Source organism: Sciurus carolinensis, assembly GCF_902686445.1.
Source record: "Sciurus carolinensis chromosome 14 unlocalized genomic scaffold, mSciCar1.2 scaffold_114_arrow_ctg1, whole genome shotgun sequence".
Lineage (NCBI taxonomy): Eukaryota > Metazoa > Chordata > Mammalia > Rodentia > Sciuridae > Sciurus > Sciurus carolinensis.
The window spans coordinates 941,617-1,013,705 of record NW_025920106.1 but is presented as its reverse complement, the minus strand read 5'-3'; the positions used below and the strand labels follow the sequence as shown (position 1 = coordinate 1,013,705).

At 33.8% G+C, this 72,089-nt stretch overlaps 1 pseudogene; it reads right to left on the bottom strand.

The window, feature by feature from the left end:
• Positions 1 to 21,217: 21,217 nt before the first annotated feature.
• LOC124973253 (cyclin-dependent kinase 17-like) lies at positions 21,218 to 62,756 on the bottom strand (annotated as a pseudogene).
• Positions 62,757 to 72,089: the final 9,333 nt, after the last annotated feature.

The following is a 72,089-nucleotide window of genomic DNA, read 5'->3' as shown; positions in this document are numbered from 1 at the left end:
CAATAAACATTCATAAAAGAAAATGTTCTGAAGAGCATTTTTAAACTTTGAAATCACTTAGATATTCTTACCTTTTCCCCTCCCTGACAAAAATCTGAAATGGATAGTCACCAGTCCATACCATCCAGACTCTTATACTTTCTAGTTGAGCATATTATTTCAAAAGATTAGTTCTGATTCTTTCTATAGAAAAATCACACCCAACTGATGCATTTACTGTATATTGATACAGTAAATAGAAGTACAATAGAAGGTGGGTTTCTCTAAATACCTGCAACTATAATTAACTTTTAAAAATCTAATATTTTGAAAGCTCACTGGTGATAAACTCAAACAACAAAGAAGTGATTTTGAAACACTTTTTTGAGGATAGCCACAATTTTTGATGGATCAAAAAATGTACTGTAATACAAATATCAAAATAGGTAATGAAGGCATTGGTTGTAGAAACTGAGACATGATAAACTGCTTTATATATTACTAAATTGATGGTACCTTTAGAAGAAAACCTGGCAAAAATTCTTCAGGAATCACATCACTGTGAAACTACCTGCAGACACAACAAAGAGATTCTTTGTGTAGTATAGTTTAGAAGAGTGATAAAACATTTTCTATTCTGTAAAAAAAGAAAATTGTGAGGCACCATTACAGTAGCACCAAACCTATGAATGAAGCAGGAATGTTTCAAAATAAATAAATGAACTAGAAAGTGTCCATTGAAGATTAGGTTAACTGTAATCCTTAACTACAAAGTAACAGAAACCAACTTGAAATGTGACTAGATAGCTGATCCAAACCAGGCATTAAATGGTGGGGATTATGAAAAGGCTAAAAATTGAACTTTATAAAAACATATTACTTGAATTTTCAGAAAATAAAATTAGGTTTAGTTAGAAATTTACATTTTCAATTGGAATCAAGCTTCTCTCTCTTGTGTGGAGACACATATTTTTAGGAAAAAAATTCAACAACTCTAGTACACTGTAACTGCAACGTAATGGGACTGGCTCCAAAATCCACAGACACTAATGGTACTCCTTTATAGGTAAAGTCCTTACTAAAATAAAAGGAGCTCATTCCGGGCAGTGACAATTACTGAAAGTGAAATGTGTGAGCTAGAAGCTAAAAGGGGCCTTTGAGAATGCTTCCCTCCACCTGTTTTTTGATCAGTGCAGGTTTGCAGAAGAAGTTGAGAGTTGCCTGGGGGCACTGAACTCATTGAAGGTAGAACAGTGATGGGCATTCCAATTTCATTTACCCAAGTCCTAGCTTTAATTAACTATTGGTTCAAAACTGTTAAGAATAAAACATTATTAAAAATTGTAGGAAGAGGGTTGGGGTTATAACTCAGTAGGGAAATAGAGCACTTCCCTAGCATGTGTGAGGCACTGGATTCAGCATCACATATAAATAAAAAAAATAGAGATCAATTGACAACTAAATTTTTAAAAAATACTGTAGAATAAAAAAAACATTTTCAAAATGCAAGATTCTTAAAGAGAAACTAAAATAAATCAGTGGTCAAGAATTTCAAATAAAAAATTAATATACTTTTAAAATTAAATGCTGATTGGAAATATTCTCAATGAACAGAAATCTTATTTGTTGTATCTTTCTTCCTCAAAATACTTTAAGTATACTCTAGATTCACTTACTAGAATTGGGATAATAAAGTCTTTGCTATATCAAAATGCTCTATGCAGAGACAACTGTAGAAATGGAGAATAACTCTCAGAGCACTGCCTCATGCTATATGTGTTTTTAAAATAAGTAATTTAGTCAAAATAGGCTCCAAAGGGCAGCAAACTCCCCAACTTCTTTTAATGTTTGCTTGATCAGTGTTAATGTACTATGGATGGAATTTTTTAGAAGTATACAACCTGAATATTGGTCTCTGTACATGTCTTTTCTTTGATTGCAAAATCTTTATTCATTTTCACATATGTATCATTTATACTGTGATATTATTTTTTGGAATAAATACTTTGGGATGAGAGGTGTTTAGAGGTAGTGTGTTCATTTTCATCCATTTACTTTGAATAACCCAAACTTTACTTTTCCCATATGGAAACAAGTGTGGAAATGTATCTTGTTACCTACCATTAAATATGGCACATAAAAAAAAAACACTTTAAATACAGATATATAAAGAAGTACATATAATTATTGATGTTGAGCTAGAGAGAGTGGAATGAGTTTAAAAAATGGTCCCTTGATCATTTGAATCTTAAATTCTATCAACTGCTATGTACTGAGAAGGGAGAAATGATGAAGAAAACACCCTGAACCATTGTTCTTCCTTTAGGGTACTTTTTTGATAAAGGAGAATGTGAACTGCCAGGTTTGGTGACAGAGTTTACTAGTCTACCCAATCTCACTTTCATGCTGACCCAGCTCTGGCTTCCATGGGTGAATTAAAAAATGTCTCCATCTGTGTCTGATACAGGAAGACTGGTGTGCATGTAGGAGAGGAGAGGCAGGAGAAAATAATAGAAAAATGGAGACACAGACTGACAGGTTCAGTACCTCTATTGTGCCAGAAAGGGTCACAGAGAACTGCTAGTCACACATTTTATAATGTACTCTTGTATGTAGAGTAGGAAATCATTCAGTTTGTGAATAAGCAAACATTTGAAAATAAACTGGTACAGATACCTTTTCTCAAGAAGGAAACAGATTTGTTTTGTCCAGTTTATACATAAAATAATTTAACTCAAACAGATTTACAAAATGCCCTTTTATGTTTAAATATGCACAGGCATCTCTCCCCCACATGCACACTCCCTTTCTTAACATTACCTGGAATCATAGGGCCCTGTCCACAGGGTTGACACTGGAGAACACACCATATTTACTACTCTCACCCAGATGAGTCAGGTCCCTAAGACATCTTTTATTTCACTAGATGACATAATTTCAGTAAGTGACAGCAACTATTTATAAGCTACTTATTCTATATAAGTGTTGTTCCAAAATTTTGTCAGAGCTTACTTTTTCTGTCCTCTGAACAACCTTAGGAGGAAACTACTATCATATAGCATTCTGTAGATAAAGAAATGGAGGCCAGAGGTTGCCTAACTGGTTCAAGGACACTGAGTTGGTTAGATTTAAAAACCTGCATTGAATATAGATGCTGTGATCTTAACCTATATGTACTTCAAAAGAATCTAAACTTACAACCTGCATCTTTGCACAGAACACTACCTGACATATATAAACCTTAAACACATTTGCTATATTGTTATTTTTCTGAGAGAGCAGATTATTGGTCCTTATATAGCTGGCCCTACTTAGACTTCTCCCATAGTGACTTTTTTCCCATTCCTTCACACCCAATGGTGTGTGCTTAGAATATCTGGATTATGGGTTAGTTCTTAAGTTTCTAAAGTTGCACATTTTGACCTGTTAGGAAAAAGTTTATCTTCTAATTCTAACCAATTTTTGACTGCTACAATTGTCTTTGATTCCATGAGATAGATGAGACAAGAAAATTTAATGCAACTGACAAATTTTTCTTAGGACCCAGATTTCTTCATGTAGGTCTGTCTTTATTTAATCAGCAAATGCTCCCATTTTCCTAACATGTATCAGGTACTAGGGACAGATGAGTGAGACATAATACTTTCCTTCATGAGGTTTATTATTTAAGTGAGTCAAATAAAATGTGAATAGTGTTACTACAGGGATAAGCATGAGAATGATAATGGGATGAAGGTAGTAAAATGGCAGGGCATGTAACCCAGGCTATGACAGAGTAGGTCATGTGTCAGGGAAGTCCTGGAAGAAATAATTAAATGGAGAAATGAGGAAAGAGAGTAGTAAAGAGAAGGACAGATGAAAAGAACAATCTGAAGAAGAGAAAGGTTAAAGAATAGGTAAGAGAATAAACGTAGTAAGAACACAAAAATAAGTATGGTTTGATTTCCCTTCACTGAGAGCACAGCCTGTAAATCATCACCATATGAGACAGTAATGTAGAGATGGTGTCAACAAATTATAAATTCAAAGGAACTATGAAGCTTCCAGATAATGTAAAAGTAATGAAGGAGTGATTGGCTAGGAGTCTTAGAAATGTAAGATGACTAGAGTGGGCCCAAAGTGATCTTTTGCTTATTTTCAGTGTTTCTAGAAAAATCATGCACAAAAACCATCCAGAGGACTATGAAGTCTACACTTGATATATCATCCATTCATTATCTGACAACCTCAGCTGCATACACACACAGGAAAGAATACATTATGAAAGCTCTACAAATGGAGTTAGTTTAGTGTCAGTACAGCTGGGGAAAATGACTGCAGTTTTTGTGGCTCTTTTAATCAGCACTGTTCCAAGAAAGACTCAAAGAGTCCCAAGTCTGTAGTCACTAGAATTTCATGTTCCAATCTGAGAACAATGTAGCCATCCTTTTCTAAATATGCAAGACCATTGGCAGATGCAAAGCTTTCCTCAGTTCCTAAGAAGTACTATATTATCATCCAGTCACCAGGCACATCTTCATGCTCATCTTTATGAGCTATCCAGAGATCTCACCTGCAGCAGGGCTAAGGTGGAAGCAGCCATTATTATTCCTATCCCAGTCCCTCCTATTTATCTCTCTGCCTCCCTCTCACAAATGTGTATCTGTAACCTAGCCCCTATATATAGTATCTGAAGTAGTAATATGATTTAAATCTTCTTCCAGTACGTTAATTTTCTCATTTCTCTTAGAAGCTGCCAATGAAAACTCTTCATAAACACTAAAGATCAAAAATTTACCCAGGCATGGTGGTGCATGCCTATAATCCCAGCATCTGGGGTGGCTGAGGCAGGAGGACAATGAGTTTAAACCCAGCCAAAGCAAAGCAAGGCACAAAGCAACTGAGTGAGACCCTGTCTTTAAAAATTAAATAAATATTAAAAACATAAAAAATTCAAGCAGCTTTATGTTTACTAACTTAGTGATAGTCTTTTTATCTTTTTCTAATAGAAAATTGGTGAGTTGAATGGATTTTCTAGATCAGTGATGGAAACTTTTGACTTCAGCTAAGAGTCATGATAACTGAGGGAATCTCCTGTCGAACTAAACCCAGAATCTAAACTTAATGTCAGAAAAAAAAGTTCCTGTTGTGAAGTGAACAGGAAATAGGGGAATATACTGTAATACTCCTTAAGAATATAGTAATGCACTAGAAATTTTGGAGATTTCAAGTTTGCTATATATATTTTATAATATGCATTACAAACAAACACATGCCCACATGGTTTTCTCAGTATCCCACACATGAGTTTCTATTGCCTCTTACTATTTTTATATGTATGACTTTTGTTGGGGGCTGAGCCATGTGGCTATGCCTGGGTGGTGCCTGGCGGCCAGTCGGAGGTTGTTTTTTTCACATCAGCAGTGAGGAGGTTAATTAACATAAGCACACTCAAGTGATTTATCATTGGCCATATTCAATTAAGTTCATGCACACAACCCGTGCACAGGTGTTCCCGAGTGCTCCTGCTTGGGCCTGCTCATTTTAACCTTTGCCATGATAGGGCAGCTGCCTCCTTGCTTGATCTCAACTGGCATAGCCCTGCCCTCCACCTCCAGAAGGGAATATAAGTGCATAGTAGGCAGAAGGCAAGAAGCAGTAGCTAGCAGAGAGAAGAAGCAGCTAGAAGAAGCAGCCAGCAGCAGTAAGCAGAAGCAGCTAGAAGAGAGAAGAAGCAGCTAGAAGAAGCAGCTAGCCCTCAGATAGATAGCACCTAGTTCACAGGATGTGGGATGCAACTCTAAGAAGAAATAGATCTCTGATAAGTGTAGAAGCTTCTCTTTCTCTAAAACTTTCTCTGTAAGAAAAGCCTATCTTTCTCTTAAAGCTTCTCTTTCTCTAAAATCAAGCAAGCTCTTTTTCCTCAATAAGCTAGGGAATAAGCAAACAAGCAAGGAAGCAGCTCAGGAATAGAAGTAGTTTATTTCCAGTCCACCTCCAACAAATACTCACGCAATTGTTGCCACAGGTGGCAACAGACCTTGTTAGTGAAATATATAATCAATTAAAGAATCTGTGTTAGATATTAAAAAAACAGAACCAATGACATTAGAAATAATAAATTAAAAGATAAATGTTTTAAAACTACACAAAATGAAAATAACTAAAAAACACACAAAAAAAGCAGAGAATCAAAATGGCACACTACAAAAAAAAACTAACTGAAAAACAAGGAAATATTAGAGGACTCAAAGCACAAAAGCCATCTGGGAAAAAACAAATAGCTAATTGGCAGAGCTAAGTCCTTCCATATCAGTAATTATTTTAATTTTAATTGTTTACAAGTCTAAAGTTAAAATGCAGAGATTTTAAAATAGTGCATCAATATACTATCCACAATAGACTCAGTTTGGATACATACTCGTACATACACATGCACTCACACACACAAAGAGGTTCAAAGTAAAATAAGAGAAAAACACATTCCAACCAAATAGTAACCAAAAGTGGAACAGGGTGACCTTAATTTTGTGTGGAAAAAAATAGACTAAGAAAAATTACAGGAGATGAAGGACATTATATATAGATAAAGATTCACTGTACTAAGAAGATAGAGAGACACTCTGATCATATATGTATCCAAATTATAAGAAGTCCAAATTAAAGTAAACACTGACAGACCAAAAGGAGAAACAGTTTTGTAACATTTAGAGATTTCAATATTCCACTTATGATAAACGGTAGGATAGCCTTGCAGAAGATCAATAAATACTTATATGAACTGAACACTATTAATCAGTCAGACACAGGAGACATGTACAAATCTCTACCCAACAATATTGTTCACATAATGAGAAGTAAACACAAAATATTCTCAAGTACATGCAAAACATTCTCCAAAATATACTATGTTGGGTCACAAAATGAATATCAATAATTTTTGAAGAACTGAGATCATGCAAATGTCTTTCCTACCACAATGGAACAAAACTAGAATCAATAAAGAAGGAAAAGGAAAACTCACAAATATACACAACTCAGGGGCACTGGAACACTGAACTTCATCCCCAGTCCTAATTTGTATTTTACTTAGACAGGGTCTCACTGAGTTGCCTGTGCCTTGCTTTTCATGAGACTGCTTTGAACTCATTGTCCTCTGTCTCAGCCTTCCAAGCCATTGGAATTACAGGCAAGCACCACCTCACCCAGCTACAACATGCTCTTAACCAGGAGTTACAGAAGAAATCATAGAAGGCATTAGAAAATTCTTTGAATCAAAAGAAGAAAACAAAATATTTACACATATGGAATAGTCTGAAAACAGTGATGGGAGAGAGAATTATGGCTTCAAATGCTTACATTGAAAAAGAATGATGTCAAATCAAATATGTAACTCTACATTTCAGAAAATAAATAAATACATAAATAAACAAACACCTAGGAGAAGAAAGAAATAATAAAGATTACTGATAAAGAAGAGAGATGCAGGAAAACCAAAAGTTGGTTCTGTTGATTAGATGAATACATTCTTCACAGAATGAGAAGTAAACAAAATATTCTGAAGTATGTGTGAAATAATCTCAAGAACACACTTTGTTGGATTGATGGCAAGAAGAGATTCCAATTACTAAAACGAGAAATGAAAGAGAAACATTACTACTGAATGTAGAGAAACAAAAGAATTAGAGGAGAATAGCATGAGCAACTGTATGCCAACAAACTGCTTAAAAAAGACAAAATGGATAAATTCCTAGAAAAATAGATGCCAAAACTGATTTGAGAAGTAATAAAAATCTGAAAAGAACTATTACAATAAAGGGGATTATACCATTAACAGAATGCCCCAACAAAGAAATGCCTAGGACCAGATCACTCTACTGGTATTCTAACAAACATTTAAAGAAGAATGAACATCAACCCTCAAAATATTCCCAAAGAATTGGAGAAAATATTTCCTAATTCATTCTACAATGCCAGCCATACCCTAGACACCAAACCTAGACAGACTCTACAAGAAAAGAAAACACAGTTCATAACCCTTATGAAGAAAGGCCAAATCCCAAAATCCTAGCAGATTGAATTTTTCACTATGTCCAAAGAAGTAAGGTTCAATCACACTAAATCCCCAATCAAAAAACCTGAAATTATTTGAAATCTGACCATTTTTGAGGAAATGATGCTACACATATTTTGGATTTCAAAACATTTCATATATATATATTTGGAGTAGGGTTGGCCAACTAATAAAGCATACACAAATATTGTAAAATTCAAACAGCACTGAAATCAGAAAACTGAAATCCTGTGTATGATCGCCCACCGCCCGTGGGGACAATCACAATGCGTACACTCTTCTTGAGCACAGGAACCAAAAAAGCCATTTATTCCACAAGTCTCAGACTTATATTGACAACATCAGCCTATCAGAGAGTAGACTACCAGGAAAGTCAGCCTATCAAGGAACAGTCTCCAGGCAGATACCAGGATCGCCTCATGTACAACAGCCAATCAGAGTTACTTCCTAAAACTTCTTTACGAGTGCAGCTATGTTTGGCAAGCTGCCAGGCGCCATCTTAGCGATCAGGCCACGGTGCGGCTCTGGGGCCCTCAGAGCCCGCCCCTGACACTGTGTATTACTACTGGGAAAGTAAAATAGTAAAAGTTCTATAGAAACCATTTGCTGACTCCACATGAAGCTAAACAGAATTGTATTCCACTTCTGGGTGTATATGTTATACCCCAAAGAATTTAAAACAGAGACTCATATAGATATTTGTACATCAACATTTCATATAAGCATTATGCACAAGTTAAAAGGTAGAAATGACCAGTGTCAATCTATAGATGAATGGATAAAAAAATGTATATATTCATAATAGAGAATTATTCAGTCACAAAAGAAATGAAGTTTGCATTTATGCTAAACATGAAGGAATCATGAAAATATGCCAAATGAAGTAAGACAGATATGACAGAAAGATACATTATGACTCCTCTTAAATAAAATATACAGAATAAGCAAAGTCATAGAAATAGAGAGTAGGTTAAAGTTACCAGAACTGTGGAGAGCAGGGAAAATGTATTTTAAAAAATGACTTCAATTTCTGTTTGGAATGATGAAAGACTATGGAAATAGTGGCAAAGGATGTACAACTTTGTGAATTTCACTAATGCCACTGAACTGTACACTGACTAACTGTTAAAATGTTGCCACTTAAACATCATAGACAAGTTAAAAAAATATCCATATGATTTGTTCCAATTCTAATAGGTAATTATAACATAATAAGTAGTATTTCAAACCTAATTTGATAAAGCCTCAGAAAACAACCACTCTCTTCACCCATAGTGACACCCATAGTGACATTTTGTATTTGTTACCAACACTGCTTGGGAAGAAAACAAAGGAGATGTCTTCTCTTACCTTTAAGAACCTCGTCAGTTTAAGAGTGTTTGTAAATATTCCAGGTTCAAATATTTTTGAGTTTAAATTCTCTTCACTGTAGTTTTCAGGACGTGAATGATGTTCAAGTACCAATAAACAAATAAATACAACCCTAACAAACACTTGTTTTATTGACAAATCTCTCAATGAAATGAAGAAACATTCCCAGAATATCCTAGGAACAAGAATTTTATGTAACAACTCGATGTATTTATCACCATTAGTATGTAAGAATCAAACTTACAGATAACAATAGACCAAAATTGCAACAAACCAATTATATACCCCAAGGAATGGCAAACTTAAGAGTGCTGCTATATAAAATGACAGTACAAATTACTAAATAATTGTTCAGCACTAGTACAAAGCAGTTCTGAATTTTGACACAGTGACTTCATGGTCTTACAAAGGAATCATAAAAGAAAATTATCCCACTTTGCATAGTCATATTTCCCAAAAAAGAAGTATGACCCAAAAAAATCACATTTTATACAACATGGAGATTCCATTAATACAAATTTAAAAACAAATTTGAACAATTTCCCAATAGTATTGCAAAGTACAATATTAATACCTGTCAGTTAGAAATAACAGCAGTTTATTAGGCTATAGGGTTTAATATAAAACCAATTTACAAATATGAAAAACAGTAGTGGTCTTTCACCATTACACATGAATCTGTTTCTTTCACAATTTTTGAATGAAAATTTCAGTATCATAAAATATTAAAATAATAACACCAAATATGCCACAATCACTATTCACAAATAAAGTTAAGATAAAATATTTGAAATTCACCTAATTTTGTTAATGACAATAAACTACAAGATTTTCTGAAAAGAAATGGTAGGACCCCTGAATGTTTTACAGTGAATGTCCAGAAACAATTAAGCTATGACTATTTTCATGATATATAAGGCAAAAATTTACATGACCATTTCAAAATATACCAATTAAGACTTAGTTTTTTAGATACACTAAACAATGTTCCTTACAAGTAAACACAAAGGTTTAAAAACACTTTGCCAACACCAAAGTGTGTTTATGATGTTCAAGGAGATGCATAATTAAAACTGTAATATTTAGCATCTCTAATAAATAGATAATTCCTCATAATACTTTTAACACAAAAATCCTCTTAAGTTCTCATTTCTCTAATTTTAGTTTCTCATGGCTTATTTCAAAATATATGACAATTTTTAGCTGAATGTTATTGAATGTTTCAGTTCAGTCCCCAAATGAAACAAACTGTTCCCTAATGAAGTATCATCCTTGTTTATAAAAAATGTATTTAAGACAAGCAGGATTTTTCTTCTTTAAATGGACTCATATGGTTAAGTTTGAACTAAACTGAAGCACAACCTAAAGTAGGTAAGTGTATTCATATGCAAATATCAAGTAACATGAAGTGGACATTTCTAAAATGAGAAATAGGTGAAAATAAATATTTTGGGGCCTTTAATTTATTGATGTTTAATGTGACAATCCAAAAATGGCAGATATTCACTTGATTGAATCAACTTGTCACATGATCTCCTAAACATAATGTACTTATCCATCTCAGCTACCCTACTTGCCAATGTTCAGTAAGAAATTATGTTCGTAAGAGTGTTCAACATGGCTCACTTATTTTACTGTTAAGCAAACTAAATATACATTCCAGGAAATACTGCAGTTTTTTAAAAACAATCAAACTATGCAGTAGAAAGACAACCTGTGAGGAGAAATGGATGCTTTCACACAAAATACAGCCACTGTAACTTCTTCAGGCATTCAACTTTTGTGTAAATAAAAAGGTAATAGTTAATTAGCAAAAATGATTCCACAATAAGTAATGCAATGTGTTTCTCAGTCCTGCACAAAAAATTGCAGCTACAGTTACATTGATAGCTGTAACCTACTGTCTTTAATGGCAGAGAAGACTTTAAAAATGACTGTACCAAAAAGCATCACACCATGACAAATAGAAACGCAATCTACTGTATGTCTAAAATAAAAACAGTCCACTGTGAAGAGGACAGTGTGGACAAATGGAGATCCCAAGTCCACCAAAAGAAAAAAATTGCCTCCAGATCTGAGTCCTTGATTAGTAAGAAAGGCTGGGGACTGGGCTTGACCATGTTATCAGACAGTATGCTGTCTTCTTTTCTTCCCATATCCTGAAATACAAATGCATTTTATGAAGGCATTTCAGCATTCAGTTTTATCCTACACATAGTATTTAGTGACTCCAGGAAGATAATATTCCCACCAGCAAAGCTCATATTCCACAGTGTGATCAGCACTATGTTAAATGACCCTTTTGGTAATGGGGTCAGTATGCAACTCTTATGCTTCAAGTGATGACACTGATAACTGGGGAAGCACAATATGTGTCTTCTGCCTCAGGTACCAGGGATGGCATGTGCAGTGATCAAGCCAGGTCACTTGTAAAAGATCTTGGGCTATCTGCAGCCTTTGGGATCCATGATGTGACTGAGTCAGATTTCTCTCTCAAGGTTTACTGAGCTGCCCATATCTTATAGAAAAGTGACTATACTATGTGCAATGTTGAACACACACAGTTGTGGAATGCACTGTACATTGGGTTTTTAGATGTATTTTTAGTTGTTCCTGGACCTTTATTTTATTTATTGATATGTGGTGCTGAGAATTGAACCCAGTACCTCATACATGCTAGGCAAGTACTCCACTACTGAGCTACAAACCCAGCCCTGTACATTAGTTTTTACATCAATAATTTTACTCATCAACTTATAAACCAAAAGTTTGGTTCCACACAAAACTTCATAATCAACATGTGACACACACACCTGTCTCTGGGTAAGAAGAATTTCAAAACCCCAGGTCCTGAACAAACTCCCGCAGGCTCATTTCAAGAGGAAGAGGAGCTGGTCTCTGGATGGAAACCTCAGCTAGGCATCCCACCCTGCCTCAGATGTGGCCCAGCAAGTTCTATTCCATGTGGCACATGTAAAGAAATAAAGTTTGGGTCCACCTGATGCCCACACCAAGGTCAGATGCCATTGAGCAGAGCTAGCTGGCCCGCTTGACCCCAAGCCAAGGTAGGACACCATCTTTTGAGGTAGCTGGCCTGCCTGACCCCCACATCAAGGTTGGACACCATCAGAGAGCCTGCCCTCCTGCACCCCACTGCTGAGGGAAACTGCACTTGCCTCTGTGCTGACTCAGTGCATCCTTGCTGGGGCTCCTCAGCTTCTTTGGAGGCCAGTGCAGGCATTTTGAATTATTCCTGAGGGCCTGGCCATTATCGTCGGAAGTGTGACTCCCTTCCTGAGATACCTACAGGAGACTGGAGGCCCTTTGACAGGACTAGGGATTCAAAAAGAGGAGGTATTGGTAGACTCAGGACCACTTCAGAGCAGCCTGGTGAGTCTCTCCCACTGGGCAAGACTTTCTGGATTGGTTAGTAGTCCTGGAATGCAGTGAACTTAATGGAGTAGAGCTGCCCAGTGAGAATCCCCCACTGAAGCTATAAATCCAGACAACTGGGAGCATTGTAGAGGAGCACTGCCCAGCAAGAGGCTTCAGCACAGAGCAAGGGACCCAGGCCTGGGAAGTAGGTCCAGTCCCCAGGGAGCAGTGTAGAGGAGGGCTACTTAGGGAAAGAGTCCCTTGCAGGGCCAGGATGCCAGACGAGGTGGTAGTTCCAGATGCCAGGGAATGTCACAGAGGAGGGCTACCCACCAAGAGTCTGAATTACAGGGCAAGGCTCCCTGGCCCAGGAGGTAGGTCCAGAACCCTGAGAACATCACAAAGGAGGACTGCTCAGCCCAGGGAGTAGTTCTGGACCAAAAGGAACTTCTCAGATGAGAGCTGGAGAGCAAGATATCCCCACGGGGTGAGTCTTCCATGACAGGTGAGACTGTCCCACCAGGGTGGTAGAACCAGAGACACAGGCCCAGACCAGCCATGCCCCAGCCTGCAGTTTAGTCCCCCTTTTGACTTACCATCAATCAACAAGTGGAGGTGCCTCTTCCCACCAGCAGAAATTATACACCACCTGAAAGCCACCACCATAGAGGGGCAGATTCCTTGTGTATCACTGCATTATCAAGTTCCTTCAAGACTTCAGGCTACTGAAGGCTAGGAAGTGAGTTGTTGGAAATCTACAGGGATACTATAGGTCAATAGAGTTTCTGTAATAGAAAGGTAGATACCTGACCAATATGAGAAAACGAGGGAAGAAAATGTCCCAAATAAACTAGATGCTACATCAATAAAATCCAATGACAGCATTGCAGAAGAAATGACAGAAAGGGAGTTCAGAATGTACATAATTAAAAGGATCAGAGAAGCAAATGATGATTTGAAAGAGCAAATGCAGGGTTTGAATGATCACACAACTCAACAGTTAAAAGGGCAAATACAGGAAGCAAAAGATTATTTCAATAGTTAGAGATACTGAAAAAAGAAAACAGACATAAAGCCTTGAAATGAAGGAAAAAATAAACCAAATTAAAAACTCCACAGAAACCATAACCAAAAGAATAGAACAACTGGAAGACAGAACCTCAGACATTGAATGTTGGGGGCTATGTGGTGCAGAAGGCTCCGGGATGGTGCTTGGCAGCCAGCCAGAAGTTGCTTTGATCACATCGGAGGTGAGGAGGTTGATTGGCATAAGCACACCCAGGTGATTTGTCATTGGCCGTATCCAATTAAGTCCACTCACACAACGTGTGCACAGATGCTCCTTCTCCTTTCTGTTCATTTTGACCTTTACCATGACTGGGCAGCTAGCTCTCGCCTAATCTTTGCATAATTGGTGTCAGCCCTACCCTTTGCCTCCTGGAGGGGATATAAGTCGGCTCTCCTTGGGCGCCAGAGGGTTTTTTTTTTTTTTTTAGAGGTTTGAGGTTTCAGTTCCCAGGTTTCCTGATTCATCAATAAACCATTCTGAATTTAAGAACCTCGCTACTCTTTTGTCCCACACGCAAAATTGACTCTGCTGGACAGCGTCAATTGAAGACAAAATATTTAATCTTGGAAACAAAATTGACCAAAGAGAGAAGATGGTAAGAAATCATGAACAGAATCTACAAGAATTATGAGATATCATGAAAAGGTCAAATTTAAGAATTATTGTGATTGAGGAAAGCTTAGAGAAACAAACCAAAGGAATGAGCAATCTATTCAATGAAATAATATCAGAAAATTTCCCACATCTGAAAAATGAAATGGAAAATCAAGTACAAGAGGCTTATAGGACTCCAAATATACAAAATTAGAATAGACCCACACCAAAGCACATTATAATGAAAATACCTAACATACAAAATAAAGACAGAATTTTAAAGGCTGTGAGAGAAAAGAATCAAACTTCATTCAGAGGAAACCAATACGGATATCAGCAGATTTTTCCACCCCGACCATAAAAGCTAGAAGGGCCTGGAAAAACATTTTTCAAGCTCTGAAAGAAAATGGATGCCAACCAAGAATCTTATACCCAGCAAAACTTACCTTCAGATTTGTCAACAAAATAAAACCCTTCCATGATAAACAAAAGCTAAAAGAATTTACAAAAGGAAAGCTGGCACTACAGAAAATTCTCATCAAAATATTCCATGAGGAAGAGATGAAAAATAATGATGTAAATCAGTAAAGGGAGGAACTACCCTAAAATAATAGCCAAATAAAAGGGAACCCAAGTCTTGTCAAAAAAGAAAAATGAGTCAAATGACCGGGAATACAAATCATATCTTAATAATAACCCTGAATGTTAATGGCCTGAACTCATCAATCAAAAGACATAGGCTGGCAGATTGGATTATAAAGAAAGATCCAACCATATGCTGCCTGGAAGAGACTCATCTCATAGAAAAAGATATCCATAGACTAAAGGTGAAAGGATGGAAAAAAATATACCATGCACATGGACTGAGTAGAAAAGCTGGAGTATCCATCCTCATATCAGATAATGTTTACTTCAAGCCAAATTAGTCAGAAGGGATAAAGTAGGACATTACATACTGTTTAAGGGAAGCATATATCAGCAAGACATAATAATCATGAATATCTATGCCCCAAATTTTGGCTAATCCATGTACGTCAAACAAATCCTTCTCAATTCCAGAAATCAAATAGACCACAACCCATTAATACTAAGTTATTTTAAAACACATTTCTCATTCCTGGATTGATCTTCCAAACAAAAATTGAACAAAGAAACCATAGGACCCAATTTCACAATCCATAATTTAGACTTAAGGAACATATATAGAATATACCATCCAACATAGAGTGAACACATTTTATTCTCAGCAGCACATGGATCCTTCTCTAAAACACACCATATTTTATGCCACAAAGGTAATGTTAGCAAATACAAGAAGATAGAGATACTACCTTGTATTCTATCAGTTCATAATGGATTGAAATTAGAAATAAATGCTAGAATACAACCAGAAACTACTGCAAAACCTGGAGAATAAACAATGCACTATTGTATGATGAATGGATAACAGAAGACATCAGAATGAAAATTAAAAATTTCTTAGAGGTAAATGAGACCAAAGATACATCATATCAAAATCTCTGGGACACTATGAAAGAAGTACTTAGAGGAAAATTTATGTCATACAGCCCATTCAATAAAAGAAGAAAAAAACTCAACAAATAATTGACCTAACACTGCAGCTCAAAACTGTAGATAAAGAAGAACCGATCAACACCAAAAATACTAGAAGATAGGAAATACTTAAAATCACAGCTGAAATTAACAAAATTGAAACAATAGAAAAATAGACAATAGAATAAACAATAGAAAATAAACAATTAAAAAACAATAGAAAAAATTGACAAAATAAATAGTTGGTTCTTTGAAAAAATAAACAAAATTGAAAAATCCTTATCCACACTAACAAAGAGAAGGAGAGAGAAAACTCAAAATACTAAAATTTGGAATCAACAAGGAAATATCACAACAGACACAAGTGAAATACAATACATAATTAGAAGGTATTTTGAAAATCTATACTCCAACAAAGTACAAAATCTTGAAGACATCAACAGGTTTCTAGAGACATATGAATTACCTAAACTGAATGAGGAGGACATAGACAACTTAAATAGATCAATTTCAAGTAAGAGTAAGAAGAGTTCATTCCAGTACTTCTCAAAGTATTTCATGAAATAGAAGAGGAGGGAACCCTCCCAAACTCTTTCTATGAAGCCAATATCACAGTGATACCTAAATCAGAGACATATCCAGGAGAGAAAATTTCAGACCAATATCCTTAATGAACATTGATGCAAAAATTCTCAACAAAATTTTAGCAAATCGCACACAGAAATATATTAAAAAGATAGTGCCACATGATCAAGTGGGTCTTACACCAGGGATGAAAGGTTGGTTCAACATCTGGAAATTAATAAATGCAATTCACCATATTAACTGGCTTAAAGTCAAGAATTACATGGTTATTTCAATAGATGCAGAAAAAGCATTTGAAAAAATAGAGCATCCCTTCATGCTCAAAAGACTAGAAAAAATAGGGATAGTGGGAATATTACTTAACATTATAAAAGCTCTCTATGCTAAGCCCATGGCCAATATTATTCTAAATGGTGAAAAACTGAAAGCATTCTCCCTAAAAACTGGAACAAGGCAGGGATGCCCTCTTTCACCACTTCTATTTAACATTGTCCTTGAAACTCTAGCCAGAGCAATTAGATTGACCAAGGAAATAAAACAGATACCAATGGGAAAAGAAGAACTCAAATTATCCCTATTTGCTGATGACATGATTATATATTTAGAAGAACTGGAAAATTCCACCAGAAAACTTTTGGAACTCATGAATGAATTCAGTAAAGTAGCAGGATATAATATCAATACTCATAAATCTAATGCATTTTTATACATAAGTGAAGAATCCTCAGAAAGAGAAGTTAGGAAGACCACCTAATTCACAATAGCTTCAAAAAAATAAAATACTGGGGAATCAATCTAACAAAAGAGGTGAAAGGCCTCTACAATGAGAAGTACAGAACAATAAAGAAAGAAATTAAAGAAAACCTTAGAAGATGGAAAGATCTCCCATGTTCTTGGAGATGCAGAATTAATATTGTCAGAATGACCATACTACCAAAAGTGCTATACAGATTCAATGCAATTCCAATTAAAATCCCAATGATATACTTCACAGAAATAGAGCAAGCAATCATGAAATCTACGTGGAAGAATAAGAAACCCTGAATAGCTAAAGCTATTCTTAGCAGGAAGAGTGAAGCAGGGCGTATCACATTATCAAAACTTCAACTATTCTACAAAGCAATAGTAATAAAAATGGCACAGTATTGTTACCAAAGTAGAAAGGTAGATCAATGGTACAGAATAGAGCAAATGGACACAAACCCAAATAAATACAATTTTCCCATACTAGACAAAGGTGCTAAAAATATGCAATGGAGAAAAGATTGCCTCTTCAACAAATGGTGCTGGGAAAACTGGAAATTCATATGCAGCACAATGAAACTAAACCCCTCTCTCTCACCCTGCACAAAACTCAACTCAAAATGTATCAAGGACCTTGGAATCAGAACAGAAACCCTGCATCTTATAGAAGAAAAGTAGGTCCAAATCTTCAATATGTTGGCTTAGGATCAGACTTCCTTAACAGGAGTCCAATAGCACAAGAAAAAAAAAGCAAGAATCAATAACTGGGATAGATTCAAACTAAATAGCTTTCTCTCAGCAAAAGAAACTATTAGCAATGTGAAGAAAGAGCCTACAGAGTGGGAGAAAATCTTTGCTACTCATACTTCAGATAGAGCACTAATTTCCAGAAAAATAAAGAACTCAAAAACTCTACATGAAGAATACAAATAACCCAATCAACAAATGAGCTAAGAAAGTGAACAGACACTTCACAGAAGAAAATCTACAACCAATCAACAGATAAATGAAAAATGTTCAACATCTCTAGTGATAAGAGAAATGCAAATCAAAACTACCCTAAGATTCCATCGCATCCCAATTAGAATGGTGATTATCAAGAATAAAAGCAACAATGGGTGTTGGTGAGGATGTGGGGAAAAAGGTACATTCATACATTGCTGGTGGGTCTGCAAATTAGTGAAGCCACTCTTGAATGCAGTTTGGAGATTCCTTAGAAAACTTGGAATGGAACCACCATTTGACCCAGCTATCCCACTCCTTACTCCCAAAGGACTTAAAATCAACATACTATAGAGATACATCCACATCAATATTCATAGCTACTCTATTCACAATAGCCAGAATGTGGACCCAACCTAGATGCCCCGCAATTGATGAATGTATATAGAATCTGAAATATATATATATATATATATATATATATATATATATATATATATATATATAAAGGAATATTACTGAGCCATAAAGAATAATAAAATTATGACATTTGCAGGCAAATGGATGAAATTGGAGAATATCATGCTGAGATAAGCCAATCTCAAAAAACCAAAGGATGAATGAGCTGGCTGATAAGTGGTTGATGACATATAATGGGGGTTGGGAGAGGGGCAAGGATGGAGGAAGAAATGTCTGTATAGAGGAGAAAGAGGGGTGGGGGGAAGGGAAAAAAACAGAATGAGTCAAAAACTATTACCCTAGGTAAATGTATGATTACAGAAATGGTATGCCTCTAGTTCATGTACAAACAGAGAAACAAGATGTATCCCATTTGATGACAATAAAAATAAATTTAAAAAAACAAGGTTTTTGCAACTGAATTTTTTTCAAACTGAATACTGACACACCTAAAATGCACAGACAAAAGTCATTAGGTGAAGGTCAATATTATTAAAAACATACATGATCCAACTATAAATGATCACTTAAAAATTATATAGAGATCCAATGTAAATATACTGCATTTATAAGTCTATATGGCCCTGCTCAAAATTTTGTCTTTTTTTGTCCATTTTCAGGAGGAAACCAAAGGAAGTGATCCCTTTTCAGAACCCTTCCCCAAACTCTGCTTTAAAGCTTCGTGCAAGCAGGTGTTTCTCTGAAAAAATAAAAAAAAAAATTTAAAAACCCAAAAGAAGAAAAAACACATGGTATTTGTTCCAGAACTTACTGGGTTGGGAGACCTCATAAAATGCATTACCAGGTTCTTATTCTCTCTGTCCTTTATTGTTATTTCACAATGACATAAAAGTATCAGGTCCTCAAACTACCTTTAGATTTTTATTGAAGAACATGGAACAGATTGGTGCTACTACCTTAAACTGAAATTTGGTATTAATAATGCAATATAATTTTTTAAAAAAATGCACCTGTAATTTGTTTCTCATTTTCAACCTCTGTCAGAAGGTAGTCTTAAATTTAAAAATATCCTGTAAAGGCTGAGTAAAAGTCTAAAGGATTTCTTATTCAATTTGCTTGTTCCTGATTGCTATATAAATCTCCAAGAATATTCTCTAGTAAATGAGAATTGGAAATAAATGAAAGGTTTTCATAGCTAAGTTCTGAAATATTCTCCTAATCCCTTACTTACCTTACTCCATTTTAAAGTAAGACACTGGGCTAATTTATATAAATGTATGTCAGAAGTGAAATTTAAGAGTTACCTCCCACATGGAAAATGTATTATTTTAATGGCTTTGATAATACACTGACCCCTGTCTTAGGGATGGTAAAGTCAGAGTAACCCCCAGAAAGGAAGTCATCTTTATATATTAAGGTAAGGTTTTTCCACAAATGAATCAAAGCTATATTAGGCCTATAGATGCCATCACAGATAGTATGTTTCAAATTAAATGCAGTAAGTGTGATGACCCATACTTCAGTATTATTGGTTTCTTACAGTTTCTTAGAGTAGTGGCAATATATATATTTAAAAAATTACAGAATAAAAAATTATGACTGATTTGAAAAACCACAGTGGGGGCTCCTTCCTTTAAGAAATTTTGATTGACTTTTGAAAATGACCAATATTTCAGATTTAAAAAAAGAAACCATCTCTTTCTAAACCTCTAATCCATCTCATTCCCCATCACTAGAGAAATTAGCATAAATGGGGAATCTTTGGATTTTCTTACTTTATGGTAAAGCAGGTATTCTTGGGCACAGACTTTGAAATTATGTATGCTTCATGGCCTCTTCTGCTGAAATCCTTTCCTTAGATTTGAACTGTAAAAAAGCAAATTACTGCTTCATTAACTTTTACTCTCAGTTACTATAAAAGTCAAAAAAGGACAAATCAGTATTTAGAGCATTTTTAAAAAAATCTTGTTTGTTTAATATGAGGACTATTATCAAGTACTGATTTGGAGTATTCCAGATACACTTGAATTTGAATTGCTATTGAAATTATAAGTAATAATTATATCTCAGTTTCATAATTTCAGGATAAGTATGGACCTGAGGTAAAACTTTAGATTCCTCTATTTTCTGAAGTGATAAAAAAATAAAATATTCAACTTTTGTTTTTACTTTTCTTCACAAATCACCAAGGACTGGGGGCAATACAGTCAGTGTCCTTATGGCAGATGTTCTTAGTAACCTATCAATACCCACTGTCCCTTTTCCTTGTTAATTGACAGATGGATTATAAATCAGGACTGTTTCTAAGTTTATCCTAATTACAACATTCCTGCTTCCAATTTCTAGCCTCTCTTAAAATTAATGTGCTGGCCAATGAGATTTTGGAAGAAGCCTTTCAGGCATTTATATGAAAGCCTAGCTTTCAAAATATAAGAGAATAAATGTGGCTGGTACCACTCTTTTCCTCCCACTTCTTCATGAATTGGAGGAAATGTGAGTGGTATTTGGAACTGCAGCAACCTGAAAGGCAGTTAACTACAAGGAAAAAGAGAATATAAGAGATCAAAAATTTGGAGGACATGGCCTTGACACAGTTGATAAATGCCAACCACTGTTTTTGGTTACAATGAGAGATCCAGATCATTAAGAGAAACTATGTAATAAATATAACATATATTGTATTATGTATTGTATATTATATATATATATATATATATATATATATATATATATATATATATATATATGTTTAACTTAAGCATGTTCCTGGAATATTTTGGATACTCCCAAAAATAATCATTGTCATTCTACATATGAGAAAACTGAGGCTTAATGACATTCCAGAATTATAAAATAAGATGTGACTTACCTGTAGAAATTTTGTTAACAACACAATTCCTTCACAGTCTAGCATAGATATAGATATAACAACTAAAAATGTGGCAATTTTCATCTTAGCTGATAGAAAATTTTCAGCTAAAACTATTTTCTAAATGTTTTTGTTTGCTAAATTTAAGTTCCCTAAAAGAGATTCTCTGGTTGAGTTCAAATAGACTCAAAACTATTTCAGTCTAAAGAGGCTAAACTTGTCATTGCCTTAGGAATAGATCATAAATAGCATCAATTCAAATTTTCAATGTTCAAGAAAAATATTAAAGCTTTTGAATTTGACTCATCATTCTGTCTCAAAATCAAGTGACCTCCATAAAAAGAGAGCTTAATGACTACATCAATTTTCACAGCACTGAAATGAAGGCAAGTGCATAAAAGCATCATTTTCCTATCATATGGGTAAAAACACAGAAAAGTGTCCCCAAAATGTATTAGTGTGTTTCAAGATAAACACAGAGACAAGCCATTCAAAAATTTTTATAGCAATGGGTACTAGAAGGTAGTAAGTTCAATTTAAATGTGCATAACTTCATAAAACTTCACTAATCAAGACCACCAAGCCAATATTTAATAAAGAATGTAATTGTAGTTATGAAATTAACATAACTGGGAATAGTGGAAGTAGGAATTATTTTACTGGTATTATCTCTCATTGACAAATCAGAGGTTCTATCTTTCACTGCCTTTCACTGACAGAAGTACCATTATAAGTAGAGAAATATTCTCCCCTGAGTGTTCTAAGTAGGTCCTAGGGATCCTGCAAACCTAGACATTCTCCAGACTCTTCCAGTATTCAGCACTTTGCCATTCTGGCACATATCCAGAGGAACCTAGGCACTGACAAGATTGGAGCTAAGTTAATGGTCAATCTGCTTCACAGGCCTTCACCCTTCTACACTGAACAGTACCATAGGCAATTATATGTGTGTAAAAACATAAAATACAGAAAAATAGGAATTATACTACTTTGGAGAGACCAAAAAATGACAGCATACATGACTATTCTTCCTAAGAATGTCTAGCAGAGACTATCAGGTATTATACTAACAATAAGACTATCAGTACATACAATTATTTAAAAAATATTTCTGGTATCAGAAATGTTTTGCTATTATGTCCCTAGTTTGAGAAGAAATGAAAGTACAAGAAGTGTGTTATGTTGTAAGCAATGTAAAATTTTTAAATAAAATAGGCAATGTCCTTAATTTGATAGTTTGGTGACTCAAAATTTTTAAAGGAAAATAAAGTCAAGGGGTTATTCTATGTTACTACAAATTTAATTCATTCCACAAGTCAAAATATTCAGACCAATTTTACTGGGAGATTTAGACTGATATGGATGTAGCTGTGAGAAGAAACTTCAACTGAACTTCTGACATTCAGGACATTACATTTTGTTGTGGAACCACAGTTTATATTCTTCAAGTACAAATTATGTCCATAAAGTTGAACAAAATACATATGTGTCATCTAATGTAAGCATCAGAGTCAAAAGTTTACTTATAACACTTAGGTGTTTTGTGAGTAAATAGAGAACAATTCTGTAGAAAGCAAAACAAAAATGTATCATGATCTTTATGGTACCAAATAAGGCATTAATCAATGCTTTCTTTCTGGGAATAGGAGCTACCTAGATAAACTCTAGAATTCTAATACCTAGGTTCTACACTCATTTTATTTACAACTCAATGCTACTTCATACATACTTTACCAATTGTTCCTTACTTAATTATAAAATTAATATGAAAAAGGAAATGAGAAATTTAATTACATTAGGTTCCAAAATATTTAAGAGCTGTGTGTATTATTATTTGTATGGAAATTTTGTTGTGGAAATACTTTAAGAAATTAAAAAGAACCATATAATTTCTCCCATTTTCATTTTAAAAATATACTTGGGTATGTGTTTAATTAGAGGCTAAGGTTTAAATTTTGGAAAGTTGAAGTTCTTGAATTCATCATTTGAAGAAACACCTGACCAAGTTTCCTGAGATGGAGTTTCTGAATTAAAAAAAATAAATAAATATACATAGAAATTTATGCATATTAATATAAATTATCCTTATGCACATATATATAAGCATTACTTAGAAAGTGCTTTAGAGAACATTTTACACTTATTAGATATTTTATTTAAACTGAAATTAAAATGATGAAAATTATAAATACTTATGGGTTGAAAGGGGCAAGACAGGAAATAGGACCAACAAATAAGGAGATTGTTGTGGTAATTTGGGAGATGATTGTGGCATGAGCTAAGGCATAAGGTAATGGGAAACAAATAATTCAACACTTTCTAATGCATGAAGCAGAGACAATATGCAGATGCAGGGTGGTGTGTGTGTGTGTGTGTGTGTGTGTGTGTGTTTGTAAGAGAAGAAAAATAAGGAGGCTCAAGGTAGAGACACTATCACCTAGGAGTTGTGTGAATATACAGGAATTTAAGACAGTCCTTTCATTAAAATCTCACAATCTAGCAAATATTAAAAAAATTATGTAAAATCTAATTTTAAATATTAAAATGTTATACAGAAAGTAAAATGATATGATTGAAATGGAAAACTGTACAGTGGTTCCTCAAAAAGTTAAAAACAGAATTATTATGTGATCCAGCAATTCCACTTCCAGATCTAGACCCAGAAGTAGTGAAAGCACAATCTTGAACAGATAGTTGTATGCTCACATTCACAGTAGCATTGTTTACAGAAGTTAAAATACAGAAGCAACTCCAATCCCCTTTGATAGATGAATGGATAAACACTTGGCATGTACGTAAATGTCTGAAAAGAAAGTCCTCATGACACATTCTACAACATGGATAAACCCTGAAGACATTATACTAAGGAAAATAACTGAAATAAGTAAGTTACAAAAAATATTGTGTAATTCCATTCCTGTAAGTTATTCAGTAAATTTCAGAGACAAAAAGAATGGTAATTTTCAGGGACTGCAGAAAGCAGTGGAATAGGAAGTTGTCTAATGGGTACAGAGTTTCAGTTTTGCCAGAAAGATAAAAGTTCTGAAGACAGGGATAGGTGGACAATGATGCGAACTTATTTAAGGTCTGAAAACTATACATGAAACTTGTTAAAATAGAAAATTTTATGTTATATACATATTATTGGAATTTTATAAAGAGAAAAATATGTTACACAAAACAAGATTTTATAAAATTGCTCAAGACAATGAGAGAAGTATATGACTTAGTACATAAATACAGAAAATAAATGCAACCACCAGTTAGAGGAAGAAATTGCACCTCAACGCTAGTTTGTATTCAGGAGAGGATTTATGAAAAACTTTGTTTAGAAGTTTATGAGGCACAGACCCCAGTTAGAGCAGCAAAGCAGGCAATTGGGGTATTAATATGAGCACAAAAAGCAAAGATGGGAAAACCCAGTTTTTTCTGAAGTATAGTGAATAGGCCATTTAGCTAAAAGGGGATATTTGCATTGAGAAATAGTTTAAAATTGTTGGAAAAAGTATTCACAGACATTTTATGGAAATCTCTAAGTTCTGGATTAAGAAATGCACTTTATAGCTTAATGAGTGCACTGGCCACAGAGATATTTAAATTGGGGAATACCAAGATCAACGTGATGTTTGAGAAAGATGGTTACAGTATTTTGATTATTGTTTTTAGAACAACTTAAAACTGGTATATTTTGATGAATATTAAATAATGATAAAATAATTTTGCATTCAAATACTGTGTCAATACTTTTCTGAGGTTTTTTTTTACATGTTAATTAATTTGGCTTTAACATTATGTACAGAACATTAAAGTAGTTGTTGTTAAATTATTTCCATTTACTTAAATGTGGAATCTAAGGCACAGGCCAGTGATTTGGATAATGAAATTGATATTTAAACATAGATAATCTTGATACCATACCAGAACTCTTATTCACTGTTTATGCTGTGACTCCTTAAAATTACAACTCTTTTAAGGTCACTATTAGTATGCCCTGTGTTATCAGCTACATTATTTCAAATTTATAAATGTAGTAATTTTGTATCTGTATATATTTGCCACTTGTCAATCTGTGTTGAGTACTCTGCAGAACCAAGAAGCGCATCAGATAGATGATACCATAATGTGATAATATCACTTGAGTAGATCTTGTGGGAACTGACATGGATCTGGCTAGTCCTTAATAGGGAAAAGAAAACAAAAAATTAAATATACTTAAATCCATTAAAAATATAGAGATTTTCTTAGTTCCTATCCTCATTATGACTTCATTCACAGGGATACTGAGATGGCTACTCAATGGCATCTTGAAGTTTGAACAAAATTGATTTTATGAATTCTGCTGAGCACCTGTGGTCTTGGGCCAGCATATCATTATATAATTAAACTAAATACAATAATTCTGAGACCACAAATTTTACATACTTTTATGTGCTGAATGTACCTGGTATAAGGTGTAGATGTTTAGTTTATCTTAATCTAAGCTAAAAATGTTTTCCTTTTCTCCATAAGTCAAAGTGCCAAAATTATTTTCTAGCTAAAATTAAATTAATCTAAAATAGGTCAGTGACACTGAGATACACAATTTACTTGCCACAGTTATAAGCTCTTATCACCTCTAACCTAATTCTAACATTTACTTGCTATACTATTTTTTATTAAATATCCTGAAGTCATTAATCTATAATCCAGTTGAGTTTTACTGACAATTTCCTTGCAGAAATCCATTCAGAAAAGTTTCCATGGAACAGAAATTACAATGTATTCTGTACTCGTCTTGTTACATGGATAATTTTAGACTAAGAGAGACCTCATTGATTTTGAGTATTACTAATTGCTGTAAATAATACAAAACATTTACCATTCCTTTGTCAATTTAATATGGAATACACTAATTATCCAGAAATGAAGACTAGAGTTCTCAACTTTATCCATCATTTGCACTAGAGTTATTATTATCTCTAAGCCTCTAAATCCTGATCACATGAAGAAGGAGCAATTTTGAAATGTAGATTAAGAAAATAAATTTATTTTTGCCATATATTTTATTTCAAACAAGGGAATTTTTTAAGGCTAGATTACTATTACATATAACTTTATATGACACATAAATTTATATATCTGATTAAAATGTGAAAAATATCAAAAGCTTAAATCAATACTTTATTACATGGGATAAAAATTGCATAAGCAACACCAAAAAGTTAAATCATGGCTAATGGTAACTGGAATGATGCTGACACCATTTTATTTATTATCAATTTTGCTATTAATCTCTCAGCTTTGAGAAACAAGTATAATAAATTATTTTCTATAATATTTGATAATTAATATGATGGGAGGTAGCTTTCTGATTTATCTTTCAGATGCTAAGACTGAGTCATACGGAGGAAAGGAACAGAGCTATAAATTTTCTTATCCTACAGCTTTGCAAGTTTCCAGTGGTAGTTCCCCCAATACTTTACTCTCCTGCTCCTGAGAAGATCATGAACTAGCATGCTTGTCCAAATAGGTTTCTGGTCTACAACCAGAATTTTGGTATTGGTATGACATAAAGTAAATAATCTCTCAAACTCAACTGTCACATGATTCTACTCAAGTCAATTTTTATCCTTATTGAAAATAACTGTATTGTAATTTCTAAACTCTGTTTTCACTGGTCATGAAGAAAGGGTAGAATTTTCAGAAGTATCAAGAACAACTAACAGTATGAAGAATCAAACTGAATTGACTATCACTTACTTGTAGCCCCAAGTGTATTTATTATGCAATAAATAAATAAATAACAAAAGCAAGAAAGCTGATTATATTATCTCATGAAAAAATCAGAATGTTTTTTCTCTCTCTTTTGTTTGTTTCTTTTCTTCTTTTTTTATTACTTGAGATTTAACCCAGGGCCACTTTACAACTGAGCTATTATTTAGAGTCACGGTATTGCTAAATTGTTTAAGGGCTTTGCTAACTCTATGAGGCTGTTCTTGATTTTGCAATAATTCTCTCTGTCTCCCAAACCACTGAGTTTGCACGCATGCATCAATACACCTGGCAGTAATCAGAATTTCTTACTGACCTGTGAACAGATAAAATTTGCTTTGCTTCCTTTAAAGAAGTTAGAGGCAAAATTTAAAGCTCTCAGAGAATTCCCAGATAAAAGTGGATTTTTGATGGTCCTTGACATTTCTTTGCATTTCAAATACTTATGAATGTTTCTCTTTCACAGCCATTCATTTTGCAATTATGTCAAAGAATAGTAAATGCAGTTTGACAAAGAGAGAAGGAGGGATGGGAATGATTAAAAGGGAAATAATGACAAACTATTTTTAAAAGACTGTATAATCTATGCAAGCAAATGTAAGTATCATCTTTTTTTGTTTAAACATAGTTGGCCCACTCATTTCCTTTTGAAGGAAGGAAATAAAAATAAGAATTTATGCTTCAAACAAATAGCAAAATACTAAGTGGGTAGAAGTATGCAAATTGCCAAAGGCAAATTCACCTTTTAAAAAGTAAATTTGTATAATAACCTGAACTACTCATACTTATAAAATTTAGTAAAATTTTCTAAAAATGAATCTATTGAAATGATTTGTGAAAAATTATAAATGCAATTTTGGAAAACTACATGGGTTTTTTAAAACTAAATTCTACTAAAGTATTCTAAAGTAAATAAATTTCAAAGCTAATCTACAAAGTTTTTCCTTCTTCTAATAGAAACAATATGCTCAAAACAAAAAAAAACATGTAATTTTGTTTTACTCTGAAGCCCCTTAAAATAAGATTGCCTAAAATGTAAATAACTACCAATTAAATTTCTAAGCACAATCTAAATGCAGTCTTCATGGCAAGCATATAAAAAGACCCCCTTTCCGATGTGGATTTTAAATTCTTGGGTCTTGGAACTCATTTTAAGTTCTTAAAAATTATTAAGGACCCCAAGTATTTTTACTTGTATAGATTACTTCTGATGTTTGCCATAAAATATGAGAAAAATTAAAATATTTAGTTATGCATTAAAAACACCTCTCATGTTAACATGAATAACATTTTTAAGAAACATTTTCTTCCAAAAAGTTAATTATGAATGGTCTTTTTTAACATTTCAATAAATTTTAGAGTCTATTTTGATGGAAGACAGCTGTATTCTGTATTTGCTTTTGCTTTCTATCTATCGTGATATGTTGCTTTACTCCATATCACAACATATCATAATATATATAGCTATATGAAGAAAATCAGATCTCACTCATATGAAGTGGGAAAAGAGAAACATTTTAATAGTATTTTCTAATTACTGCAGATAATATTGTGATATATTATTATTAGATTAAGTTATTTCTTCAAGGTTATATGGTAACTTAAATTATATCCATAAACTATTCATACTTTTGTTAAAATATACTGGTCTATCTTGCACTTTAAATGAATCTTTTACCAGGCATTATTCTATAATATGAGGTGCTGATAACTGGAAAAATATTTATTCTTGAGTTATAGATTGAAATTTTTAATTTTTATTCAAAATTTATAAAAACCTCCATTTTTTAATATCACAACTGACCTCATCAGAAAAGTTTCTAAGTAGTGGGAACATATTAAGTTTAAAGCAGAAGATCAAAAAATTCAAAATATAATTTGTATTTTTTTAAACCTGAATTTTAGTATTGGCAAGAAATACCTGCAGCTGATTTCCTTGAAGTGATGAGATTAATTCATTAATTTCAAGAAAAATCAGCCAAATATATAAATCTGAATAACCACAGTTTGTCTGTTGGTCATTTTTGGTACAAAAAAAATGATGTTCCATGAATGAAAAAAGGGGCTAGTTCAGCTTGTAGCCAAATAATCACCCAAAAACTTTTCCTTGAGATAGCTGGAGTATTTCTGTGTGCAGTCCATGTTCTTTTATATAATTCCCATTTCATTATACATATACAACACAAAAGTACTACTCACTTACTCAAGGATAAAAATTTAATAAAATTAATGTATTTTACTGCTTGGAAAAATAATTTAAGTGTAGCTGATACTTTGTCTCTAACAATGTGCAATGGTGAAGAATACCATGATATAATTTGGTGGCACTGCCTGAACATATACTAAGAAAGAGCAGTTTTATCCTTATTGCTTCTGGATCAATAGTGCAAATATTAACACAGGGAAAAAAGAAAATAACATTTAGTGCACTTCTGAAAATATATTTTTACCTCAGGACACTCCCTGAAAGGGTATCAGAAACCTGGAGTCCATGGGCCACACCTGGGAACCCACGTCTTTCAGTATTTGTTACTAACAACCAACATAAACCATCCACAAAATTCTGTCAATTATTGTTCAGTGGTCTCAGAGAAAATTTCCAAACTCACATGAAAGTGATAACATATTGTGACAATGGTTTTTCTTTTATACCTAACCATCTGGAGGAATTTATAAATATTTAATCATTCTATACCAAAATCTGTTAGCTTTAAATCCTGTTTTTCATTAATGAGAAGGCTTTGTGGTTTCAAGTATCAATGCAACACCATTCTTCTGTGGCAATAAGTTAACCCATGTAGAATTTGGTATAGAAACAGCTACAAAAGGAAAAAGTAAAAATTAGTCTTACAGATATCAAGATAAACTTTGGTATTAGCATAAGCTATGGTAAGTAGAAAAGCAACTGGTTTAGAATAGTAAAAGAAAAAAAAAAGACATTGTAATATAAAGCTGCTCCCCCACTCCTTATGCTGCATTTATTTCCCTGCCTCCCAATTTCTTGTTTCTCTCCCCACCCTTTCCACTGCAGTCATTTCCCCACCTCCCAACTCTTTGTCAGTCTGTGAACATCATAGCTAGCTATTTGTTCATCAGTCAACTTGCAATTATCCTTCTCCATTATGGGTCCCCTGTTAGCCCGGCAGAATTCAACTGCTTAAGGATAGCTTCCCCGCCATCTTTTCTCATACTTTCTCTCTCCTACTCACTTTCTTTCTGTCTCCTCCTGGCTTTTTACACTCTCTCTTGCATGCATCCTTTCTTTTTTCCTTTCATTTTCTCTCTTACCCTGCAGGGAGACACTCTGTTTGCTTAATAAACCCTCTTATGTCAATTTCCATGTCCAGCATGGTTTTCATAGGTTTCTTACAGACATTATATTGTCTTAAGGACTATGCCTTTACCATTTTGAGTTGTTTTCTCAATTTTAGTTCATATTGTTCAATTGAAGCATCTATCATTTGTGTCAACAGTGTCATGAAAATAAGTATTATAAATATAACAATATTTTGTTTTTATAGCAATAGTTCATTTATTACAGAAAGCAGCTTAAACAGACATATCCTCTATACTACTAAAGTTTATAGTTTGGTTATAAAATTCCAGGTCATTAGCCAAACACAGGCACTTATTCCCTTAAAACACAATGTGATCTGGGTTAATACCTTTAAATATGGCATTGGACTTGGTGGCTTTATGTAAGTTCTCAGGTTTCAGAGAGAATAGGGCTGCATACCTTGGCAAATTACTGGTTATAAAAATAACTCAATCATCTTTTAACATCTACCTCCTGAACAGTTTAATTTTAGCAATTCCTACTCAGTTTCAAAATCAGCTGTGATTCAAAAAGGGGTAATGCACTCTAGTGCTCTGTAAAAAGCAATTTCTCTAAGGTTAATGGTAGAGATATTTGTGTATTGTGATGAAAAGGGAGATGTGGAACACATCTTGATTTTCTGGGGTTACCAAATATAACCTAAAGTACTGAAGATTCAAGAATTACCTTTGTTTTACTTGTAGATGAAAAGTGACACCTTAATACCAAAAATAAGCCAAGGCAGCTGGTGATGAATGACAGTTTTGCCTCTGGTGGTTTTTTGGAGGGTTGTAGTGAGGATTGAACTCAAGAGCACTCTATATCGGAGCTATGCCCCCAACTCTTTTGCATTTTAATTCTGAGACAGGGTCTCATTAAATTGCTCAGGCTGGCCTCAAGTTTGCCTACCTCAGTTTCCCAAGCAGCTGGTTTGTGGGTTTTCACCACCATGCCTGGCCTGAATAAATTGTAAGCTCTGAAGTCTTCAGACTTCACATATTTATTTCTTTTGAAAACTGTGAAGTTACTACTTTAATATACTTCTCTTGGGTTGCTTTGGATTTCAGTGGTGAACACAGTTACCTTTCTGTATATTCATGTTAAATTTTACATTTGGAAAACACTAAATGCGATTTTAACAAAAAATAAAATATTTTCCAACTATTTAAACCTGACTTAAAAGACTTCTCAAACTTCTGTCAAATTATGATAATTAAAGACTATTTACTTTCCAAATTAGTGCTAATATAAAAGCAGGAAGAACCAGAATTTTAAAAACTGAGATGTTCAAATAGCTTCACAACACCTTGCAAAGGAAAATATAAACTATAATGAAAACAATATTTATGAAATGTGTATGAAAATACTTTTAAATGCTTGTTCTAAAATTCTTAGCATTGTGCTAGTCATATGTTCAGACCTCTCTTTCAATAATAGAAACTGGCTTCCCTTTATATTTACCAAATTCACTATTATAAAATGTGAGTTTGAAGTTACTAATTTACCATCTACAGAATTATAAAGGTCTCAAACACACAAGATGGGACAGTCTATTTTCAAAATAGGTTTCTATAAACTGTTGAACTCTGTACAAATAAAATCTTTGAAAATGTAAAATATACCACTGAGAACAATGAAGTCCATAAGAATACAAGTATGTCAAGTATCTAATAACTTCAGGGTTTCTTCTGTATCTGGTTATTATAGCAAACTTCTTCAGCATTATTTGAATTCTTAGATGTACTTCAAAAACAATTATATTACTATTCCTTCTGACATTACAGATGGTTACTTCAAACAAATAAATCACAATACCTACATGTTTTTGGCCTTACTTATAACAGTTATTCATAATTCATAACCCTGAAAAGTCACTATTATTATACAATTTAATACAATTTTAAATATACCAGGACAGTTAACCATTTAAAGGTGGCCTTTTGCAAAATGTACCGATCATTTGGATTTTTTCAGAAAGTAAAATATACCTGCAGATTTATTCTACACTTTTTGGACAATCAGTTATAATGTGAAATAAAGTATCAAAAATATTTCAGAAGACTTATAAAATAAAGCAGTTTTACAAAAAGGTATGATCCCAGGAAAGCTATAGGATAATAAACAGAAGTTGAGTAAATAAACCACTCAGAAAATTCCAAAGATTAGTTACAAGGTTGATATATTTCACTGTGCAATCTAGCTCATTTTCATTACACTTTAACATTACACAATAAACATACCTTTACATTGTGCATATTCATGATGATCCCACAGTAATCTATGTACTGTTTTAGCTCTTTACCATGAAAAAGCACAGCATTTTACCACATGATACCACAGTTTTCAGAATGTATGGCTGATTAACTTAATAGTAATTAACTTTTTAAAGAAAATTGTTTCTCAAGAAAAGATACATAAAGCACCACCTAATCTATTTAAATACCAATAAATAAACAACAATGGACCTGGGGCTGTTAAAAATGTCAGACTTTCTATTACTAAAGAAAAATTAAATACTGAGTATTTTTTAAATGCTTACCAGATACTCAAGGACCAGAGTCAAAGGTTTATCTGGGTGAACAATGTCATGCAAGGTTACTATGTTTACATGCTTTAAATCCTTTAAAAGTGAAACTGTAAAACAGAAATGAAAGCCCATTGTTTAGTCTGTGGAGGTCCCAAATTTTATAAAAACTTGAAGTAAGTTTAGCATATAAACCAAGTGTTATAATAATCTCAAGTTAAAAACAGCAATTTGCCAAGGGGATGAGTGGTAGAAAAACTGAAGGTATCAACATTTACCATTTTTATGATTTTGAGTTTGACAGTATAGTACCTAAGGTCATCTCTAATGTTACAACTCACCATCTTCTGTTTTTTTTTTTTTCTTAATGTTAACTGTTTGAACCTCTAGGATTAATTTATATACAGTTCAAGATAGGCTTTCTTCTGCTATATTGCTAATCAGTTACCTCAAACATTATTTATCTATTTATTTATTTGTTTTGATACCAGGGGTTGAACCTGAGTCACATCCCTAGGTCCTCTGCTTTTTCTTTAGTTTTTATTTTGAGGCAGGGTCTAGCTAAGTTGCTTAGGTACTCACTAGGTTGCTGAGGCTGGCTTCAAACATACCATCCTGCCTCAGCATCCTGAACCACTGGGAATGAAGGCATTTACCACTGTGTATGAATCAAACCAACTTTGAATAATTCAATTTTTAAATAAAATGGTATTATGACATGTTTTTATATAGTTCATTTATTTCCTATACTTAATATATGCAGCTAATTTATAGTTACCATGCTTCCCATGTACCAATATGTAAAATTTCCCTATCAGATAATTATCTGTCAGTACTTTTAATGACTTCATAGTATTTTAATATACATTAAGAATATTAATTTCTTTCTACTGAATGTTAGTTTTAGAAATAATTTTTAATTGTCTAATTATATCTTCCAGTCACTTATTATTTCTCTCTGCTTTATTTTTTATAATTACTTTTATAGAATTTTGATTTTAAAACAGTCTAAATAAATATACTTTCTCTTAAGCTGTACTGGGTGTGCCTTCTTCGTGTTCCAAACAGATCTCTTTTAATACCATCAAATTCTCTGTCAGTTTACTTCTTCCTTTATAAACTGTTGCATATGTACCCTATAAAACATATTTTTGAAGAACAATGAAGAACAATAAAGAGTCCTAACTGAATTTCTAATTTCTAAGCATGCTGAATTCCATCTTGCAAAGAAAACTCCAGAATATCCAGTATTAGATTTTCTTATAGCAAAAATGACTTTCAGTTACATACACATAGCTTCCATGTTTTTATTAGACCAAACAGTGTCTTAAAGGTATAAAGCAAGAATTTAATTTACTTTTCTGTGCTTTATTTCAAATTAAGATTTGGATCAATAGTATTAAAATCAAAGGTGCTTTCCCTGTAATGGTATAAGAATACTGAATGACACTGAGCACATTAAATGAAAGAATAATTATACTGTTAAATCAAAAACATTGTTTTCAGGTTTCCAAACTTTTCAAAATCTTTATGCATTAGTTCTTTTAAAAAGAAAAGAAGCTTCCCTATCAACTGCCTGTTATTTTCCTTCCTGCTATTTATTATTTATTACTTCTATCTTTTTTATTTATTACTGTTTTTTATTATTTTTTACTTATTATTTTCTTGCATTTTATTACTGTGGAAGATGGAATATTTCAAAATTAGTAGCATTTCAGGTAGTGACAAGTTCAAGAAAAAGCCACATTTTAAGAATTAATTACCCTTCAATGAAATGTTTTTATTTCTAAAGTTATTTTTCAGAAAATTTAACTCAAGCAATTTCCCAAGACAGCATAGACAGAAGACTGCTAGGAGGCAAACAAACAAACAAACAAACCAACAAAAAAAAAACAGTTACCTGTTGTGATACCAAGAAAGCAAAATATTTTGTGTTTTAATAAAAGAGTTTCAGTCTTTAAAAAATACTCATTTTCTCTCAAACTGAGAGAATATTTTCAAGAATTGAAAGTTTCAATCCTCCTAATTTTGTTACCTTTTCAGAGCAAGATATAATTGTTTAGACAATCATGTTCACAATTTTGTATGGTTGACAAAACCATACACTTAGATGATGAATAAGAGAGTCTTACATTTAAAAAAAAAAGAATTTACTTACCTTTCCAAACTTTTCCAATTTTATATAGGTTTCCATTTTCCCAAGACCAATTTCTGACTGCCAGTAAAACTATGATAAATTCAGTATTCATTCTTAAAATTTTATCTCTTCCTCAACTTCTAAAACTCTACAATTCTACAGTGTTTAAGAATAGAAAGAGTTGGTTACAGTCAAATTGTTGAACATTGATCAAGTTTTTTTTTGATCAAGTTTTAAAATATACTTGATATTGGAATATTGAAAGGGTCAAAAGCATAAGTATTTATAATTGAAATAGTCAACCTACCCTACATATGGATTGGATAATGGTCTGCAGTGAATGCTTTGTTTTATTTCAAGGCCCCAAATTTTAAAATACCACAGACTTAGATTTTAAGTAGATTTTAAGATACTAAAGAATTTGTAAAAATTACTATTTGATTTTCCTTTTAACTAAATCATAAAATAATTTTCTGACTGATCTATAATTTTCTGACTGATCTTTGAATTCCTATGGAGACTTGAAACCAACAAGATGCTATTTGTTTTCAGGTTCTCCAATCAAAATACAGTTTAAAAGAAAACCAATTTACATTCTACTATAGATCAGGAAACTTGCAAAAACAAAACCAGTAATGTAAGTCTTATTCTTTCCTCCTTAAAAGCTTTAAAATTGAGTTCCCAAACCCTTCCTTTTAAACCTTAAACTCACTGCTTATTTTGCATTGAGTCAATAAATGGAGTATGTGGAATATATCAAAATGTGTCACAGAAACCCAATATATCCAATGTATATTTTAAAAGAAAAATTTAAAAAGTAAGCAACCTTAACACCGAAATTAAAAAAACAAAAACAAAAAAACAAAAAAACAGTACAAAGAGGTAGAAAATAGAAACTGAGGGAACAAAATAAAAAAAAATAGTAAACAGAAGAATAAGAATATTCTTAAAAGTGTTTTCTAGAATCCATTTGCAATAGTAGAAGATACAATAATAATCTAAAAATGATTTACTTCTTGCATAGATGATGCTAATGTCTTTAAATAAAAAGTTAAAGGATATAATGCAGAACTTCAGTTTTCATAGGTATATAAATCATATTAAATTCTTAAAATATTGCATTGTACTCTAATCCTAGAGAATCAAATATACATTTTTTCTGGAGTTGTAAAATAAAATAAAACTGATACTTGGTGATTAGACTCGGCATCACTTACCACTTTAGACAAAACAATAAACTTTCCAAACTTGAATGACCAAAAGTAGAAAAAGTCCTGCAAAGAAATTGTTTTTATCCTTTTGCTACAATGACATACACCAAGTTAAAATGATATAGAAAACTGCAGGTCCAACTAAGAAGTGCTTAATTCAATTTTTGATAAACTAAAACTCTGTTCATAGATAGTATATTACTATATGACTGAAGAAGTGCTTCTTTTTGGTTTTTTTGTTACCTTTTCTCTTCATATATATGTTTTTCATGAAAAACATTAAATTAGAGAAAGGAAGTTTTAGAATCATCATATACTACCTATCCAGGTACTGTCTTGTATGTAACTAATTATTTAATAAGTTCTTGTTTTCTTCTACCAATAACTGTGCAGAATAATGATGCAAAACTACAAGATACAACACTATCTATAAACAAATAAAGATGTTTTTACCTCAGTATGGATAATGAGACCAACAGTCCACACTTTGGTACATGACAGTCTGATTCCAATAATTTTTCACTGTATATAAAAAGTGATGTTTACAAGGTTAACAAAACTATGGTAAAATGACATTATTTTCTTGTACCTATCTGTGGAGTTCAGATGTTTAAATTCACAAATATGGAACTACTGCAAATTCAACTTGAATTTTAAGTTTTGGATCATCTTTTACTGAGAGAAAATAACACTACTTTGAAAACAAACATATGCCAGTATGAAAATAAAACAATTAATATCCATGAAAAAGTTATATAAAGTCATTGTCTATAATGAAGAGAGTACATGAGAAGACATGACTGTGATCTAGAAACATTTTCTTCTCAGTAGTAGGGAAATTTTCTTACTCATGTGTGTATGTTTAGTGAATATGAGAATGTCCTTAATATGAAGTACACATTGGTCTATTGTTGATCTTGACAAAAACAATAGAGTTTGCTTTAAAGATTATGCAAGTGAAAAAAATAGGTTATATAAGTGTACTGAATATAAATTAATAATTTTAAACATGAAATGTTACTATACAGTATAAGCAATGACTTGTAAAGTATACATGAAAAATTTAAGACTACAAGAACCACACTTCAGAGAATAAAATTTAATGACATTAGAATATGCTAAAAATCTGTTTTTCTTTTACAGAGTAACAGGTTGGTAATAATTAACTGTGTATTTCAGCTAGTGGAAGGGATTGTGAATGTTCCCAACACAAAGAAATAATGAATATTTAAGGTGATAGATATGCCAGTTACACTCTCTGTTCAGCACATATATATAAATGTATTGAAATGTTAGTAGACCCAATAAATATATAAAATTATCTGCCAATTAAAAATAAAATTATATATAAAGAAAAACAACTATCATACTGTAATTATGAAGTTAAATTTGAATAATCAGTCTCTAATATAAACAGCACTACTGAAATCCACCCATGCAGGAAAGTGGAGAATTCAAACAAAAGGTAGTTACATTAGTGAACTGTCAGATCCTAATGCAAAGAGTAAAGCATACTGCAATACCCATTTTAATAATTTCCAACCTTAAGGATTTAATGATCACACCTGAATAATAATTACTATAATTAATGAATTTTTAAATGGAATTTTTAGAAAAATTTGCTTGCATTTATATCTGTTGAACACAAGATTAGCAATAGATACAATCACTAGCTTCTTTATATGCTCTCCAGTGGAAATAATTCAGAGGACAGAAGAAAAAAATCATTTATCTAACATCTACCAAGCACAATGTTAGGTGATGAGCATACAATGAAGAAGGCAGACATGATCCCTGTTCTCATGAGTTCAAAATCTAGAATGAGTTGCACCTTATTTTGTATATTTTGAAATTTAAAAAGTTGCATAAAAATAGAAATAATAACTAAAAGTAACAATGAACTTTATATTTTCAGGTAATATAAAAACTTCCTTTTTAAAATTCATTTTTATTGTAAACATTGGGATATATCCTGTCTCTCTGTACAAGAAGTAGAGACATACCATTTGTGTATTCATACATTTACATAGGGTAATATTTTTTGATTGATCCTGTTATTTTTTTCATCCCCCACACCCCTCCTACCCCTCTTAACCCTCATTACAGTCCCTCCTTACTCCATTCTTGTCCCCCTGCCACCCCCCTATATGTGTCATCATTCGCTTATCAGTGATATCATTCATCCATTGGTTTTTTGAGATTGGTTTATCTCACTTAGCATGATATTCTCCAAATTATCCATTTGCCTGCAAATGCCATAATTTTATTATTCTTTATAGCTGAGAAATATTCATATATATATATTTATATCACAGTTTCTTTATCCATTCATCAATTGAAGGACATCTAGGTTGGTTCCACAATCTGGCTATTGTGAATTGAGCAACTATGAACCTTGATGTGGCTGTATCTCTGTAGTATGCTGATTTTAAGTCCTTTGGGTATAGGACAAGGAGTGGGATAGCTGGGTCAAATGGTGGTTCCATTCAAGTTTTCTAAGGAATCTTCACACTGCTTTCCAGAGTGCCTGCACTAATTTGCATCCCCACCAGCAATGTGTGAGTGTACCTTTTTCCCCACATCCTAGTCAACAACTATTGTTGCTAGTATTCTTGATAATTGCCATTCTAATTGGGGTGAGATGGAATCTTAGAGTTGTTTTGATTTTATTTCTCTTATTACTAGAGATGTTGAACATTTTTTCATATATTTGTTGACTGCTTGTAGATCTTCTTCTGTGAAGTGTCTGTTAACTTTCTTAGCTCATTTGTTGATTGGGTTATTTGTATTCTTCGTTAGAGCTTTTTGAGTTCTTTATATATTCTGGAAATTAGTGCTCTATCTGAAGTATGAGTGGCAAAGATTTTCTCCTACTTTGTTGGTTCTCTCTTTGCATTGCTGATAGTTTCCTTTGCTGAGAGAAAGCTATTTAGTTTGACTCTATCCAAGTTATTGATTTTTGCTTTTATTTCTTGTGCTATTGGACTCCTGTTAAGGAAGTCTGATCCTAAGCCAACATCTTGAATATTTGGACCTACCTTTTCTTCTATAAGATGAAGGGGCACTGGTCTGATTTCAAGGTTCTTGATCCATTTTGAGTTGATTTATGTGCACGGTGAGTGATAGGGGTTTAGTTTCATTCTGTTGCATATGGATTTCCAGTTTTCCCAGCACCATTTGTTGAAGAGGCTATCATTTCTCCATTGTATATTTTTGGCACCTTTGTCTAGTATGAGAAAATTGTATTTATTTGGGTTTGTGTCCATGTGCTTTATTCTGTACCTTTGATCTACCTGTCTACTTTGCTAGCAATACCATGCCATTTTTGTTAATATTGCTTCGTAGGATAGTTGGAATTCTGGTATTGTGGTAGACCCTGCTTCACACTTCCTTCTAAGAATTGCTTCAGGTACTCTGGGTTTCTTGTTCTTCCAGATGATTTCATGATTTCTTGATCTATTTCTGTAAGGTACATCATTGAGATATTAACTGGTACTGCAATGAATCTGTGTAGCACATTTGGTAGTATGGCCATTTTGACAACATCTGTTCTTTCTATCCAAGAACATGGGAGACATTTCCATCTTCTAAAGTTTTCTTTAATTTCTTTCTTTAGTTTCTTTCACCTCTTTTGTTAGATTGATTACCAAGTATTTTATTTTTTTTGAAGCTATTGTGAATGGGGTAGTTTTCATAAATTCTCTTTCTGAAGAATCATCACTTATGTATAAAAATGCATTGGATTCAAGAGCATCGATCTTATATCCTGCTATTTTACTGAATTCACTTATGAGTTCTAAAAGTTTTCTGCTGAAATTTCCTGATTCCTCTAAATATATAATCATGTCATCAGCAAATAGGGATAGTTTGTTTTCTTCTTTTCCTATTGGTATCTGTTTAATTTCCTTGGTCTATCTAATTGCTCTAACTAGAGTTTTGAGGACAATGTTGAATAGAAGTAGTGAAAGAGGGCATCCCTGCCTTGTTCCAGTTTTTAGGGGGAATGCTTTCAGTTTTTTACCTTTCAGAATGATATTGGCCATGGGCTTAACATACATGACCTTCACAGTGTTAAGGAATATTCCCACTATCCCTATTTTTCCTAGTGTTTTGAGCATAAAGGATGCTGTATTTCATCAAATGCTTTTTCTGTATCTATTGAAATAATCATGTGATTCTTGACCTTAAGTCTGTTGAAATGGTAAATGATATTTATTGATTTCTGAATGTTGAACCAACCTTGCATCCCTGGGGTAAAACCCACTTGATCGTGGTGCACTATCTTTCTAATATATTTTTGTATGTGATTTGCTAAAATTTTGCTGAGAATTTTTGCATCAATGTTCATTAAGGATATTGGTCTGACATTTTCTTTCCTTGATGTGTCTCTGTCTACTTTAGATATCAGGGTGATACTGACTTCATAGAATGAGTTTGGAAGGGTTCCCTCCTCTTCTATTGCATGAAATACTTTGAGAAGTATTGGAATGAGCTCTTCTTTAAAGGTTTTGTAGAACTCAGCTGAGAACCCATCTGGTCCCGGACTTTTCTTTGTTGTTAGGCTTTTGATGACCTCTTCTATTTCATTAGTTGAAATAGATCTATTTAAATTGTGTATGTCCTCCTCATTCAGTTTAGGTAATTCATATGTCTCTAGAAACCTGTTAAGCATTTGAGAATTTCTATTTTGTTGTATAAATTTTCAAAATAGCTTCTGATTATGTTTTGTATTTCAATCATTTCTGTTGTGATATTTCCTTGTTCATTCCAAATTTAAGTAATTTGGGTTTCCTATCTCCTTCTCTTTGTTAGCATGGGTAAAGATTTATCAATTTTGTTTATTTTTTCAAAGTACCAACTATTTATTTTGTCAATTTTTTCTCTTGTTTCTTTTGTTTCAACTTCATTGATTTCAGCTCTGATTTTAACCATTTCCTGTCTTCTACTTCTTTGGGTGTTGCTCTGTTCTTCTTTTTCTAGGGCTTTGAGCTATAGAGTTAGGTCATTTATTTGTGGATTTTTTCTTCTTCTATTGAATGTATTCCATGAAATAAATTTTCCTCTAAGTACTGCTTTCATACTGTCCCAGAGATTTTGATATGATGTTTCTTTAATCTCATTTACCTCTAAGAATTTTAAAATTTTATTCCTGATATCTTCTGTTATCTATTCATCTTGCAACAGTATATTACTTTTCTCCAGGTGTTGGAGTAGTTTCTGTTTTTCATTCTGTCATTTATTTCTAATTTCAACCCATTATTATCTGATAGAATACAAGGTAGTATCTCTATCTTCTTGTATTTGCTAACATTAACTTTGTGGCATAAAATATGGTCTATTTTAGAGAAGGATCCATGGTCTGATGAGAAGAAAGTGTATTCGCTCTTTGTTGCATGGTATATTCTATAAATATCCATGAAGTAAAAATTATTGATTCTGTTATTTAGATCTATGGTTTCTTTGTTCAATTTTTTGTTTGGAGGATCTTTCCAGTGGTGAGAGAGGTGTGTTAAAATCACCTAGCATTATTTTGTTGTGGTCTATTTGATTTCTGGAATTGAGAAGGATTTGTTTGACTTATATGGATGAGCCACTGTTTGGGGCATAGATATGTATGATTGTTATGTCTTGTTGATTTATGCTTCCTTTAAGCAGTTCGAAATGTCCTTCTTTATCCCTTCTGACTAACTTTGGCTTGAAGTCCACATTATCTGATATGAGGATGGATACTCCGGCTTTTTTGCTGTGTTCATGTGCATGATATATTTTTTCCCATCCTTTCACCTTTAGTCTGTGGGTATCTTTTTCTATGAGATGAGTCTCTTGCAGGCAGCAAATTGTTGGATCATTCTTTTTAATCCAATCTGCCAATCTCTCTTTTGACTGATGAGTTCAGGCTATTAACATTCAGGGTTATTATTGAGATATGATTTGTATTCGCGGTCATTTGGCTCATTTTTTTTTTTTGACATGATTTGGTTGTTCCTTTAGGGTAGTTCCTCCCTTTACTGATTTACATCATTGTTTTTCATCTGTTCCTCATGGAATATTTTGCTGAGAATGTTCTGCAGTGCGGCTTTCTTTTTGTAAATTCTTTTAGCTTTTATCATGGGAGGGTTTTATTTTGTCGTCAAATCTGAAGATAAGCTTTGTTGGGTATAAGATTCTTGGTCGGCATCCGTTTTCTTTCAGGGCTTGAAAAATGTTGTTCCAGGCCCTTCTAGTTTTTAGGGTCTGGATTGAGAAATCTGCTGATATCTGTATTGGTTTTCCCCTGAATGTAATTTGATTAATTTTTATCACATCCTTTAAAATTCTGTCTTTATTTTGTATGTTAGGTATTTTCATTGTAATGTGCCTTGGTGTGGGTTTTTTGTAATTTTGTGTACTTGGAATCCTATAAGCCTCTTGTACTTGATTTTCCACTTCATTCTTCTGATGTGGGAAATTTTCTGATATTATTTTATTGAATAGATTGTTCACTTCTTTGGTTTGTTTCTCTAAGCTTTTCTCAATCCTAATAATTCTTAAATTTGACCTTTTCAAGATATCCCATATTTCTTGTAGATTCTTTTCTTGATTTCTTACCATCTTCTCTGTTTGGTCAGCTATGTCTTCAAGATTAAATATTTTGTCTTTGATATCTGAGTTTCTGTCTTCCCGGTGTTCTATCTGATTGGTTATGCTGTCTATGGAGTTTTTAATTTGATTAATTTTTTCCTTCATTTCAAGGATTTCTGTTTGTTTTTTTTTCAATATCTCTAACCCTGTATTGAAATGATCTTTTGCTTCCTGTATTTGCTCTTTTAACTCTTGAATGATGTGATTATTCAATGCCTGCATTTCTTCTTTTATCCCATCATTCAATGCTTCCATTTGCTCTTTCATCTTCTTGTTTTCTTTCCTGATCATTTTAATTATGTACATTCTGAACTCCCTTTTTGACATGTATTCTGCCATGCTGTCCTTGGATTTTATTGATGTAGGATCTAGGTTTGTTTGGGTCATTTTCTTCTTCTTTTTCTCATATTGCTCAGGTATCTACCCCTCTAGTAGTGAAACTCTGGGATATTACAGATTTCCTCTATTGACTAATATTGTCTCTGTAGATTTCCAAAAACTCAACTCTTAGCCTTCAGTAACCTGAAGTCTTGGAGGAACTTGATAATGCAGTGCTCCACTAGGAAGCTGCCCCTCTAGGGGTGGTGGCCTTAAGGTGATGTGTATTCCCTCTCGGTGAGCAGAGGCGCCTCCACTCATTGACTGATGGTCAGTCAAAGGGGAACTAGACTGAAGATTCGGGCATATCTGATTTGGGTCTGTGTCTCTGGCTCTACTGTCCTGGCAGGAAAGCCTCACCCAGCAGGGAAGACTCATCTTGTGGGGAAGTTTCACTGTCAAGTTCTCCTCTGAGAAGTTCCCTTGGGTCCAGAATTACCACCTGGACTGGGAAGCCCTCCTCTGCAATGTTCCCAGGGGTTCTGACCTACCATCTGGACTGAGGAGCCTGACCCTGCTAGGGACCCCTTTGCTGAGTGGCCCTCCTCTGCTATCTTCCCTGGGGACCAGAGCTACCACCTGGGCCTCAGACCCTCACTCTGTGTTGAAGCCTCTTGGTGTGTAGCCCTCATCTGCATTGCTCCTGGTTGACTGGGTTCTTGGCTCCAGCATGGGAGTCTCACTGATCCACTCTACTCCATAAAGTTTCCTGCTTTACCGGACTACTTCCCCATCCAGGGAGCCTGACCAGTGGGAGAGACTTATCTGGTGGCTGTGAGTTGGTCCCAAGTCTCTCAATACCTCCTCTCCTTGACTCCTGGTTCTTGTCAAAGGTCCTCTAGCCTCCTGTAGTGTCACAGGAAGGGAGCTGCCCTTCCAATGATGATGGCCACACCCTCAGGAATAATTCAAAATGCCTACACCAGCCTATAAAGAAACCTCTGGCTGGCTCTGCGATGCAGGAGGGCTGTCTTGTCTGCCAGCTAGTTCCACTATGGTGACAGACCTCAGTGTGTTGGTTGGGTGGGGTCACTCAGTGATGACATCTCTCTTTGGTCTAGTGTTTGGGTGGGTTGGCTACCCGCCACCTAGCTCTTCAAGGCAGGTGGGTTGGGTACCCACTTGCTACCTCCAGAATGCTGGAGGCCTGACTCACCTGCCAGCTCGCTCCACTACTGTGACCAACCAGTGATGGTGCTGTCCTTGGTGCAAGGGTCAGGCGGGGTCACTCAGTGATGACATTTGTCTTTGGCCTGGTGGTTGGGTGGGTTGGATACCCGCTGCCTAGCTCTGCAAGGCAAGTGGGTTGGGTACCCTCCTGCAACCTCCATGATGCAGGCAGCCTGACTCACCCATCAGCTCGCTCTGTGACTGTGACCGACCAGTGATGGTGCTGACCTCAGTGCCTAAAAACTCCCTTAATTCTGCTTTCCAGACAAAAGATGATCATTTTTCTCATATTTCATTTTACTACTTTTTGACGACCCATGCAAATTCTTATTCAGATAGCTCTTACAGGAAAAGCACGTGAACACTAAAAAATACATACATAAGATTTATTACAACTTGTAATTGATCTTCCTGTTATTCAGTATACTTTGTAAGCAGTAGTAAGTGCAACAAGAGACTTCTAGTTGGCTTTGTTTCTAGTAACATAATTCATGAATCACAGTCATCAAACTATATTAAGCTGGAGATGCAATTCCAATTTAGCTTTAACACAGGTGAAAAGTATGCTGAGGTTCTACAGGTGCCATGTTAAAGGTGAGTATGTATTGAAAAACACTGTGGACAGCAGGAGGTTACTTCAAACACCCATTTCCCTCCCTATGAGAAATGATGAATTGCTCTATTTGACAGCAATGGATTTTGTTCCTTGACATGATGGGACAGAAAAGAGAATGAAAACCTCAATTCCACTGGTAATCTTTTTTTTTTTTTTTGGCCATCTTTTTGATAAAAATTATCAGCAAAGGAATGAGAAATCCACACAATGGGAAGAAATAAGCACTTCTAATGTACCTAATCTCTAATTTCAATATAATGACACATGTTCATATATAGACTTTCATTCTATTAATGTTATACTTAAAAGTATCATGAAACCTCTATTGTGTATGGTATTTTTGGAAATGCAACAAAATTGATGAACTCTATCAGCATATAAGATTTTCAATTAGTTTAATATTTAACTGTGTTAAGAGAATATTTATTTATTATCAATCATATATAAGTATTGCACAGCACTTCCCAACGCAGTAACCGGTACCTTTAATATGAGATATAATTACTAAATATAAAATGGTGTCCTGGATGGGATTCTGGGACAAAAATAGTTGTTAGCAAGAAAACTAGTGAAAATTAAATAAATTAGGGAGTTTAGTAAATAGTAATGTACCAATATTTGTGCCTTAGTTGTACAAAATGTATTAAAGTAACATTCTACTAATAATAGGAATAACTGTGTATATGGTAAAATTACTATATTTACTTTCTAATTTCTATGCTTATGTAAAATTAAAAGTTTATTTAAATAGAAAGTCAATGGGAAGGGTGAAGATAAGAAAGGGAGACTGAATATAAAAGCGTTTTATAGGTATAACAGATATTCCAATAATCCTGAGCAGATGAGATGGGACAAAAGGGCAACATGATTGAAAAGAAGAGAGTAAGTGTAGACAGATTTATATGATTGTTATTCAGAAAGTGGGGGAGTTTCATGTTTACAGCATTTGTTCTATTATGTACAAGAGATCAAATCTTTGCCTAGAATAAGACAGTGCAATATGCAAAACTGAGGGTCCATTTGAGGTAGATGACCATGGATTTACAGATCACATCAGCCTTCCTTGTCACTCCCTCCAGCAAAAATGAATTCTAGGATTCATTTTCTAAATTCCCATCTAAGATGAAGTATATGTTTTCCATGGAAAACTGAACTTTTAAAAATATCTGTGAAGAATATTTGTTCTTACACAACTGCTTTCCATCCATTCCTAACCTCACCCTTGTTCTTCAAACATAAAGTCTAAGATTCAGATTGATATATTGAAGAATAGACCTCACTGAAGAAAAACTCTAATTTTAGATACATGATGAATATGACATCAATGTAAATTTGAATTCTAAGTGTAAAAAATAATTTTTCTTTCCTACCCCTTTTCCACTATCCCATTCATTTACCTACTTCCTACCTTCAAATATAAACACAAGGTAAAGATCTTTCATTTTGAAGAAAAATTTTTGATTATATATTTTAAAAATTCTGCTTAGTAATGTAAATGGTAACAAAAGGGGTGCATGGATAGAAACCAAAATATAACTGGCATGACTAATCTGAAACTTATAAGCCATTTCAAAATCAAAAAGCATGTGAAATCAATAGAAACAGACAACAATAATAAAAACCCTAATCATTAAGCATTCATATAGGGTTTCACATAGACAGGAAGAGACAACTCTTTTTAAATGACAGCTTTGAGAACTGCATGGTAAGTGTTGGGTATGGAGCTCATTGGTAGAGCACTTACTTAGTATGCTGGAGACCCTGGGTTTGATAATCCCCCCAAAAAGCTAGCACATGGTATTAATTCACTCTTATCCTCCCAATCAGAACAAATATAATTTAGAATTCATTGAAGTACAAATATTTTATAAAAATTGATAGTCAAAAATGTTTTGACCAGAAAATTAAGTGACAAAATATATTTTAAAATGTTTTAAGCAGTGATGTGCAAAACTATGATAATCACAGACATGTACCAAAATCAAGTTGGTTACACTTTGTCAATGTGCTCAGAGCGTATGCAGAATAAAGTAATTATACACTTTAGATATTCAATCAAAACAGAAGCTTTTGTGAATAATAAAAATCCCCTGATATAATATGTGGAAAGGAGATAAATAGCTGTGAGAACCACAGAAGTCATCATCAATAGTTCCTCTCTCTGACACAAATTTCAGCTGGGTACCATGTCCTGTCTATCTTCTCTCAGCATGACCTCTAGGGTCTGTGTTCTACTTTCTATTTCCATATCATGGTCACAACATTCCTAATTTGGCATAAATTCCTAATTCATCTACATGCCTCTTGTCTATCTCTCCCTATATTTCACCGTCTCTACTTTTCCTGAAACTATTATTTGAATGAAAAATGTGATCTTGTCAGCCCTTGTTTAATTAAACACTTTTTATTTCGTGGGAGGTTCAGACTCCTTGAATGGATACCTCATGCTTTTTATACTCTGGTTCATTCTATCCTTTCAAATCCTATTTTAAAATAAATTATTACATATTTACCCTTCTTATCTGTTACAATTTTTCTAACATAATATACACATTCTGATCTCTGAGTTTACTGCATGAAATTGCCTCTGCTTAGAATGCTCTTCGCTCATAGACTTATTTTCAAATTGACACATTCCTTCCCATCTTTCAAAGACCATCTCAAATGCTTCCTTCTCTGAAGACTTATTATTTGCAGACCACTTACTTTTTGCCCATTTTACTTATTATAACACTTTATATGTATCTGTAGTAGAGGACTGTAGTTATCCAAAAGATATAATATGCAATCATCTGAACTTATGTCAAAGATCAAGTGCACCAGGAAAAGCTGTCCTTTTAATAACAAGTGCTAGGACAATTGCTACCTTCTAGAAGATGTTTGTAAAATATAAAACTCACAAAGTTTCTTTATATAAGAATTCCTATAAATCAGTAAGGAAAAGTACAAAAACCAGTAGGAAATAGACAACAGACATGGGCAATTAATCTACAAAAGAGGACACCTAAATGACCAACAAACATATTTAAAAGTGTTTAACTTAGACAATGAAATGCAAAATAAAGTCACAATGAGACCACTATTTTACCAGAAAAGTTAAAATTAAAAAAGAAAAAGCCTCAAAAATGGGCAAGAAGACCAAATAGAACTATCATACACTGATGTTGGAAGTATAAATTATTACAACTACTTGGGAAAACTTTTTATATTTTCTAGGAAGTCTGAACATATATATATATATAATCCAATATTCCAGTCCTAGCTATATAGTGTTACATATGTTAAGCAAAAAAACATTCACAGGAATGGTTTTAGCACTATCTGATAAGAGTAAAAAACTGACTAGAAGGTAAATGACCATCAACAGAATTGAAAAAGTGTAATACACTAAAAAAGTACAATATTTTTATACAGTAAACCAGCATGCAACAAAAACAATTGAATTATCACTATATGCAACAACATAGATAAAGCTCACAAACTTAACAAAGCAAAAGGAACCAATCACAAAAAATGCATACTGTACACTTTCATCATATCAAGATACAAAGCATTTATTACATATGTGTATGTACATACATACAAACTGTATAAATAATACACATTTACAGGTCTATGTAAATTTTTGAAAATATATTTCTATACTATATTGCACAAAGTTCAGTGGTTTAAATAAGAATAATCAGAAAAGAAGTATTAAGCATGCTAAAGGTAATTTAGAATGTGTATTTATGAGAATAAGAAAGTTCCAGGTATTAAAACATACTCTAAAATAATATGGTCAAAGTAGTATGATACATGCATGTAAAACTAATCTTTGGTATAAGAGACAGTAATCATGGCTACAGGTGAGGGGTATTAAATGAAATGAAAGGTAATAGAAGGGACTTTCTGGGATTTTTAAAATTTTATTCAACTGCATACTACTCATAGAGGTATGTTAACACTGCAGATACTCATTGAGTTGTAACGTGATGATTTGGGTGTTTCACTAGATAATCCATATATATTAGCAAATGTTCATCGTATCTAGTACAGAACATCTAAGAAGATATATGTGGAACATATCCTGCATCTAGCATATAACAATAAAAATTACCAAAAATAAATTACAATATAGTTTAAATCCCATTCCAGTATGCATGCATGTTAAGGGTTTCAATAAACCCTAAAGAATGGAAAATGATAAAACCCAGAAGGTGTACATAATATTAAGTTAAGGGCTGGCATTTTAGCTCTTTGACAGAGCTTGCCTAGCTTGTGCAAATTTTGCGGTTCAATTCCCACAACTGCCAAAAATTTAAAGGTTTACATTCAGTTAATAGAAAAAGCAGATATGATGATGCAGGTAAGATACAAAAACTTACTAAGAAAGCTCTATGAGACCTTTAGCTCAATGGTTAATGAAATGGTAGACTGTTGGTTATCTGCAACTTTTCTAGATATCCATCAGGTATTCTGATATCTGCAGGTAGGAATAAATGAAAAGATAGAAAAAGCTTGCACCTGTGTAAATATGAGGCTCTTCCCAAACTGCCCTCAACCCCTCATAAAAGCCGCAAAGAATTTTCATCTCATCTCTTACCTTATCTGTAAAGGCCAGGTGGCTGATCCAAAAGCAAACTTTGCTGGCACAAAAAGCAAACTTAAAGATAATGACAACCCTCCTCTCGGAGGTCAGGGTGACCCAGAACTTAAACTAACTTGCTTTGTATACAATTTTATATGTTAACCAATTAAAAAGAATACCGTAAAACTGCTTGCCTTTCATTATAAAAACCCTGCTCTTAGCATCACCGGTTACTGAGTGCACGGAGGACCAGGCTCGAGCTTGCTAATAAATGACTCTTTGTTGCTTGCATTGATCATGGTCTCTGGTGGACTTTGTGGGGTCTCCAGCCGCTGGGCACAACATAACCATTTCTTAAAATCCTACAAAAAGAAAAAAGTAATCAAAACAAAAAGAGCATTTGACTTTTGATTCATATACGTTAGAGTATTATATTTTAGCAAAAATTAGCTGAAGTTAACTGCAGTTTAAAAGTTACCTACATTGATTATATATAACATATTGAAGGCAAAACATTTACTAGTGTAAGCAAAGGTATATGATGCAGTTTTACAGAAATGATTTAAGACAAATAAAACTCAGTTATTTTGGGGTCATTGCATTAGTAAATTTATCTTGGATTTACTTTAAAGTTATTACACCATATTATAGGAACATGCATGTACAACATGTGATCAATATAAATAATTAAACAAGTAGATATTATTTTAAATACAACATGTGAAAGAAAATTAAAATGTTTTCTTTTTGCTGTTACTAGAAGTAAAAGTTGTTCTATTTCATTTAACTGAAGCCAGAAATAGTACAGACAGGCTAATTTTTCTCCATTGCATATTTTGGAGCCCTTTGTCTAGTATGAGAAAATTGTATTTATTTGGGTTTGTGTCCATATCCTCTTTTCTGTACCATTGATCTACCTGTCTGTTTTGGTACCAATACCATGCCATTTTTCTTACTATTTCTTTGTAGTAGAGATGAAGATCTGGTATTGCAATACCCTCTGCTTCGCTCTTTCTATTTAGGATTGCTTAGCTATTCTGGGTTTCTTATTCTTCCAGATGAATTTTATAATTGCTTGCTCTATTTGTGTAAGGTATATCATTGGGATTTTAATTGGAATTGCACTGAATCTGTATAGCACTTTTGGTAGTATGGCCATTTTGACAGTATTAATTCTGCCTATCCAAGAACATGGGAGATCTTTCCATCTTCTAAGGTTTTCTTTAATTTCTTTCTTTAGTTTTCTGTAGTTCTCATTGTAGAGGTCTTTCACCTCTTTTGTGAGATTGATTCCCAAGTATTTCATTTTTTTCGAAGCTATTGTGAATGGGGTAGTTTTCCTACTTCTCTTTCTGAAGATTCATCACTTATGTATAAAAATGCATTGGATTTATGATCATTATTGATCTTGTAACCTGCTACTTTACTGAATTCACTTATGAGTTCTAAAAGTTTTCTGGTGGAATTTCCAGGTTCCTCTAAATATATAAACATGTCCTCAGCAAACAGGGATAGTTTGAGTTCTTCTTTTCCAATTCATATCCCTTTAATTTCTTTGGTTTGTCTAATTGCTCTGGCTAGAGTTTCAAGGATGATGTAGAATAGAATTGGTGAAAGAGGGCATCCTGCCTTGTTCCAGTTTTTAGGGAGAATGCTTTCAGTTTTTCACCATTTAGAATGATATTGGCCATGGGCTTAGCATAGATGGCCTTTACAATGTTAAGGAATGCTCCCACTATCCCAATTTTTTCTAGTGTTTTGAGCATGAAGGGATGCTGTATTTTATAGAATGCTTTTTCTGCATCTAATCATGTGATTCTTAACTTTAAGTCTGTTGATATGGTGAATGACATTTATTGATTTCTGGATGTTGAACCAATCTTGCATCCCTGGAATAAAACCCACTTGATCGTGGTGCACTATCTTTTTAATATATTTTTGTATGCGATTTGCTAAAATTTTGTTGAGAAGTTTTGCGTCGATGTTCATGAAGGAATATTTTTCTGAAATGTATTTTCCTCGATGTGTCTCTGGTTTAGGTATCAGGGTAATATTGACTTCATAGAATGAGTTTGGGAGTGTTCCCTCCCATTCTATTTCATGGAATACTTTGAGGAGTATTGGAATGAGTTCTTCTTTAAATGTATTGTAGAACTCGGCTGAGAACCCATCTGGTCCCAGAATTTTCTTTGTTGGTAGGCTTTTGATGGCCTCTTCTATTTCATTGCTTGAAATTGATTTATTTAAGTTGTGTATATCCTCCTCGTTCAGTTTAGGTAATTCATATTTCTCTAGAAACTTCTTGATGCCTTTGAGGTTTTCTGTTTTGTTGGAATGTAGATTTTCAAAATACCTTATAATTATGTTTTGTATTTCGCTTGAGTCTCTTGTGATAATCCCTTGTTCATGCCATATTTTTGTGATTTGAGTTTTCCCTTCTTTCTCTTTGTTAGTGTGGCTAAGTGTTTATCAATTTTGTTTATTTTTTCAAAGAACCAACTATTTATTTTGTTAATTTTTCTGATTGTTTCTTTTGTTTCAATTTCATTCATTTCCGCTCTGATTTTAACTGTTTCCTGTCTTCTACTTTTGGTGTTGGTCTGCTCTTCTTTTTCTAGGGCTTTGAGCTGTAGTGTTAAGTTGTTTATTTGTTGATTTTTACTTCTTTTGTTGAAGCCCCCATGAAATAAATCTTCCTCTAAGTACTGCTTTCATAGTGTCCCAGAGATTTTGATATGATGTGTCTTTGTTCTTGCTTACTTCTAAGAATTTTTTATTTCCATCCTCATGTCTTCTGTTATCCATTCATCATATAATAGTGTATTATTTAATCTCCAGGTATTGGAGAAGTTTCTGTTTTTTTATTCTGTCATTTATTTCTAATTTCAATCCATTATGATCTGATAGAATACAAGGTAGTATCTCTATCTTCTTGTATTTGCTAACAGTAGCTTTGTGGCATAAAATATGGTCTATTTTAGAGAAGGATCCATGTGCTGCTGAGAAGAAAGTGTATTCGTTCTTTGTTGGATGGTATATTCTATATGTGTCGGTTAAGTCTAAATTGTTGATTGTGATACTGAGATCTATGGTTTCTTTATTCAATTTTTGTTTGGAAGATCTATCCAGTGGTGAGAGAGGAGTGTTAAAATCACCTAGTATTATTGTTTGTGGTCTATTTGATTTCTGGAATTAAGAAGGATTTGTTTGACGTACATTGATGAGCAAAGGTTTGAGGCATAGATATTTATGATTGTTATGACTTGCTGACTTATGCTTTCCTTAAGCAGTATGTAATGTCCTTCTTTATCCCTTCTGACTAATTTTGGCTTGAAGTCCCCATTATCTGAAATGAGGATGGATACTCCAGCTTTTCTGCTGTGTCCGTGTGCATGCTATGTTTTTTCCCATCCTTTCACCTTTAGTCTATGGATATCTCTATCTATGAGATGAGTCTCTTGCAGGCAGCATATTGTTGGATTTTTCTTTTTAATCCAATCTGCCAGTCTATGTCTTTTAATTGATGAGTTCAGGCCATTAACATTCAGGGTTATTACTGTGATATGACTTGTATTCCCAGTCATTTGACTCATTTTTGTTTTTTGACATGATTTGGTTTCTCCTTTATTTGGCTATTCCTTTAGGCTGGTTCCTCCCATTGCTGATTTGCATCGTTGTTTTTCATGTCTTCCTCATGGAATATTTTGCTGAGAATGTTCTGTAATGCCGGCTCTCTTTTTGTAAATTCCTTTAGCTTTTGTTTATCATGGAAGGATCTTATTTCATCATCAAATCTGAAAGTAAGTTTTGCTGGGTATAAGATTCTTGGTTGGCTTCCATTTTCTTTCAGGGCTTGGTAAATGTTGTTCCAGGCCCTTCGAGCTTTTAGAGTCTGGATTGAAAAATCTGCTGATATTCTTATTGTTTTCCCCCTGAATGTAATTTGATTCTTTTCTCTTGGAGCCCTTACAATTCTGTCCTTATTTTGTATGTTAGGTATTTTCATTATAATGTGCCTTGGTGTGGTTCTGTTGTTATTTTGTATATTTGGAGTCCTATAAGCCTCTTGTACTTGGTTTTCCATTTCATTCTTCAGATGTAGGAAATTTTCTGATATTATTTTATTGAATAGATTTTTCATTCCTTTGGTTTGTTTCTCTAAGCCTTCCTCAATCCCAATAATTCTTAAATTTGGCCTTTTCATGATATCCCTCAATTCTTGTAGATTCTGTTCATGATTTCTTACCATCTTCTCTGTTTGTTCAACTTTGTTTCCAAGGTTAAATATTTTTTCTTCAATGTCTCAAGTTCTGTCTCCAGGTGTTCTATTCTATGGTTATGCTTTCTATGGAGTTTTTAACTTGGTTTATTGTTTCCTTCATTTCAACTATTTCTGTTTGCTTTTTTTTCAGTATCTCTAACTCTTTATTGAAATGATCTCTTTCTTGCTGTATTTCCTTTTTTATCTGTTGATTGGTAGGATCATTTAATGCCTGCATTTGCTCTTTCATCTCCTTGTTTTCTTCCCTGATTGTTTTAATTATGTACATTCTGAACTCCCTTTCTAACATTTCTCCTGCTGTGCTGTCATTGGGTTTTATTGATATAGTATCTAGGTTTGTTTGGGACATTTTCTTCCCTTGTTTTCTCATATTGGTCAGATATCAGTGGGACTCTGAGATATTGCAGATTTCCTCTATTGGCTTATAGTGTCCCTGTAGTTCTCCAGTATATCACCTCCCAGTCTTCAGTAGCCTGAAATCTTGGAGGAACTTGATAATGCAGTGCTTCCAAAGAAAGCTGCCCCTAGCCCGCTACTTGTTCCAGGTCTTGGAGCTGGCTCTGTGCGGAAAGGCTCTCACTGGGCTGTCTGTTCTGAGAAGGTGGCCGTGGAAGGAGTCTGCCACCAGAGGGAGCAGGGCAGCTTTGAGTAGTCTCTGGCTGCCCTTCCCTGATCCCAGAGGCTGCCTGAGGGCAAGAGCTCACCTTTGGCTCCGGATTTGGAGCTGGTTCTTTGCAGAAAGGCTCTCACTGGGCGACCTGCTCCTAGAAGCTGGCTGTGGAAGGAGCCCACTGCCAGAGGGAGCAGGGCTGCCTGGGGAAGACTCTAGCTGCCTTGCCCTGCTCTGAGAAGCTGCCCCTGTCCGGGTCTACTGCCTGGGCCAAGCTTCACCCGGTGGGGGAGACTCACCCTATGGCTCTATGTTAGTCCGAGTCTTTCAATGCCTCTCCTTCTTGAATCCTGGGTTCTGGAGTGACAGGAGATGCAGTCACCCTCTAGTCTGCCATCTTGGATTGCCTCCATTTGTTTTTTTTTTTGAAAATCTCTGTCTCTTTGTTGAAATGATCTTTTGCTTCCTGCAGTTGCTCTTTCAACTGCTTATTGGCATTATTATTTATTGCCTGCATTTGCTCTCTTATCTCATCCTTTGCTTCACAAATCATCTTAATCATGTATAATCTTAAGTCCTTTTCTGACATATCTCTAGCATACTGTTATTGGATTCTATTAATATAGAATCTAGATTTGTTTGAATCATTTTCTTCCCTTGTTTTTTCATGTTGTTTATGTATCTTCCCCTCTAGCAGTGCAGATCTGTCGTATTGCAGTTTCCCCCTATAGGCTTAAGGTGACCCTATAGGTTTCAAAAACCTTTCCTTTAAGGGGAAGAACAATATTAGCAGTGCCCAGTCCAGACAATATGCAATCCTAGACCAAATAGCCCCTATGAGGTCATTTACAATATTGACATAATAAACAGAATGAGTTCAATTATTATCTTCAGTATAACAAACAGATTTGCAATAAGGTCTGCAGTATCTAATGGAGGACAAAGAGGATGTGGAGGGATGTAGGATGTAGTTGTTAATGGGATAAGAGAAGAATATATAGAAGTTCTAGATATTAGAAAGCGTGAGCATATAATCAAAAGAGGTTGGTTGTTAGCATGCAAAAAGTGATAAAGAGACTCTGAGAAACATGTAAACAAAAGGAAAGGAGAGCAAAAAATGTAAAGAAATATAATCATAAAATTGTTCAATAATGACAAAAAAGAAAATCTACACTATAACAGTCATATAGTATTCAAACCTCCCAGTCTTCAGTAGTCTGATGTGTGAGAGGTACCTGACAATGAGCTTCAAGTCTCCAGCAGGTGTCTCAGGCTGGGATTTGCCCAAATACTGTTATTTCTATCTGACAGGAGTTAATATTGTACTTTGCAAGCTATAAATATTATTAGGAAATTCCTACATTTTGTTTTTAAATTTATAATAACAGAATCTCCATGTTGTGTTAAGTGGAATTTTGTTGGGTCATATTTCTTTTTGGGGGAAGATGACTATGCAAAATAGGTTAATTTTATTTTATAATTCCTTTGTAATTCCATGAAGTCACGGTTTCAAAATTGATAGCTGCATTGTATTAGTGCTGAACAATTCTTTAGTAATCTCTATTGTCATTTTATATAGCAGCACCCTTAAGTTTGCCATTCCACGGGATATATAATTGTTTTGTTGCAGTTTTGGTCTATTGTTATCTGTAAGTTTGATTCTTACATACTAATGGTGAAGAATACATCCAGCTGTTTTATAAAATTCTTGTTCCTAGGATGTTCTGGGGATGTTTCTTCATTTCTTTGAGAAATTTGGGAATCAAACAAGTGTTTGTTTGGGTTATTTTTATTTGTTTATTGATACTTGAGCATCATTCAGGTCCTGAAAACTACAGTGAAGATAATTTAAACTCAGAAATATTTGAACTTTAAATAATTACAAATCCTCTGAAACTGATGAAGTTCTTAAAGGTAAGAGAAGATGTCTCCTCTGTTTTCTTCCCAAGCAGTGTTGTTAACACACACAGAATATGACACTATGGGTGAACAGAGTGTTTTCTGAGGCTTTATCAAATTAGATTTGAAAGACTACTTATTATGTTATAATTATCTATCTATTAGAATTGAACAATTCATATGGGTATTTTTCTTAAATTCTCTATTTTGTTTAAGTGGCAATATTTTAACAGTTAACCAGTGTACTGTTCAGTGGCATTAGTGACATTCACAAAGTTGTACTTTTGCCATTATTTCCATATCTTTCAACATTCCAAACAGAAATTGAAGTCATTTTTTAAAATTCCTTTTCCCTGCTGTCCCCAGCCCTGATAACTTTAATCTACTCTCTATTTCTATGACTTTGATTATTCTGGATACTTCATGTAAGAGGAGTCATAATGTATTTTTCTGTTATATCTGGCATATTTCATTTGGCATATTTTTTTGGCTCCTTCATGTTTAGCATATATCCAAACTTTATTTCTTTTGTTTCTGAATAATTCTCTATTACAAATATAGACATTTTCTTTATCCATTCATCTATTGATGGACACTGGGTCATTTCTGCCTTTTAGTTGTTATGCCTAATGCTTATATGAAAAGTTGGTGTACAAATATCTATATAAGTCCCTGTTTTAAATTCTTTGGGGTATAACATATACACCCAGAAGTGGAAGACAATTCTGTTTAACTTCATGTGGAGTAACCAAATAGTTTGTATTGAACTTGTACTATTTTACATTCCAAGTAGAAATGCACAAGGTTTTCAATTTCTCTTCATCCTTCCTAATACTTAATGTTGACCCTTTATTACTAATTTTATCCTAGTAGGAGTGAAGTGGTATCTCATTGTAACTTTAATATACCTTTACCTAAAGTTTACTGATGTTGGGCATCTTTTCATGTGTATTTTGGCCATTTGTTTATCTGCTTTAAAGAAGTAGTTTTAAGTAATTAGTCTATTTTAAAAGTAGGTTTGTCTTTTGGTTGTTGATTTGATAGAATTCTTTATGGATCCTGGACATCATACCATTATAAGGTATGTTGTTGTAATTATTTCCTCTTATTCTGTGCATTTTCTTTCACTTCCTTGAAGGTACCTTTGTGATGCAAAATGTTATTAATTTTAAAAAGGTTCAAATTATCTTTTAAATTTTTTTGCCTGTGGCTTTGGTGTCATATTTAAGAAATTATTGCCAGTTTCTCAAGATCACAATTATTTGCTCCTTTATTTTTGAAGGTGTTTATAGTTTTAGCTCTTACATTTAAGGCCGTCATTCATTTTGAGTTAATTTTTGTTTGTGGTATAAAATTATGGTCCAACTTCATTTAGATTTTTGGTATTTGATCCCAGGGCTGTTTTATCACTGAGCCTCCTCCCAGGCCCTGCCCTCTTTTATATTTTATTTAGAGACAGACTCTCACTGAGTGGCTTAGGGTTTTGGTAAGCTGCTGAGGCTGGCTTTAAAATTGGAACCCTTGTGCTTCAGCTCCCCCAGCTGCTGGGATTACAGGCATGCACTACTGTACCCAGTCCAACTTCATTCTTTTGCATGTGAATATCCATTTTTCCATAACCATTTGTTTCAACCATTTGTTGAAAAGACTGTCCTTTTCCATTGAATGATATTAACACCCTTGTCAAAAATAGTTGACCATGGATGTAAGTCAACTATTTGTCAAAAATTGTTGACCAGTTGTAAGGGTTTCTTTATGGGTTCTCAGTTCTATTCCATTAGTCTTATGTGTCTGTATGTCTATCCATACAGATAGTACCCGTGTGTTGTTTACAACAGCTTTATAGTAAGCTTTGAAATCAGGAAGTATGGGTTCTCAGAATTTGCTCTTTTTCAAGGTTGTTATATTTATTCTCTGTCCCTTGTAATTCATTTTAATATTGGAGTGAAATTTTCTATTCCTCAAAATGTAAAAAATGAGAGAAAATACCATTGGGACTTTGAAAAAGATTGCACTGAATTTGAATCTGTAGATCACATTAGGTAGTATAATTATTTAAACAATATTAAGTTTTCTAGGCTGTGAATGTGAGCTGTCTTTTCGTTTAAGTAGTGTGATTTATTTGAGCAACATTTTACATTTTTCAGTAAACAGGTCTCCTACTTTATTGATTAAATTTATTCCTAAGTATTTTTCTGGTTTTGATGTTATTGTAGGTGGAATTCTTTTTTTTTTTAATTTGGTTTGAAATTTTTCATTGCCTGCATATAGAAATGCAAATGGTTTTGTGTTTTGATTTTATATTGTCCCATACTGCTGTATTTGTTTATTAAGTTTAAAAGACCTTTTGTGAATTCTTTGGGATTTGGTACATTGAAGATTATGTCATCTTCAAGGAGAGATAATTAACTTCTTACTTTGTCGTATGGATTCCTTTTCTTTTTCTTGCCTAATTGCTCTGTCTAGAACTTAAAAGCAAGGATATCCTTGACTTCTTTCTGGTCTTAGGAAAACAACTTTCACTTTTTATCATTGATTATGCCATTAACTGTGGCTTTTTTTTTTTTTACATACTGATTAAATTTCCTTCTGTTCCTAGTGTACTGGATATTTTTATTGTGAAAGAGTATTGAGCTTTTTCAAATGCTTTTATCCATCATTTGTAATAGTCATGCTTTCTTAACTGTTGATGTGTATTACCTAGGATTGATTTTCATGTTAAACCACTCTCACATTCCTGGAGAAAATCCCATTTGGCTGTGATATATGTAGGTTGAATATCCCTTATCAAAATGCTCAGAATTGAAGTTTTTCTGATTTCAGTGCTGTTTGAATTTGGCAATACTTGTGTATCTTTCACTAGTTGGCCAACCCTACTCCAAAAATATGATATCTGAAATGTTTTGAAATCCAAAATACTTGTAGCATCATTTGCTCTAATATTTTCAGATTTCAAATCATTTCAGATTTTTTCATTGGGGATTTAATGTGATTGGGTCTGACTTCTTTGGACATACTGATAAACTCAATCTGCTATGATTTTGTTGAGGATTTTTGCCTTTCTCTATAAGGGTTATGAACTGTAGTTTTCTTTCCTTGTAGTCTGTCTAGGTTTGTTATCAGGGTATTGCTGGCATTGTAGAATGAATTAGGGAATCTTTTCTCCAACTCTTTCAGAATATTTTGAGGATTGATGTTAATTCTGCTTTAAATGTTTGTTAGAATACCAGTGGAGTGATCTGGTCCTAGGCATTTCTTTGTTGGGGCATTCTGTTAATGATATAGTCCCCTTTCTTGTAATAGTTCTTTTCAGATTTTTATTTCTTCTTGAATCAGTTTTGGAAGTCTGTGTTTCTAGGAATTTAACCATTCTGTCTTTGTTAAGCAGTTTGTTGGCATACAGTTGCTCATGCTACTCTCCCCTACTTGTTTTCTTTCTGTACATTTAGTAGTAAGGTTTCTCTTTCATTTCTCATTTTAGTAATTTGAATCTCTTCTTACCATCAATCCAACAAAGTATGTTCTGGAGAATATTTCACATGTACTTCAGAATATTTTGTGTTTACTTCTCATTCTGTGAGGAATGTTACTAATCTAATCAATAGAACCACCTTTTGGTTTTCTTGAGTCTCTCTTCTTTATCAGTAATATTTATTATTTTCTACCTTCTCCTAGGTTTGTTTGTTTATTAATTAATTAATTTATTTATTTATTCCCTGATATGTAGACTTAAATTTTTGATGTGAAATCTTTCTTTTTCAATGTAAGCATTTAAAGCTATAATTCTCTCCCACCACTGTTTTCAGACTATTCCATATATGTAAATATATTGTGTTTTTTTCTTTTGACTCAAAGAATTTTGTAATGCCTGCTATGATTTCTTCTTTAACTCTCAGTTAAGAGAATGTTGTAGCCAGGCGATGTGGTGCATGCCTGTAATTTCAATGGCTTGGAAGACTGAGATAGAGGATTGTGAGTTCAAAGCAGCCTCATCAAAAGCAAGGCACAGGCAACACAGCGAGACACTGTCTCTAAGTAAAATGCAAATTAGAACTGGGGATGTGACTGGGGATGTGACTGGATTGTGTATATTTGTGTGTTTTCCTTTTCCTCCTTTATTGATTTCTAATTTTGTGCCATTGTGATAGGAAAGACATTTGCATGATTTCAGTTTTTCAAACATTATTGGTATTCATTTTGTGACCCAACTTAGTATACTCTGGAGAATATTTTGCTTGTACTTGAGAATATTTTGTGTTTACTTCTCATTCTGTGAAGAATATTGTTGGATGAATTTTTATAAGTGTCTCTTGTGTCTGATTAATAGTGTTCAGTTTATCTAAGTATTGATCTTCTGCAAGGCTATCCTATCATTTATTGTAACTGGACTATTGAAATCTCCAAATGTTACATAACATTTTCTCCTTTCAGTCTGTCAGTGTTTACTTTTCTTTGGGCTTCTTATATTTGGTGCATATATGATCATATTGGTTCTCTATCTTCTTAATACAGTGAACTTTTATCTATATATAATGTGCTTAATCTTCTGTAATTTTTCTTAGTCTATTTCTTTCCACACAAAATAAGGCCACCCTGTTCCATTTTTCTATACTATTGGAATGTGTTTTTCTATTCTTTTACTTTCAACCTCTGTGTGTGTATGTGTGTGTGTGTGTGTGTGTGTGTGTGTGTGTGAGAGAGAGAGTATATCTAAACTGAATTTCTTATGGATAGTATATTGATGCACCATTTTTTAATCATCCTTCAAATCTTTACATTTTAACTTTAGACTTGAAAATATTTAAAATTAAAACAATTACTGATAAGCAAGTACTTAGTTCTGCCAATTAGTTATTTGTTTCATCTCAGATGGCTTTTGTGCTTTGAATCCTCTGATATTTCCTTATTTTTTCAGTTAGGTTTTATGTAGTGTACCATTTTGATTCTCTTCTTTTTTGTGTTTTTTAAATCATTTTCATTTTGTTTAGTTTTAAAACATTTATCATTTTTCATTGGTTCTGTTTTTTAAATTTCTAACAGATTTTTTAATTGATTATATTTTTCATTAACAAGGTCATCCATATAAAAATGGTAAGAGGCAATAGAAGCTCATGAGTGGGCTACTGAGAAAATTGTGTGTGTGTGTGTGTGTGTGTGTGTGTGTTTGTAATGTATATCAGCAAATATATGTAGCAAACTTGAAATCTCCAAAGATTTTAGTGCATTACTGTAGACTTAAGGAATATTACAGTACTTTCCTCTATTTTCTGTTCAGTTCAGGAACTTCTTTTCTGACATTAAGTTTAGATTCTGGGTTTAGTTAGATAAGAGATTCCCTCAGTTATTGTGATTCTTACTTGAAGTCTAAGTTTCCATCACTGATCTAGAAAATCCATTGAACTCACCAATTTTCTATTAGACTAAGATAGAAAGACTATAACTAGGTTAGTAAATATAAAGCTGCTTGATTTCTTTCTTTTTAATTTTTAATTTTATTTAAAGACAAGGTCTCACTGAGTTGCTTTGTGCCTTGCTTTGCTGAGGCTGGCTTGAAACTCACCATCCTCCTGCCTCAGCCTCACCAGCTGCTGGGATCACAGGCATGCACTACCATGTCTGGGTGAATTTTTGATCTTTAGTGTTGAGGAAGACTTTTCACTGGCAACTTCTAAGAGAAGTGGAAAAATTAACTTACTGGATAAAATTTTCAATCATGTTACTACTTCAGACACTACATATAGGGGCTAGGTTACAGATATACATTTGTGAGAGGGAGACAGAGAGATAAATAGGAGGGACTGGGGTATGAATAATAATGGTTCCATCCACCTTAGCCTTGCTGCTGTTGAGATCCCTGAATAGCTCATAAAGATGAGCATGAAGATGTGCCTGGTGACTGCATAATAACATAGCACTTTGTAGGAACTAAGGAAAACTTGGCATCTGCCAAAGGTCTTGCTTATTTAGAAAAGGATGACTACATTGTGCTTAGGATAGAACATGGAACTTTAGTGACTACAGACTTGGGACTCTTTGAGTCTTTCAGGAACAGTGTCGATTAAAAGAGTCACAAAAGCTTCAGTCATTTTCTCCAGCTGTACTGACACTAACTCCATTTGTATAGCTTTCATAATGTATACTTTCCTGTGTGTGTATGCAGCTGAGGTTGTCAGATAATGAACGGATGATACATCAAGTGTAGACATCATAGTCCTCTGGATGATTTTGCACATAATTTTTCTAGAAACACTGAAAATCAGCAAAAGATTACTATGGGCCCACTCCAGTCATCTTGCTCTTCTAAGACTCCTTGCCAATCAGTCCTTCACTATTTTTCCATTATCTGAATGCTCCATATTTCCTTTGAATTTATACTCTGTTGAATACATTATTATCTCATATGGTGATGATTTATAGATTGTGCTCTGGGTGAAGGGAAATCCAACCATACTGATTTTTGTGTTCTTCTCTAACCTGTTCTTTAACCTTTCTCTTTTCTCTGCTTGTTCTTTTCTTCTGTTCTTCTTCTCTTTACTACTCTCTTTCCTCAGGCCTCCATTTAAGTATTTCTTCCAGAAGAACTTCCCTGACCCATGCCCTACTCTATAGTAGACTGGGTTACATACCCTGCCATTTTACTACTTTCATTCCATTAGCATTCTCATGCTTAGCAATGTGGTAACACTATTCACATTTTATTTCCCTCACTAAGTCCCATAAAGGAAAGTATTATGTATCACTCACCTGTCCCTAATACATGATACATGTTAGAAAAATGGCAGCATGTGCTGATTGAAAGAAGACACACCTACATGAAGAAATCTGGGTCCTAAGTAAAATTTGTCAGTTGCATTAAATTATCTTGTCTCCTGTATCTGATGGAACCAAAGACAAATGCAGCAGTCAAAACTTGGTTAGAATTAGAATTAGAATTAAAATTTTCATAACAGGTCAAAATGTGCAACTTTAGAAACTTAAGAACTAACCCATAATCAAGATATTCTCAGCACACACCACTGGGGGAGAAGGATTGGGAAAAAAGTCACTATGGGAGAAGTCTACATAGGGCCAGCTTTATAAGGACAAATAATCTGCTCTCTCAGAAAAATGATGATATAGCAAATGTGCTTAAGATTTATATATGTCAGGTAGTCTTCTGTGCAAAGATGCAGGTTGTAAGTTTAAATTCTTTTGAAGTACATATAGGTTGAAATCACGGCATCTATACTCAATGCAGATTTTGAAATCTAGCCAACTCAGTGTCCTTTTGTACCAGTTAGGCAACCACTCTGGGCCTCCATTTCTTCATCTACAGAATGCTAAATGAGAGTAGTTTCCTTCTAAGGTTGTTCAGAGGACAGAATAAGGAAACTCTGACAAGTTTGGAACAGCACTTATATGTGATAAGTAGCTTATAAATAGTTGCTGTCACTTACTAAAATTATATCATCTAGTAAAATAAAAGATGGTCTTAGGGACCAGACTCATCTGGGAGACGGTTGTAAATATGATATGTTCTCCAGTGTCAACCCTGTGGGCAGGGCCCTACACTCCCAGGTAATGTTAAGAAAGGGAGTGTGTGTGTGGGAGAAAGTGCCTGTGCTTATTGAAGCATAAAAGGGCATTTTGTAAGTCTGTTTGAGTTAAATATTTTTTGTATAAACTGGACTAAACAAATCTGTTCCCTTCTTGAGAAGAGGTACCTGTAACAGTTTATTTTCAAATGTTTGTTTCTTCACAAACTGAATGATTTCTTACTCTGCCTACAAGAATACCTTACAAAATGTGTGGCTAACAGTTCTCTGTGACACTTTCTGGCACAGTAGAGTTACTGAACCTGTCCGTCTGTGTCTCCATTTTTCTATTATTTTCTCCTGCCTCTTCTCTTTTACATGCACACCAGTATTTCTGTATCAGACACAGATGGAGATGTTTTTGAACTCACCCTTGAAAGCCAGAGCTATATCAGCCTGGAAGTGAGATTAGGTAGACTAGTAACCTCTGTCACCAAATGTGGCAGTTCACATTCTTCTTTATCAAAAAAGTAGCCTAAAGGAAGAACAATGATTCAGGGTTTTTTCTTCATCATTTCTCCCTTCTCAGTACAGAGCAGTTGATAGAATTTAAGATTCAAATGATCAAGGGACCATTTTTTAAACACTTTCCACTCTCTCAAACTCAACCTCAATAATTATATGTACTTTTTATATATCTGTATTTAAAGAGTTTTTTGATGTGCCACATTTAAGAGTAGGTAGCAAGATACATTTCCAAAATTGTTTCCATATGGAAAAAATAAAGTTTGGATTATTCCAAGAAAATGGAATAAAACCAACATACTACCTCTAAACACCTCTCATCACAAAGTATTTATTCCACAAAAATAAAATCACAGTAAAAATGATATATACAAGAAAGTGAACAAAGATTTGCAAGCACAGAAAAGACATGTACACAGATCAATGTTCAGGTTGTATAGTTCTAAGAAACTTCTGCCATAGTACTTTAACACTGATCAAGCAAACATTAAAAGAAGGTGGGTGTTTGCTGCCTTCTAGAGCCTATTTTGACTAAAGTACTTATTTTAAGAACACTCACAGCATGAGGCAGCACTCTGAGAATTTATTATTCTCTACTTCTACAGTTGTCTCTGCATAGAGCATTTTGACCTATCAAAAATTTTATTATCCTACATCTAGTAAGTGAATCTAGAGTGTAGTTAAATTATTTTGAGGAAGAAATATACCATAAATAAGATTTCTGTTCATTTGAATATTTCCAATCAGCATTTAATTTTTAAAATATATTACATTTTTATTTAAAATTCTTGCCCATTGATTTGATTTATTTGTTTCTCTAGAAGAATCTTGTGTTTTGTATGTGTTCTTTTATTCTACAGTATTTTTTAAAAATGTAGTTGTCGAAGAATCTCTATTTTATTTATCTATATGTTGTGCTCATCCCAGTGCCTCACACAGGCTAAGGAAGTGCTTTACTTCCCTACTGAGTTATAACCCCAGCCCTTATCCTACAATTTTTAATGATATTTCTTTTCCTAACAGTTTTGAACCATTAGTTAATTACACCTAGGCCTTGGGGAAATGAAATTGGAATGTCCATCACTGTTCTACCTTCAATGAGTTCAGTGGCCCCAGGCTACTCTCAGCTTCTTCTGCAAACCTGTCCTGATCAAGAAAGAGGTGGAGGAAAGCATTCTCAAAGGCCCCTTCTAGATTCTAGCTCACACATTTCACTTTCAGAATTTGTCATTGCCCTGAACCATCTCCTTTTATTTTAGTAAAGACTTAACATATGAGGGAGTACCAGTAGTGTCTGTTTGTGGATTTTGGAGCCAGTCCCATTACTTTGCAGTTACAGCATACTGGAGTGGTTGAATTTTTTCCCTATAAACCTGTGTCTCCACACAAGAGAGAGAAGTCTGATTCTAATAGAAGTTCTAAATTTTTAACTAAACCTAATTTTAGTTTCTGAAAATTCAAGTAATATGTTTTCATAAAGTTCACTTTTTAGCCTTTTCATAATCCCTGCCATTAAATGCCTGGTTTGGATCTGCTACTTAGTTACATTTCAAGTCAGTTTCTGTTACTTTGTAGTTAAAGATTACAGTTAACCTAATCTTCATTGGGCACTTTCTAGTTTATTTATCTACTTTGGAAATTCCTGTTTTATGTATAGGTTTGATGCCACTGTAATTGTGCCTCTTGATTTTTTTTTAGAACAAAAAATATTTTATCACTGTTTTAAACTATACTACACAAAATAATCACTTTGTTGTATCTGCAGGTAGTTCCACAGTGATGTGATTCCTGAAGGATTTTTGCCAGGTTTTCTTCCAATGTTACCATCAATTTTGTAAAATATACAGCAACTTATCATGTATCAGTTTTCACAAGCAATGCCTTCAATACCTAGTTTGATATTTGTATTATAGTACAGTTTTTGGTCCATCAAAAATTGTGGCTATTCTCACAAAAGTGCTACAAAATCACTTCTTTGTTGTTTGAGTTTATCACCAGTGAGCTTTCAAAATCTTAGATTTTTAAATGTTAATTATGATTGCAGATATGTAGAGAAATCCAAATTCTATTGATACAGTAAATATATCAGGTGGTGTGATTTTTTTCTATAGGAAGAATCAGGGTTAATCTTTTTAAATAATATTCTCAAATATAAAGTAGAGCAGTCTGGATGCTATGGACTGGTGACTATGAATTTCAGATTTTTGTTAGGGAGGAGAATATATATGAATATATAAGTGACTTCAAAGTTTAAAAAATACTCTTCAGAATATTTTCTTTTATGAACGTTAATTGTCTAAGTATGTCTTATAAAAATGTTACTTGGATATTACATTTACTTAATTTTAATTGAAAAGAGACTCTAAGGCAATTCTTACACAATTGAAAGCTCAAAAAAGTGATAGAATATGTTTTCATATTTGGCCAATTTTAAAAAATAATGAAATTATACTAGAGTATTGTTTGGTACTAATTTTTGCCTTTCAAATATTTTCTCTTAATACTAAAATATATAAATCTTCTACATAAAATTGAATGCAAAGGAAAGCACAGCTGGTTTAGTGTGTATACAAACACAATTCAGCATATGTGGAATTAAAGAGAAAATAGTTCAAATCCTTATTAGTTCCACTGAAAACATTAAGAAAATTTCTTCACTGTGAACAGTGTTCAATGCTTAAGAGCTAAGAGTATATAAAAACAAAAGCATTAGAATTAACTTAATGCAAAATTGATTTTAATATATACTTGAACATATAAAACAGTTTTTAAAATGCCAACATAAATGTAGACTATCCATGTTATGAGAAGTGCAAACCAAATGGACAGAGTTTCAAAATGTTATTCTTTTGAAAAAGGTAATTTACACCAGGAGGAAAACTTGATCAGTTAATGAGACTTTAATTTTAGTCAGACTTCATCAGAATATCTGAGAGCTCAAAGAAAGCAGTAGTGGAGAAGCAGCTATGTCCAGACATTTTTGGCATGGACATGTTACTGTTAAGTAGTGTGGGGAACTGCAGGGGGCAAGAAAATTAAAATAATTATTACAAATGCCCTGGGAAAAAATGGTGCTTCTTACATTCCCAAAAAGACCACAATAGTTTGGTTCTCTCATCACCCCTGTGATGGATCAATTGCCAATCCATTTTATAGATTGATTTACAGATGACAATTGCAAGATTACCTAGAGCAAAGAAGAATAAAGCCCATAAAATGTACTTAATTGTTCTATATGACAGGCTACTAGATAAAAGTACATAATTTAGATATTACTAAAGAATATTCAAATGCAGTTTTAAAAGGTTCTAGGCCATCTAGTAATGCTGATCTGCTTTAAATATTGAGAAAAAAACTAAATCAAACTCTTTATAAATCTGTAATTTCTAATACTACATTTTGGAATTCGTCATCAGTTTTCCAGAAAACTACAAAGATGTTTCTCAGTAAACTAAAAATGCAGATTGTTTTTCTTGAAGTATTTAGAAGAAGTATCTCTTTTAGAGTTGAAAATGTATTTTTAAAATATTTTTTATTGATTCTACTTAGTTACACATGAAAGCAGAATGGATTTACTTTCATTGTGCACAAATATTTTTTTTGTTTTAGCTGTCAATGGACCTTCATTTGGTTATATGTGGTGCTGAGAATCGAACCCAGAGCCCCAAACATGCTATTCATGCCCTCTACAACTGAGCTGTATACCCCAGCTCCTGAAAAAATATTTTCATTGATAAATACCAAAATTATTAGAAAGATGACTCATAAGGAAAAAAAAACTTACTCTACAGTTAATTTCTCTTTTGTTAGCAACTAAGATGATAAATAGCAAGATAAAAAGGTATACATTTTAGTGACAAGTGTCAGTTCTGAAGCAAATCCATCATCTGTGCTTCCAACTGAACAAGCTGAAGTAAAGTCCTCATGTCAATACCTGACCGTCTGCACCTAGATGTTTTATTGTCTAGGATCATATGTGTCAAAATGATTTCCTATACTGTCTTGTAGCTTAATTCCTATTTAGTCCACAGTAAGTTTAAATATTAAACTTCAGCAGTAAATATCAAACTACAAAGCTTTGCACCTGTTAGAAGTACAATAATTATCTGTAGAACAAGGAAATATATTTTTGCACTCTTCAGACTATTTCAATAAATTATGTATATCTGTGGTTTCTTGCTTATCAAGGATTGTCATTTTCTTTGATATCTAGGGGCTACAAATGAGCAGGCAGTTAAAGATCTGATTACATAAAGGTCACAGCTAATAAGCAGCAACACATAATTTTAATCGCTGACTAGAATTTATCTGTACTAAATTGCCCAACTTCTTACTTTGGCAAAGGTTATGGACTGTCTTAATTACTGGTTCAATTTATTCAGTGGTTATTAGTATATTCAAGTTTTTTTTTTTTTGGTGCTTTAAAATTTTAATGTTTTCTAAAATGTTGTCTACCTCAACTGTGTTTTTAAATTCTTCACATATACATTATAGTGTTTTATTTATGCTTCTAACCACTATTCACATTGACTTGGAGTGAGCAATGGAGAAGAGCAGGACTTGAATTTTCATTGTTAGAAATTTTTTAATATTATGTTTGGGGTTTTTGTCCATCTTGTTGATATTTTCAATAGAATCACCTTTCTGGGGCTAGGGTTGTGGCTCAGTGGTAGAGTGCTTGCCTAGCGTGTGTGAGGCACTGGGTTTGATTCTTAGCACCACTTATAAATAAATGAATAAAATAAATGTCCATCAACATCTAAATATTATTTTTACAAAATGAATCCCCTTTGGTTTTATTAGTCTTGTCTGTTGTTTTAAAGAGATCACTGACTTCTGCCCCTAACTCTATTTGGGTACACTCAATTGTCACAATTCTCAATAAGCCTGGTTTTAGTGGCATGTTTCTCAGTCCTTTTTATTGGCTCTTTACTACAGCCCCCCATTTTTTCTTCACATAATAAATATTTAATAGAAATGGTAGTGATAAAAGTACAAATTATAATGATTATAAGAGATCCTACAGGTGGTCCAGAATGTAGCAAATGTTGGGGACATATGTCTGGCAGAATCCCAAGCAAAGTTGGTTCCCCATGCTCCAGGTAACATCACATTTGTTTCTGGACTTATTTCCCTCCCATTTCCTGTCCTTCCACATCTAATCTAATTTGAATGGTCAAATCAACCCTGTGGCATCAGAAGGATGTTTGGGATGGCTGGCCTGAGATAACCTGGGGTAACTTTCAGAAACCAATAGAATAATGCACTTGAGAGAAAGGCAGATCAGTTCCTGACTGAGTGCAGTGTGTTGTGTGGGGGAGTGTGGGGTGGGAGGGAGAGGAGGGGGATCACAGTCTTTTTACATTGCAGCATAGGCCAGACTTCTGTCTTCGGCCTACTTTTCTCCATAGCCATACCTGCACCTGATGATCATTTTCATTTTTAGCATCTGTAGTCAGTGCTTCTTTTCCAAGAGAGCTGCTCTTCTTTGGTGCTCTAAGTCCTTGAGAGTAGTGGTTGGTAATTAAAACTAAATTTTAATCAGGTTCTGCAACTTACTAGTGTGTGATCTTGTGTAAACTGGGCAATATCTTTGTGCCTCAGTTTCCTCAACTTTAAAATAGAACTACTGGTAGCATTAAATAAAATGCTTTGATGAGTGGCCCAGACTGGCACAAAGGGAGCCTTCAATTTACATTAACTATTGTTACTAAAATATTGTCAGTCTCATAGTCTGTTTGCCTCTTTCTCACTTTCACTACCTTCTTATTTCTCAAACTAAACTCAAGTTCTTCTCAATCTTGCCTCTGAAATGTCTTCAAAATTGATTCCTATGTCCACTCTCCCTTCAGTGTTTGTGATAATTTTCTCCTATCTTCCTGTTCCTTCCACTTTTTATTGAGTTCTTCCTTCACATGGATATCACTCTTACCATATTAAGGTGGAACTCTTCAAGGCCCACACCTCCTTTTCAGAATTCATCTATCACCAGGTCTTTTCCTTAATATGCTCTTCCTATCCAAATTAGACAGATCTATTAAGTTCTAAAATATGCTTTGCTGTCTATCAAAATCCTGTTCCTTCTCCCAGCTGAACTCAGGCAGCACTTCTTCCACAGAATCTTTCCAGTCCCTCGATGCAAAGAACCGCTCATTCCCTGTGCACTTTGCTTTCTCTCCTATTAATTCACATGTTGTATATATCTTACAGTCCCTTCTTCAGAGCATTGCACATACTTGATGGCTTAGATTTGTCAAACTAATAGTTTCAGCACACAGTCTCAAATGCAAATTTAAACTAACTCCACCGAATTTCAACATGTATCTGTACCTACTCAGTGCATTCAAATTTGATACAATCTATTGAAAAAGGTTGGAATGGAACAGTCATGTAAGCTCAAAATGCCAAATTATCCAATTAAAAAAGACATTTCACTTTATTTGTAAATCTGGATCCTTGACATTCAACACTTAGCACAGTGTCTTTGTCATCTCTCTTTATAAAATATACCTCAGTTCAAAAGTCTACCTCTTCCAGAATGACAAGTGCTTTTTCTCCTTATTTGGAATTCTTTAATATCTGCTATAATGATTGTAGATGAATGAACAATTAATGTAAATGAATGATTGGAGAAACTCCTCAGCTCTGTCAGTTGTCCCACTCAGGTTTCCAACCTACCTTTGCAAAAATCACAGTACAAAACGTATCAGCATCACTTAAAATTTGTTGTAGACCAAGTTTATTTTGTTTCCTTTGCCAGTACATTAATAGCATACGTGAAAGAGGTTTGTTATTTTGAAAGGAGATTACACTCCTAAGTTTAGTGCGGACATAATAATAATCTGAATGGTGAAAATCCATCAATTGCAATGTTTAGTTTCAGAAAATCTTCCTCGTATCATGTTTTTTGTTTATCATTTTAAAAATTGCTCTGTTCAACTATCCTTTTCATTGGAAGAGTAATAATATTTTAAAAGGTGAATAATTGTTTTCCCTTAGTTTCATGATCCAACCAAAAAAGGAGGGTCCAAGGCCATATAACCCATCAGCCATTGAGACTGGATTGTATTTTTTTGGGGGGGGGCTGCATTTTAAATATCACCAAGAAAAAATCCAGGACTCTTTGGTAAAACTACCATTGAAACTCTCAAGCAAGTAGTCTTTAAATGTAGTAATAAGGCCAGGTGCATTGAAACAGGGCTGTAATCCTAGTAACTCATGTCTGAGAGAAGAAGATCATAAGTTCAAGGCCAGTCTCAGCAACTTAACAAGACCCTGTCTCAATAGAAAAAGGGCTGAGGATGCAGCTCAGTGGTAGATCACCCCTGGGTCAATTACCCATATCACCCCTAAACACATAGTGCAAATTTTTCTGCAGATTTCTAAATATAAACTAGTAACTACTGGCCT